Source organism: Syngnathus acus, chromosome 2 (assembly GCF_901709675.1).
Source record: "Syngnathus acus chromosome 2, fSynAcu1.2, whole genome shotgun sequence".
NCBI lineage: Eukaryota > Metazoa > Chordata > Actinopteri > Syngnathiformes > Syngnathidae > Syngnathus > Syngnathus acus.
The window spans coordinates 3,289,664-3,352,163 of record NC_051088.1 but is presented as its reverse complement, the minus strand read 5'-3'; the positions used below and the strand labels follow the sequence as shown (position 1 = coordinate 3,352,163).

The 62,500-nt window shown below is 43.7% G+C and overlaps 2 protein-coding genes and 1 pseudogene across 3 annotated transcripts; 1 reads left to right on the top strand and 2 right to left on the bottom strand.

The window, feature by feature from the left end:
• Nucleotides 1-4,460: 4,460 nt before the first annotated feature.
• LOC119117270 (potassium voltage-gated channel subfamily A member 2-like) lies at nucleotides 4,461-8,753 on the bottom strand. 2 transcript variants are annotated; one of them, XM_037243483.1, is made up of 3 exons: nucleotides 8,480-8,753; nucleotides 7,744-7,984; nucleotides 4,461-7,329 (listed from the first exon to the last, which is right to left on the bottom strand). In XM_037243483.1, the coding sequence occupies exon 3, from the start codon at nucleotides 7,250-7,252 to the stop codon at nucleotides 5,753-5,755; it is 1,500 nt and encodes a 499-aa protein (XP_037099378.1). In that variant the 5' UTR covers nucleotides 7,253-7,329; nucleotides 7,744-7,984; nucleotides 8,480-8,753; the 3' UTR covers nucleotides 4,461-5,752. The 2 variants fall into 2 exon arrangements, with proteins under 2 accessions (XP_037099378.1, XP_037099370.1); XM_037243475.1 differs by having other exon boundaries at nucleotides 7,744-7,881.
• A 7,647-nt stretch (nucleotides 8,754-16,400) lies between these two features.
• On the bottom strand, nucleotides 16,401-21,793 carry LOC119117205 (potassium voltage-gated channel subfamily A member 3). Its single transcript, XM_037243377.1, has 3 exons — nucleotides 18,824-21,793; nucleotides 17,067-17,136; nucleotides 16,401-16,978 (listed from the first exon to the last, which is right to left on the bottom strand). Exon 1 carries the CDS (start codon nucleotides 21,445-21,447, stop codon nucleotides 19,852-19,854), a length of 1,596 nt encoding a protein of 531 aa, XP_037099272.1. The 5' UTR covers nucleotides 21,448-21,793; the 3' UTR covers nucleotides 16,401-16,978; nucleotides 17,067-17,136; nucleotides 18,824-19,851.
• Nucleotides 21,794-34,320: 12,527 nt separating this feature from the next.
• LOC119119853 lies at nucleotides 34,321-34,439 on the top strand (annotated as a pseudogene).
• Nucleotides 34,440-62,500: the final 28,061 nt, after the last annotated feature.

The window sequence follows — 62,500 nt, the reverse complement described above, 5'->3', positions numbered from 1 at the left end:
AATGCTCTTTGGGATGGAGGAAGCTAATGGAGTGCAAGTCACTTGAGTTTGAGATACAATTATACAACTGTTGACTACTAATGCTGTATGCAGTCACCGATCCATTATGTAATGCCTACTTGATCAATACTCTATGTAAGAGGTATTATAAAGGCTGATGTGGGCACACTATAAACAATAAAGCGCATCTGCCGACAGTATAGAGTAGGTTAAAAAGATGGAAAGAGCACGAGAGACCTGAGGGGGCTCATGCAACACGATTTTAGAGCTCATAAATTATTCATGTGCCTCAGATATTTAAAGCTCTCTATATCATGTTTGGGAGGCGTGAATGGGAGGAGGCAAGCCGGGTGGAAAAGAAGAACTTGTGTCTGTAATGACTGCCGGAACACATGGAACAAAACACACAGATGCAATTGAACATGCTCAGATTGAATAGCACATTTATATTTCATTGAAACTTCATTAAAATTTACATTAACTGCCATGGCAGTGCTAATTATGAGGATGCCTTTGTTGAAAATAATATCGTATGTAGAATGATATACAAACATTAATATGAAATAAAGCAACACATACTTAAATGCTTAAACTTACTCATGGCCGCCAGAGGGCAGAATAGATTACGTTCAGAAGAAAAGCCATGATACGTGATTTATTCCCTTGTTGAGTTTATGATCCATGGAATGAAATGTGAATTCAGATTCACGGACCAGGAATCCTTGAGGAAAGCCCGACACTGTCATATACTTGTACATAGCCACAGTCTAACTGCAAAAGAGCACTTTTTTGTTATAATAATAACAATAAAAAAATAAAATAATAATAATAATAATCCACAGTGTCAAAGGCAAAAGCTTCTCAACTACACAAAATATAAAGCAAATGAGACGAGCAGCTTTGATTGTCCCGGAAACAAATCGTCTGTGTTCATTCCCACAATGGCGCAAACACCTCTTTCTAATTGCGGCTGTCTATGAAAGTATCAAAAGTAGGAAAACGTCACCCATGCGCACGGTCAGACACATGCCAAACACATGCCAAACACACAACAGACAAAAAAACACACACCAGCCCAGTGTAATCTCAGATACACTCCTGTGTTAAGATGTAAGTAAATGTGTATAATTGCAAGCAGTCATAAGAATGTAGACCAAACCCATTAATCAATTGGGCTCATTATACGAAGTGTCAGGTTGGAATTCCCGTGCGACATTTTTCTTTTTTTCATTGTCCACCTACTTCTCCAGTCCATCGCTGCATCTTATTATTCCTTGGCTCTTTTATCAGTGCATCCTTTCTGCATAACTAGTTTGAAAAAATAAATAGGCTACTCCAATGTTTTTCAGGTCACTTGACCAAATTGATATAGAATACATCACAGTCTTTAATCTATTTCAAGCAAGGTGGGGGGAACAGAGAGGAAATTAGCAGAATGCGCTATAAATAGAACATAACTGCAAGGGGGCTTCCACTGTTGCGACAGGCATGATGACAAATGCCCCCCTCTCCATCGCTCTCCTCCATGTGGACACACATAAATGGTACAGGTCTCCCCCTTGGAACCAGCTCTGCTGTAAATAAAGTAAATCTTGACAGCTCATTAAAAGGCTCACGTATGAGGTTATAAATCACCATTTACGACACTGATCTAATGTTGCCAACATGTGAGGCATTTGTTGGGTCCATTGGGGATTGCCTCATGGAACACGCAATCACCGGCACACTTGTGTCGATTAAAAAAGACAGAGGATGTCCACCATATTTCCATATTTATTCCGATTTGATGGTCTGCTTGCACATATTGAAATCAGTCTCCAGTATTTATGTATATATATATATATATATATACATACATTTACATTCTTATCAATTCTTCTCCAACTTCCCAGCTCAACCTGTGGTATGCAGCTCTGTAGCCCAACATGGGGGAACAGATCACAACGAAGTCAACCTTGATGGAAATAAAAGAAAAATAGACGTACATTTTTTCTATTTTTATTTAGTCCTATTCAAAGTCATATAGTGATTTGTGGTTCTCGCACCATATTGTCCCGCCACCAATATGTGTGAAAGTCAGTGGGGCCACGTCGTGTCCAATGTCTTGCTCAAGGACATCTGAAAATGGATTGAGTCAACTTCCACTTACTGCCCTGACAGCTCTCCTTAGCTGACTTACTGGAAAGCAGCCAAATGAGATGGACAGGGGGTGCATCACTTCGGATAATGTGCATGCGTGTCTACTCTTGTGTTTAGGAAGCTGCCACAAAGAGAAACATGAGAGGAAATGTGTGCTTAATGAAATGTGAGAAGGACGGACAGAGCGGAAGAGCGTCGTACTGAGCAAGCGTCAACAAAGTAAACAAGCTTTTTTGGTCACTACAGGAAGCCGACCACCGGTTCACACAGGTTGTGAACTTGTTTGTACTTGTCCCATTTACTGCAGACACACCTGAACATTTTGCTCTCCCCGATACCAAACCTTCCTTTTTCGCTTTACTGTATTGCAGTTTATAAATAGAGCACTTTGCGTTTGCTGTAAATCACAGACCAGCAGCTTGAAGACTCATTTAAGAAAAGTGCATGACAAAGCCAAGGTGAAGTTCTCCAGTTGACTAAAACGATCCTCCTCTAATGGGCAGTGGGGATTTCATCAATACTGTACTGAAAGATTCGTCCATCTTGATGATTGTGGTCTTGAAGGAAAATAAATCAAATCGGTGACAAGTCACTATATTTAGATCTTGACCATTGGAATAATTCATTTCATAATAACGCTAACAATTTCGTCTCATCAGAAGGTGTGAAACGTCAGAAGAAAAAAAAAGACACAGCTTGAGGATATTGTTATTGTTTTATCATCAAGACCAATAATACATTTAAAAGGTCCATTTTCATTTTGAATGACTGAATATTTTTCTAGACATATGTATAGTGCGTTTGTAGTTATTCACTGGAAGTCCTTGTGAAGGGCATGATGAATGCTAATTCGCAGATAATCAACAGTCTGCACATCACACACACACACACACACACACACACACACACACACACACACACACACACGCACACACACAAACACACGCGCGCGCACATCACACACGCACGCACGCACACACACGCAAGCACGCACGCACACAGGAAAGCAAACAATAACAAATTGTGCAAAACAATGCAGTGCCTCATGAATATGTATCTTCTCCTTGAAGCTATGCCTCCCAAATATTTTTTTTCAAGAGGTTCCTATAACAGAGCATTCTAAATGTACAAAATACACTTTAACCGTGTGTACTATATGTTGGATAAAGTTGTGAGAGCACCCACTTCAATCCCTTATTTACATAGAAGAAATCAATGTAAATTTGAAGCTTGGGACATTTTGATATCATTGAAAGCAACAATTGTGTACGTGAGTGTTGATCTTTGATTGCCACTCAATTTTAGTGTCAGTCTCGACAGCAAATATTAACATAGAGACACACAGGAGCATAATGCTATAAAAATGCCCATCGGGCAGAAAAACCTACGTGGGCAGTGAGTCTCATTTATTTATCCTCATATTAATTCCTGGTACTTCATTTTGATGAATCCGCACCTGATCCCCAGTTAGCAAACCGTTGCACCACTACTTTATTGTGCTCTGTATGTGTACTTGTGCCCAATGATGACATTCACGTTGTCAACAGTGCACTGCGATGAATTTGAAGAGTAAAGAACGGCATTGGGCGTTTTGCACCGCCGTATGCAAGCTGTGCAATATTTTCCCCTCATTGACAGACTCTTTTTGATGGAGACACACCTGACTGAAGAAAAACAATGACATCGGCAATTGTGTTTTCTGCCATAATGCTCGTCGACCTTTGTCTTCCTGAATTGGCAAAATGAGTGCTTTCACGTGGCTCGAAGCTCATGTCACTGACCGAAAGCAAAGACGTATTCCACACTGAAATCATGAAACAAAACATTCATGTCTTCCACATTCTCCATATTACGCCGGTGCCCATAAATACATTGGAGTATATTTGAGTCCATCTGCTAATATTATTCATATTGATGCATGCTACAATGATAACGTCCAAAGACATGCAGCACTACAAAAGCAGGATAGCATAAGTTTGATCAACGCTGATGAAAAATGTAAGTTAGTTTTGCAAAAGCTCATGGGCACCATCGGAACGATTGTTCAAAGTGCACGGGTACAAACATTGAAGTGTACTTTAGAAGTGCTGAACTTGCATCTATTTTACAACCCAAGATGGCAATCTAGGTGGCGCTATGATTGTCTTTGGTTTCTTGTTAACCTTTATGTAGTATGTATATAGTATATATGCTCTAGAAAAATTGAGAGATCAAAAGAATGTTTTTCTCTATTTTCACCATTTCAATTTTTCTGCAAATAATCAGATTATTAGGTCATCATAAGTTTTTAAAATCACTCAGAAAATTTTCGTTTTACTCAAACATTTATTTATATATAGCCAAATCTCATCTTGTAAATTTTTCCAGCGCTTTATACTGTATATGACCAATTTATGGACATATGCGTTCTTCCAATATATAACAGCGAGCAAATAAAATAATTTCATTATTACTGTATTGAATGCCAAAGCATACTACTACAAAGCTTGCTAATTTTTCTTCTATTATTAATCATTTGTCACTCATGCTTCCTTGGGCTTGTAGGGTTAATACACTGAGCGTCTTAACTAGCGATACATTTAAGTAGTTACCTCAGCTGCCGCAAGCATTACTAAAAAAAATGCAAAAATATCACCACATTGTTGCAATTTTACATTGTGTCCATTTCTACAAAGATGGAATGCTATGAAGTTAAGAACAGCTTTGTTTTTGTTGGGCAGTGGTGTTAAACTACGCAGTATTTCTGTAGCAATTGGTCTGTGTGGCAGTTAAAGAGACACTTAAAGGTACAACGATAAACAAACAAAACACAAAATACGCAAATAGGCACTAATGTTGAATGCGCTTTACATACTTTTGTATCCCGTATTGTTCATTTCATAGAATCAGGCCAAAATATCACCTGATGAAATGTGATTCACGTATGAGACATTCACTCTTTGAAGAGATGTTTGCATTGACTAAAAACCAAACCAGGCTTGGTAATGCATCACGACTGCATACCCACTAATGCAGCACTGAGGATAAGGGGGAAAAGGTAATGCGTTGTTGCGGTTCGCAGATTCAGCACTTCCTTGTGGTCCATTGTGTTAGGCTCAGCAGAGACCAGTGGTCTGGACAAGACCAAGGGGGAATGTTAGTGCCCTACAGATTTTAATCGTCAAGTAATCAGGTATGAGGATCTTTCTCGGTTGTTCCCATGACAGGGTTGCTGTGCTCTGACCAGTCGGAACAACCAATTTGTACTCAAGTAATCCCTAATTTACATTGAAATGAACATTACGATGATCTGATTGAGCGTTGTCGTCTTCGTCTCATTCGATGGTTTCTAATGATTATTACTTCTTAGGCTACTATTTGGCTACTTTTGCCAGCTGGATAACTACTGTCAGGAAAGTAAGACTATTACCATGCAGAAGCCGATGATATCCCAGAAGGACGATGTGGTCCAGGTCCCTTCGATACGGGCGATCGTGAGGTCTTCTCCTGTTGACCTTTGCGCCGAATCATCTGCTCTGGCCTTCCAAATACTGGTCATCTATGGCCATACTTTTTCTCCCATTCCCAGTCTCTGCAGACTCCACATCAGGCGAATCAACACCTATAACTGACATTATACATCCGTGCGCATCTTGGTGATGTTGACATAGTTGGTGTTGGCGAGAGTGCAGTTGCCCGTTTTCATGCCTTCGGGTCTGAAGTCCTCAGCGCTGTGGTTGACAGCTTCCTGAATCTCCACATAGTCAGACTTACTGAGCGTTGACCCGCTGCCACTCCGACCGGTCTTCTTCAGGTCATCAACTGAGCTGGCTTTAGGCACACTCTGGATATTTAGATACTGAGCCTGTTCTTCGCCCTCCGTCTCTCTGTGGTAGAAGTAGTTGAAGTTTGACACAATGACCGGCACTGGTAGCGCGATGGTCAAAACGCCGGCGATAGCGCAAAGAGAGCCCACGATCTTTCCTCCGATGGTTGTCGGGACCATGTCTCCGTAGCCCACGGTCGTCATGGATACCACTGCCCACCAAAAGGCCTCTGGGATGCTGCTGAACTGGGATTCGGGCTCATCTGCTTCAGCAAAGTAAACAGCGCTGGAGAAAAGGATGACGCCAATGAAGAGGAAGAAGATGAGGAGTCCCAGCTCGCGCATACTGGCCTTCAGAGTCTGCCCCAAAATCTGCAGCCCCTTGGAGTGGCGGGAGAGTTTGAAAATGCGAAAGACTCTGACCAAACGAATAACACGGAGGATAGCCAAGGACATAGCCTGCTGTCCCGCCTCTCGATCCTCCGGCCTCTCCGCCAGCTCTGTGCCAAGGGTAATGAAGTACGGAATAATTGCCACGATGTCGATGATGTTCATGATGTTGCCAAAAAATCCAGCTTTGCTGGGACAAGCAAAGAATCTAACAAGGAACTCAAACGAGAACCAGATGATACACAGGGTCTCCACAATGAAGAAAGGATCAGTAAAATACGGCGAGGTCTCGTAGGTGGTGGTGATGTTGGAATTGGGTTGGAAGGGATAATTGTACTCCTCGTCTTCATTTCGGAAAACTGGCAGTGTTTCTAGACAGAAGCTAACGATAGAGATGAGAATCACCATGACGGAGATGATGGCGATGATCCGAGCTGGACCTGAGCTCTCGGGGTACTCAAAGAGCAGCCACACCTGTCGCTGAAACTCATTCTCTGGCAATGGTCGCTCCTCTTCCTTTATGAAACCTTCATCCTCCCTGAAGATTTCCATAGCTTCCTCACCCAGTTCATAGAAGCGAATCTCTTCGGAAAAAATATCAAGAGTGACGTTAACGGGCCGGCGCAGCCTCCCTCCAGATTGGTAATAGTAAAGAATGGCGTCAAAGCTTGGACGATTGCGGTCAAAAAAGTACTCGTTCCGAAGTGGATCAAAGTACCTCATCCGTTTCTTAGGATCACCGAGAAGCGTCTCTGGAAACTGAGACAGGGTCTTGAGCTGCGTCTCAAAGCGTAAGCCCGAGATGTTGATAACGACCCTCTCGCAGCACTCATGATCTGGCTCCGGGTCGTAATGGTCGTGCGGCTGACCGGGATGCGCGGCCGCTTCGTCTGCCGGGTCGCTGGTCGCAACCGTCATGCTGGAGGGCGATGGAACCTGCAGCTTTTAAATGGGGCGGGGCCACGTTTGGCCACAGGAGATACGCCTATAAAGATCTAGAAGGTAGGAAAAAGGAAACACATGTCATTTTGGTTTGATTGATTTTGGTTACTGTCTAATATTGACAGTAACGCCCCGAAAGACCGCATTTGTCAAACATTCCTGCAGGCAAGCAAGTCTGCGGGGGCATTTGAAAGACACAAGCAAGGTGGGGCCCGACCATTTGAGCACATCGGCTCCACTTTGTCTCTGAGTATTGGGTTATGAGTTCTCTCTTGCATGAGCGTGCAGTTGGATCAATATGCCAGCCAGTAATATCGTATCAGCTTTCACAGGCTGCAATTACAACCGATAGATCCGATTATATGCTGAGTGCTCCATACAATCTCTCAGATTATTTTCCTCTCTCTGCTCATGTGTATCAGTTTTAATTTTATCTGCATTTTGTGTGCTATAAAAAAGTCCAATACCTGTGCCTTTGTAAGACTGGCTTACAATCGACGGTGGCGAAACACAACAGGACCAGCAGAAGTGTCCAAAGTCACCCCTCGCCGTCCAGCCAGCAGCTTCCCTTTTCTTCCAGCCATACATCACCCAAATCTTGCACTCTGCAGCAAGGCAGTGAGGGGTATGAGGGATGAGGACGCAGGAATTACCGCCCTCACCTCCCGTCACGGATACATACCGAGATGCAGCCTACAGGTTGGAGTGCTGATGGTGACATTCAAATTCAGGCATGTCACTTCAGAGAGTTTATTATTCAGCGTGGCGAAAGATGCAGCGGCAGAACTACTCTTCAAGCATCATACCGGCAGACTTCAGCTCGGGAAGCTGTGAACACCCCCCCCTCCCCATGCTGATGTCATTATGTATACCTGTGATTGCAATCCATAAACTGTATCCTCCGCTGAAATTTTCTGTACGTGGATGTCCGTATGACAACACATATGGTTCCACGTCACTGAGGTTAAAATGTTTACTACCCAAGTTCATGCACTGGGTCACTCCCACATTAAATGCCAAATGTGATTGTTGATGATTATTGGCACACGGAAGGAGGGAGAATGAGTTGGAAGTGACAGGTGCCCAACATGCTTAAGCCATTTGCAACCCTTTTCTGTTGATCCAGCCATGTCCATGCACGAATCAAAGCAGATCTAAGCTTTATTTGTTATCGTTTGAGCTTAAACGCATGCAGGAATTCACCGTGATTCGCTTGATGCGCAGATGAACGAGATTGTATCCAGTTTGGCTCCTCTTAATGTGACGGCGGTGAGTGGTCATCTCTTTTTTTTTCTTTCCTTATTTGACTCGCATGTCTAGCGATTGTGCCATCTTGTCGCGGTCGTGTGGAGTTGCCTGCTCGACCCGCGTCTCTCATCTGTCATTTACATCCACCACCATGGAATTGCGTGGGCTGCAGTTGGGCATCGCGGCGCATACTAAGAGCTTCTGCATGGCGCGCCTCGCCCCACACTGCTGCGCCCCCACCCACTCACCCACCCCGCTTTCCCGACACTCAAGTGGTTCAAGTTAAAGGGGAAGCGTCGCTAAATCCAGAGGGGAAACAAATTGTTGATTTTATTCTGTACTGTATGCACAAAAACTGATGCAACATTAACCATTTTATGTTTTCATCTTCGCCATTTCTAAGTACAATGTGCAGGCTGGGCGGCTCGGTGGCGCACTGGGTAGCACGTCCGCCTCACAGTTAGGAGGGTGCGGGTTCGATTCCACCTCCGGCCCTCCCTGTGTGGAGTTTACATGTTCTCCCCGGGCCCGCGTGGGTTTTCTCCGGGCACTCCGGTTTCCTCCCACATCCCAAAAACATGCTTGGTAGGCCGATTGAAGACTCCAAATTGTCCCTAGGTGTGAGTGCGGGTGCAAATGGTTGTTTGTCTCTGTGTGCCCTGCGATTGGTTGGCAACCGGTTCAGGGTGTCCCCCGCCTACTGCCCGATGACGGCTGGGATAGGCTCCAGCGCTCCCGCGACCCCCGTGGGGACTAAGCGGTTCAGAAAATGGATGGATGGATGTGCAGGCTGGAAAATTACTTTTTTTGGATTACTGTTTCAACGATTTCATTAAATGGGCTCTTACATTATTGCAACTAACATTTTATAGCGACATATTGGAACGGGGATTCCCCCATCTGCAGCCCTTTCTCAAGGTTTCTCTCTCTCTCTCTCTCTCTCTCTCTCTCTCGCTCTCTGATTTTCACAAATATGAAAAAAGGTAGTATTGGCTGGATTAAATTGGCTGTCAGATTAATGAGCCAATTAAATCTTAGTGTTTGGATAAACATTCTCATTCAATAGCACTTTGGCTTGTGTATTCAGATTTCCTGGGAACCACAATCTCTCGGGACCTGAAATGGACCGGCCACATAGACTCTGTCCGGAAGAAGGCCCAGCAGAGGCTGTACTTCCTGAGACAGCTCAAGAAGTTCAACCTGCCGCGAGAGCTTCTGAAGACCTTCTACACTGCCATCATCCAGTCTGTCCTCTGCACCTCCATCACTGTCTGGTTTGGATCAGCCTCCAAACAAGACAAGCACAGACTGCAACGGACAATCAGGACTGCAGAAAAGATCATTGGAATCAACCTCCCATCTATCCAAGACTTGTACCTGTCCAGGACCAGGAAACGTGCAAGGAACATCTCTATAGACCCTTCTCACCCAGGCTGCAGTCTGTTTGAACTACTCCCCTCCGGACGGCATTATAGAGCTCGGTACGCCAAAACCAGCAGACACCGAGACAGCTTCTTCCCCCAGGCTGTTGCTCTGATGAACTCACACCACTCATAGAGTCTCAGAGGCATTACTGTGCAATAACATCCTGCTCTTCACACCTTTTGAATTTGTCTACACTGTTTTTGCCATTATTCACATGTCCTGAGTGTTGTTAGTCACCTATATGTTGAACAGAGGGTGTGTTTTACCGAAGTCAAATAACTTGTTTGGCACGCTCAAACATGGCGAATAAAAACTCTTGAATCTCTTGAATCTCTTGAATTTCCAGTTGCCGCATTTCCAAGCAGGGGTTGAAAGATGTAATCGCTGCATGTGCACATGAATTCCAGCAATTGTACTTCATGATTGCATTAGAGACTTGTGTGTATGCCTGCATGTGCCTAACAGGTCTGGCCAGTAATTAGTGGACTGTGATACAGTGAGGAGGTCTGTAAATAAACAGAACATTGTCAGCAACTCAGCAAATTGCATTGTTCAGAGTAACATGAGAGTATAACCCAGGGGTGGGCAAACTACGGCCCGCGGGCCACATCCGGCCCACGGGGCCGTTTAATCCGGCCCGCCAAACCTGAATAAATTGTATTATTAATTTTTTTGGGGTCATTTTCCCTGCAATTACTATGTTTCCCCAGTAGATGGGGAAGCGCCCGCCCGCGCATTTACTCCCGGGAGCCGTGTCAGAAAGCTCGGTGCACACTCACAAGTGCGTGTGCGTGCGTACTCAGTAGTACGTAGTAATTTCATCTATCAGTGCCGAATTTCGAGTGTAGGCTGTGACGTCAATATTCTCGTAATTCGCGCGCTGAGTTTTCAGATACAGTTTTACGCTAATGCCACCCACAAACCTTCCCCTGGAATCCTTCCATTAAAATGAGTGGCCCGAAGAAAAGAAAGGTGGACAGTGAGTGCCGAATGTTAAAAAAGAGTGCACAATTTGGCTCGACCTACGTGTGTGAGAAGACGTTCAGCCACATGAACGTCAACAAAGCCCGTCACAGATCTAGGTTAACGGACCGACACCTCGGCTCTATCCTAAAAATTACCACAACAAATTTTACTCCAGACTATGATGCACTAGCCAAAAAGGGAAACCAACAATACTATTGATTTCTTTATTACTTTATTTAGATGTATTCTTTCACTGATTCTTCAAGATGATGTATTTGGTCAGAATGTTTGCCGTTGGATGTGATTTCGCCTCATTAGATAAACATATTTCATAAATCTGACCTGCAGGCGCTGAAGTGATGGAAAATGTTATTCATCGTAACAGTGTCGTATTTAATAAGAATCACTGATAGTAGTTTTTTGGTGAAATATTTTTTTAATGCTGTTAATAAATGCATTTGTTTTCAAAAAGCTTTTTTTTAATATCCATGCTTTGGTATCTACTAAAAGTAAAAACCTTTTATGCAATGACTTTTACATGTCATTTATATTACTTCACACAAACACTACATCCATCTGCTCCTGGTTCGGCCCCCCGGTCAAAATTTAGAACCCAATTCGGCCCGCAAGTCAAAAAGTTTGCCCACCCCTGGTATAACCTCTGGTTATTTTACTCAAAATGTACATGGTGCCATTGAGTCACGTTTAAGGCAAAATTACAAAATCCAAATGATAAATTAAGAACAAATATTATGCAGCTATGTCAAAACTCGGGCCAGCGGGCCAAATTTGGGACACAGTGTAATTATATTTGGCCACAAAGACAAATTTTCCATTGATGTGTCAATACTAAAATTACAAATTGTCTTCTCTAACACTAGCACGTTTTATTGCCATTCATTTTTTTTTTTTTTTTTTTTTGAAAATTGAACAGTTTTTACTAATCTCTGATTTCAAAACTACGTATTTGTTTGTTGTGTACTGTATCTCAGCGGAGCCCAAGTCCGGTCCTCGAGAGGCCCTGCTGTATATAATATTAGACATAGAAATTTATTTGGGTTGACAGTCATAATGGCCCTCTGAAGGAAACTATAACTATGATGCGGCCTGCGACAAAAATAAGTTTGACACCCCTGATAATGTATCAACCAATTTAAATACAATTATTTGTGGACTTAATACTAAACTTAATTTAATATAAAAGAAGGAACATAGAATATGTAGTTAGTTTTTTTTTAAAGTGTTTCCCAAAACCAGTGGCGTAGCCAGGAATTTTTCCAGTAGGGGCGCGCGCCCACAGGCCCCACAACCAGATGTTTCAATGTAAAAAACTTATATTTTTAACATATAGTTCCAGGGTAATAAATCAACTCAGTAATCAGTAATAACTTGGAATTTCTTAGAAGTACAACCTTGTTTATTGAACATAGATCAGCAGTTACAACATCCATTCATATTGGAGTGGTATAGCATAATGAAATCCAGGCAACATAAGAGAGATTCATAACTGAGATTCAGTATTTTACTTCAATAACTACAATGAATAACAAATACACTGCTATAATGAATATGAAAAATATATGAGCCAAAAATATAGTCCACCTTGGGTTGATTTAGTAATATACATTCTAAGAAAACACAGTCACTACTATAAGGGAAGGAGTGCTGATTAGAATGATCAGTTTCTGAATTCAGTCAAGTCATGCTAATAAAAATCAAGCTATACCAATAACTTTTTGTAAAGGAACAGAAAACATGAAAAACACCTGAACAGAATAGAACTTGCTATAAGAAAAAGTTACAAGAATACCACGAAATAAAAAACAGAATGGAACTGTAGAAGAAAGCAACTGTATCATATTTAACTGTAAAGCTTAATACAACAGGAGTCGCCTGTTTCCATCATTGGCTGCGAATTTCAAAACAATTGCATTAGCATCAATAGGCAGCTGATTCTCAATGTTGATGACAGATAGAGCATGCAGCCTCTCTTCAGTCATTGAAGACCTCAAGTAGCTCTTTACTCGCTTCATAGCAGAAAAAGACCTCTCGCAAGAGGCACTGCTGCACCCAACCCTAACCCAAAGAAATCGGTAATTCGCTTTTTATTCATCTTCATGTAGGAGAAAAAAAATCGAACATCACCCACGCCGTTCGCTGATCGCTAAAACAACATCCGGGTCCGGGAGGCAAACGGTGAATGGATAACATCGCGATTCGCGCACATAGAATAGCGCAAGCACATTCGCGCAAGACCGAAAGAAAAAAACGGCATGAAAATGAAGAATCGAAAAAGCTCGATTTTTTTCAACCGGGGCGCAGGGAGTCCTAACCGGGGCGCCGCCCCGGCTCGCCCCGGCTTGCCCCGGCTTGGCTACACCACTGCCCAAAACTCAAGGTCATTGTTGTTGTGGGCCACATTGCAATTATAGTTTCCCTCGAGGAGGGCTACAGCATGTTCCAGCCATCTTCCTTGCTCTGCTATTCTGCACAATCCAAGCACAGGCAACCCTGCTCCAATCAACGTGTCATCGTCCTGATCAGGATGATGACATATAGGACCGCCAAAGATGTAACATTAGCTCATTGATCACTAGCAATCAGTTTTGCACTAAGACTGAAGGTGTATGTGGAGAGCAGGTGACACTTCACATATGAGGACTGATTGATGGGCAGAAGCTCTTAAACCAGCACCAACCTTGAATGTCAATGAAGAAAAAGCTCATCTTTATATGGAGGGTCAATGGAGCCTGCATGCCAATGTCCAATTCATTGTCTTTTCATAAGGGTCATTGAGATGATTGATGGCCCACTATGCATGAGGGCCGAGGTGAAATTCTTTTGTGTGGACTTTGAATGTCCTTTCCTCCAATTTCCTATCCATAAATACATTTTAGCCTCATTTGAGTCTAAATTCTGAATGTGAGTGTGAATGGTTATTTGGCCACTCCTGTTTGTACCCTGACAAGGAGAAGCAGTAGAAAATTAATGATCATGGCTCAGACTCTTATTTTTGGCAGCCGTCCAATTTTGTCTTTTGACAGCTTGTCTAAATACTATTTTATGTCCTTAATGTTGCACATTTATCTAATGTTAATGTTTGCGGGCATATGAGGGCGTTACACGTGCTAAGAGTATAGCATGAATAATAAATAATCTTAATGATGGTTGTGCAGTTCCTCTCCTCCTTCATTAACAGAGGAGGACATTTAGAGGAGAGGAGGAGGAGGAGGAGGAGGAGGAGTGAGACATGGAAAAGGTGAGAAGAGGGCGCTGATCCAACTTATGACAGCACACTGCAGGGGAGGAGTTCTGGATGACCTCTACTGCCGCTGCAGCAGGTGATCATTCATAACAAGACATGCACACACTGTCCAATTATGGATTATTATTATTACCTTGGAATTCGTTTACACTAATGTTGCTTTTTCATTTTATTTCAAAACAACGCTTAATATGTTTATCATTAAGACCTCAGCTCCATATATTTAGACACTGTCCTTGGAAGTACAAGTCTAGTCTACTTAACTGTTGAGAATAGCCATCATTGCTCTCATGGTGAGATATGTCCTTACCATCACAGGCAAGGCACTCTATTGATTCTGGATGCGCTTTCACTGGCAGTTGTTAGTCCTGGACTCAGATGGAGCAATCGATGCGTCAACTTCTGTGGAGGTCAAAAAAGAAACTTAGAGGATACTATCATATAGAGAAACAATATTAGCACATATAATGCTATGTGGAAAATATGTGGAAAAAAATCTATTTAATTACCGTAATTTTCGGACTATAAGTCGCGGTTTTTTTTCATAGTTTGGGTGGGGGGGCGACTTATACTCAGGAGCGACTTATATACATATATGTTTTTTTTTCACTTTTTTGGGCATTTTATGGCTGGTGCGACTTATACTCCGGTGCGACTTATAGTCCGAAAATTACGGTACCTTTTAGTCATCTTTCCTGCCTTAAACAGAAACCCCGTTTAAAAGAATTCTACGGGTAGGATTAAAAGTTGTTTGTGTATTTTATATCGTCTTTGTTGAATTGGCTGATGTGTTACACGCCAGATGGTGCAATATTTGCAAAGCTCATTCACCTATCTGTTACTGAAATATATTTTTGGTGGGTCCGCAAAAGTAAACCTTTTTCAAAAATCTAGCCTGGCACCTGGGGCTGTCCAAGCATATTTCAGGGAGGGCCACTGCCCCCATGCCCTCCCTACCTCCCCCAGTGCATACTTCAGATAGTGCCAGAAAAGGCCAAGAAGGGTCACATGTTAGCAAGCCAATCTTTGCACTATTTACAAAATAGTCACTGGACTTAATGTGACTCTGAATCAAGTATGAAGTGAAGAAATCATTCCCACGGCAAATGTTTGCTCCTCAGGCTGTGGGCGGTACTTAAGTGCTCTCCGTCTGGTCAGTACAATCAAATCAACAGTTAATGCACCCTCGCTGTGGTCTGACAACCGCATTAATCAAGCGTGATTGTTTGTATTCTAAGTGACAGCGCTTTTTTTTGTCACAATGCGGGACTGAGCTAACATGCATCATAACATGCTCAACAGCATCATCTTTCCTGGAAACAATACATCTCTCAGAGCTCTATTGGTCCATATAGAAAACAAGAATCAGTCTAATCTGACATAAATCCGGTCATCTTAATGTCACACGGCATGTATGATTGGATTCTATGACTCCTTAGGCGTAAATGTGATTATGACTGCTTATCGTGCCATCTGATTGGCTGGCAAAGTCTTCCTTGCCTCTCACCTGATGTCGCCTCGGACAGGCTCCAACTCACCCAAGTGAGAAAATGGATGGACGGCTGTTGATTTGATTTGTTTGCATTGCGCCTTGAAATACATATTTTGTATTTTATTTTACAATGACCTAATTTCTCCTGCTATCTCTAAACACTGTCAGTTACGGTTTCATAATTTACCGCAAGCTGAGCCACCTGCTGTCTGTTTTGTGCTGATTCTGGCTCACGAATGTGGTCCATGGATCGTGTTTAACTCCCGTCCAAATGGAGTCGGTGTCTGCTTGCGGGATCACGCACTGTTTCTCTGCCAGGAAGTAAACACATACACAAGCGCACACACATTCACCCACACACACGCAGCCAACCATCTTCATGTCAGAAAGTGTAAACAGGTCAGAATGTGAGACGTTCGGTGGGTTCTCCTTTTGTGCATATATACGTCGTGAGCAAGAGCTCGCTCTTGTTGCTATGGTGATTTCCTGCTGTACTCCTTTGGCAAGCTGTGCATTTTATTGGCATCATGCATATTTCTCCACAGTTTGGTATCATTGCATATGGCTGTCACAATAGTTTTTGGCAGTATAGAATATTCTGTAACAAATTAAAAAAAATGTCAGCTCTGACCTTCAATTTGATTTGTAACATTTTAAGTGTGTTAATATGGTCCATAAATCGTTCACTGACGATGCGCTGTTTGAAATAAAGACAGTGCAAGTCATGATCTGGTTAAATGGGTCATGTTTAAAGACAGCACAGAGTAACATAGAACAAATAGTGACATACGCAGCCTCCCCTTGCCAACATTCTGCAGCAGAGCACTCAAGGACAGATGCGAGCTTTGTGTGCTTGCATGTCTGTGCTGCGTGCACTTTTTTTTTTTTAATCATTCAGGCCTGGGGAATAACAGCAGATATCATATGTAACATACATGTAGTTTAAATGTTAGCAATACAGAGCACACCGAGCTAACAAAGGCATGTGGTTAACAGTCTTTCATTTGTATCACAGTTTCTTATCACTCAAAAAGTTTGGCCTCTTATTTTGTTGCAGCGTTCAATAGGAAAAAAAATGTCATCAATTGTACTGATGTTTTTTTTTTTGTTTTTTTTTTTGGGATAATTCTTGCGATTTTCCTGACTTTTGGTCTGCAAGATGATCAAGTGGCAGGGTGGAGCTTCTATATAGGCACCGAGTAAGAGGACGCCAGCGAGAAGGCAGAGACGGAAATTCTCCTCCAGGGGGAATTCTTTGTCAATCAAGTTTACTCCATTTGGTCCGCAGAAATACTGTCTTAGATCCCTGGCAGAGAGAAAAAGATGATTTTTAAAAAGGCCAGCAAAATATTCAGTCACTATCTTTACGTTATTAGGTTGCTTTTGGAATATACCTGCACGAGAGACAGTCCACGAGGGAGCATCAAGTCTTCCAGGCGGCCTGGACAGCTTCCACCTGAGAAACTGACATGGAAGGCAATATTGTTAATAGTCATGTGGTGGTAGTAAGAAATTCCATTTTCTTCTTTCTGAACATGAACAAACCCAAACCCCGACTTTACAATTTTGATGCATATAAATATATGCTCATACAAATTTTTGCCTTTGTGAATGTAAAATGAGTGCTTGTAAGACACTGATCGTTTTCTGTAAAGAAATGAATGAAATATAATAATAATAATAATAATAATAATAATAGTTGCTAACTGCTGGAGCAAAGAAAGAAATGTTGGTCTGGAACAACTGAGCCAAGTATTTTGCAGTGTTTCCCCAGACTAGAGAGCAAAAAAAACACAGACACTGTCGCCAAATTGTGTCTCCCAAATGTGTCAAAAGAGAAGATGAGAGGAGAAGCTCGCTTGCCAAGTTGCCATTTAGAAAAGCAGACGCCCGGTTCACTCATAGCAAGTGCATGACTGTTGCAAAAAAAAAAAAGAAAGGAAAGAAAAGGCAAGGGAGAAGACCTGTGAGCGCCACTGGATTTGTATTCTCGCCAAGCCATCCAGCTGATTCCCATTTCAACAGCCTGACCAATCAGATTAGAGGGTAAACAAGTACAATCTCCCCTCAGTGGAGCTTTTATGTGACCTGAGAAGTGAGGATGGCATTTTGCTGATGAGGTTTTCACGAAAAGATTTGAAAAGCAAGGTCACAAAAGAATAATCAGTAATGTGGGTCATTCTGTGAGACTCCCTCTCATTTGTCTTAGTGAAAGTGACCTGACTGCATACAGCCAGGGCCATAAATATTGGGACACGGACAAAAGATGGGCTTCTTGGCCATTGCGTATCATTCCACTTCTGTGACTTCACAAACTCTTTGGTTGTTTCCACATTATGCTTTGTGTCAGTGTCCATCTGCAGTGTGAAGCATTTGGCCGAATATAAGAAGATGATCTCATTGCCTATTTCAGAATTCATCCTGATGCTTTTGATAGCAATAAATACAAGGGAATTCGTCCATGGAACAACTGACCAGCTAATTGTCTCATTCCTTTGATTTCCTAAAAATATGCAAGGCATGAATATAAACAACTGTGGTAATTCCAAAATAATTTGGAAGAAAATCCCCTCAAATTAAAGATGAATATTTGCAGGTAAAGCACACCTTGTTTCATTTTAAATCTAATATGGTGGCGTTTGGAGGCAAAAAGATGAGAATTCAGTTGATGTCCCAATATTTATGGACCTGTAGAAATATCTCACATTTTAGCTGATACCATTTGACAAGATACGGTCTCTAAGGATGCCAACTATATTCTATTCAGAAAAAAAAAACTAGCTTATGCATGTGTGGGGAGCTCTCCCTTTTCAGTCACGTCTCTCTTTTGGTAAACAACAAGGTCACAAATGGATACGAGCCACCTGTTCTGCTGGCTAGCGATGATGGCCGCCAGGGGGCAGTGGCGAGAGCAGCAAAGTGGGCATGTTGTTCATACACAAAGTCAACTGAAGGTGAAAACACGCCATAGTCAAAGAAACAAAAGACACTAGCAAACGACACCAAGTGTTGAACGCGTGCTCTTTGGGACCAGTCCAAACAAACAGGATGTCTGCATTGGCAGGTCCACAGAGCAGCGGCAAATCCGCAGACATTTTTAGTGGTGAAAGGGAAACGTGCAATTATGGAAAGGAAACGCGCGAGTACTTACCGGTGCCATCGGTGGGTAAAGAGCAACTCCTGCTGGGCGCTATCAGTATTGCAACCAGGATAGCCAGACAGTCCATTCAGAATTCCTTGAAGGCCGCCTCCCTCTCCATCCACTTCCTTGGTTTGAGACTGGTCCAATAATTAAAGTTGGCACCATTTGGATCATCACAGTCGAATTTCGATGAGCGCGTTGGTGTTTACGCGCAAACACACCTAACGTCATCAACAGCTGTCCTTGAAGACGTGCTATTCAGATGCTAATCTTCAATATAGCTTTCCAAGCCATCTGGGAGGTTTCTGTGGAAACAGGGGCGCCATGGCAACGGTGGTTGGGGTTGCCCTGGAAACGGCCGTCGCCATGGAGATTGCATCACAGCAGGCTATATTTGAGGCATCCAAAGAGAAGCGCGCGTGTGCGCGTGGAAGAGCTCTGCCTCTCTTTGTCTCACATGTGTCTTGAGTGGGTGATGAGACACAGTGTGGTGGTCCACTGGCCCCACGCGGCACGGCTAAAAGCCTCTACTCTACACCGGGGTTGATTTTTAACACATATAGCACTTTGGACTAGACTTTAACGCATGATAAAGGCATAGCACAGTCTAATAGATATATGTCAACTTTTTTTTTTTTCAGATACTACGTGTGTTTAAAGACACATTGAACACATCGAAACGATCCTGGATAATGCACATCGGCTACGACTGACGAATCACAACTCTGGTTAATACAAGGTGAAAGTCATTGGAGTATACATTTGTAGTCTTTCACAGTTTTAAAGCTTCCCTTACCGGCTACAACGGGTTCGCTTTCTATTGCAGGCTTTTATGGAGTGCCTTTCCTCCGTATACGTGATTTTATTTAATTTGTTTTTTTTTTTTATTGTAAGGACTGAAACTAACTCTAATTTTCTGAGTCGACGGGACTTGCTCTCTCTCTCTTTTTTTTTTAACCCCTCACTGATCTTGCACCGCTTCCATGACATCCGACCCTTGGCGCGTCCTCTCTTGACGGGCGTGACACCAGAACCGACTACACGTCGGTGAAGATCTTCTTGTTGATGTTGATACAGTTCTGCGAGTTGTTCAGAGTGCTGGTGGGAAAGTTTGGCTGCTGCTTGAAGGCGCTGTTGATGCCATGTTCCTCTATCACCATGTACTCGCTCTTGCTGAGTGATGAAGACGAGCGCGTCTTCCTCAGTTCCTCGGGCTCAGGCAGAGGCTGACAGCTGCCCACGTGCAGATACTGGGCCTGCTCTTCACCTTCTGTCTCCCGGTGGTAGAAGTAGTTGAAATTGGACACGATGACTGGCACAGGCAGCGCGATGGTCAGCACGCCGGCGATGGCGCACAAAGAGCCCACGATCTTGCCCCCTATGGTGACGGGATGCATGTCCCCGTAGCCAACGGTGGTCATGGTGACAACGGCCCACCAGAAAGCGTCCGGGATGCTGTTGAATCCCGAGTCTGGGTCGTCGGCCTCCGCGAAGTACACGGCGCTGGAGAAGAGGATGACGCCGATGAAGAGGAAGAAGATGAGCAGGCCCAATTCTCGCATGCTGGCCTTGAGGGTCTGACCCAAAATCTGCAAGCCTTTGGAATGACGCGAGAGTTTGAAGATGCGGAAGACGCGCACAAGGCGAATGACGCGCAGGATGGCCAGCGACATGGCCTGCTGTCCATTGCCTTGTCGCTCCGCCAGCTCCGTCCCCAGAGTGATGAAGTACGGGATGATGGCCACGATGTCAATAATATTCATGATGTTCTTGGAGAACGTGGCTTTGCTCGGACACGCAAAGAAGCGCACCAGGAGCTCGAAGGAGAACCAGATGATGCACAGCGTCTCCACCACAAAGAAGGGGTCTGAGAAGGGGCTGATGAAATAGGGCAGGGTGCCGTTAATCACCGGCGCCATAGGGATTGAATCGCGGTTCTCGTCCCTGAATTCAGGCAGCGTCTCCAAGCAGAAGATGACGATGGAGATGAGGATGACCAGGACGGAGACTATGGCGATGCCCCGCGCCGGTCCCGAGCTCTCCGGGTACTCAAACAGCAGCCACACCTGTCTCTGGAACTCATTCTCCGGCAAGGGCCGCTCCTCCTCCTTAATGAAGCCCTCATCCTCCCGGAACTTCTCCATAGCCTCCTCGCCCAGCTCGTAGAAGCGAATTTCCTCTGAGAAGATATCAATGGGGACATTGACGGGTCTCCTGATGCGCCCTCCTGACTGGTAGTAATACAGAATGGCATCAAAACTGGGTCGGTTCCGATCGAAGAAGTACTCGTTCCTGAGGGGATCAAAGTACCTCATCCTCTTCTTGGGGTCCCCCAGCAGGGTCTCCGGGAACTGCGAGAGCGTCTTGAGCTGCGTCTCGAAGCGCAAGCCGGATATGTTGATGACCACCCTCTCGCAGCACTCGTGGTCCGGCTCGTATCGATCCAGAGAGTGGTGGCCGGGGAGAGCCGCCGACTCCTCCAACATGTTGTCACATGCCGCAACGGTCATGACGTCCTGCTCCGTCTCGGTGTAGCCGTGGTTCACCAGGTTGTCGTCCCGTGTTTTGCACACGCTCGGTGGGGGTGATCGCAGGAGGCTCAGGTGGTCGTCCATGCGCGGCTCACTACGCATCCAGGGACGGCCGCCTCGCCCCCTCCGCGGACCCCGCCGCCACCGCCGCCGCTACAGCTTGGTGCCTGGCGTCTTCTTCGTCCTCCTTCACTCTCACTCCACTCCGTGGCTGCTGTTCCCGCCCATCACCGGAGACGTGGAGGTTATAAACAAGCTTTCTACCCGCCCACAGCACGAAGCGCATGGGTGCATTTCCCTCCTCTTCGGCCAATAGCGGCGCGCAAGGACGCACGCCGAAAGCAACAGTCAGCAGTCATTCAACAAGCTCCGTTTTCTGGGCGTGTCCGCCTCCCCGTCGCGCTCTCGTCTTTGTTACGCACGGACGCCCCAACGCACGCCCGCATGCACGCACGCATCAATCTGCTTTTCAAACAAGGTCGTTGCTCATAGATAGAACCCGAGGCGGTGGTGCCCACAAATATACCAATCGTTCCCAGTTATTAGATGATGATTTAAGACGTAATTGCTTTGGACGTGAAAAGCTAAATGCTGAATGGAAAGCAAATTTAAATAAAACAGGCCCATTCACTTCGACAGCCAACCAGCAGTTATAGTCTGGTAAAAAGTAAAAAAAAATCCCTTCCTCAGAACGTACGTATGTATTGATCCAAATTACACATTATTTAGATTTTTCCAGTCTGGTTGCAGAAATGGTCAGAACAGTTGCTGTCCAGGGTTCTGAAATGAAAAGGGGAAAAGAGAAACTGCAAAAGTGCTATAAAAATACTTTTTTTTTTTTCTTCACCTCGGTTTTTACTGAGGCTGCTTTGAAAAATATTTGCTGGCTGTGTACTGTGCACGGGATGATCATCCCCGGTGAGATCACAAAGAAAACGCAATAAATGCTAATCCTCACGTGAAGAAAACAAGAATAGAAAGTTCATCCATCCATTTTCTGTATGGCTTTTCCTCACGTGGGACACGGGCATAACAGAAAGTATAAGTGTAACTATGTTGACCCCTTCTGTGTGCACCCTTGCGTGTGTGTGGGTGTAGTCTAGTGGGTGGTTGTAGATTTGTGAGCTGAGAATAAAAACATTGAAGCATGCCGAATCTGTAGCTCTCTTCAAAATTTCATCATCACATTTTGTGTTCATACACACAGAGAGCAACAAGTGAAAATAATTTTCTAATGGAGAAAGGAAGCAAAACGACCTTGACCTTGGTCTGCTTTTACCAGATGAGCATCATATGACGTCTGGCGACAACTTCATGAAGAAAATATTTTTTTCGACAGCTTCTTTCTTAAGCAGCTCTTGCGTTGGATTGTATTAGATTGCCAACCCAATTGCGGCAGTGAGCAGGATTGTAATTTAACTGAGTAACTCCGTGCGCCAATCAACATGTCACTGAAATGATTTATATGTTCCATTTAATTCATAGCGTGTTTATGAATTTCAAATGAGGGCATTTCAAGTGTCACCTCAAAATGCTCGTTCCGCTGATAAGTGAGACTGGGACAGTGAAAGAGACCATTTGCCGATTGAGGCCACACTGAATAAGTCTTGCATTAAAGGGCCAGTTGCTCCACTGGGACGGAGCTCAGAGACAGCTAAAGGCCCTCAAAATGTGTCTTCTACTTTCCACGATAAATATAGAACAACTTGAACTCCTAAGCCGGCCTACAAAGCTGTGCCCTACCCTTGCTCGTTCAACTTGAATGACAAAAAAACAGGCCTGGAAACATATATGGGGCGGGGGTGGGGGGGCTCATTATGTAGGAAGGATAACTCCAGCTGGCTGAGGTCATGGACATCTGGTTGCACTTGGGAAAATGCCTTGCTTTGGATCCCTCCTGAGTTCACTCAGACAATTCCTGGAAAAGGATGAGGTTCCAGTTAATTTACAGGATGTTAATAAGGTGGATAACAAGGCATCTCGGTGTTGTGGTCCACACTTATGAGTGGGTGTCTGAATTATATATTTCATTTGATATTACCCAAAACGCTGAATGTCATAATCAGATCCAGATTATAATTACAAATTCTTTGCCGTGACATGCTTTCACCACCCAGCATTCTCCTCATGATGTCATAATGATAAAAAACAAAAAAACAAACAAAAAAACCACCTGGACTAATAATGAATCAACCGCTCAACTATTCGCCAGGCCATCTCATGCATCATCCAGCTGCACATGACAGAAGAGGCAAAGATGAGGCAGAAGAAAATCAGAAAGGACCGAGACATATGTGGAACAAAAGCCCGACTGGACAGGAGCTGCATCACATCCTGCTGTAACCCCGGCAACGGGGGATGGTGAGGAGGAAGTCGGCCAGGCTGTGACACTACTATTATTGTTTGGGCTGGACGTAAACAAAGAGCGGCCATGCAAGTACTGACGACGTCCTTACTTATCAAGAGCTTCAGCATGACTTTGAGTGTAATGAATATGAACATGAGGCAGTTATATGTGTGCATAATAAATGACATCCTGCCAGAATATTTCAGCTGAAGCAGGACAAGACAGAGAGGCATGACCCTATTTCAACCTGCCGATTCCATTCATACACCGAATGACAGCCGGAAAAAAAAAATCTCCATATGAAGGAGCCATCAGGACAAGACAGTGTGGCTGATAATGTGGCCATTCGGAGACTCGAAGACTTTGATGAATTATAAAACCTCTTAATTATCCATTAGACACAATGGCTGACCCAGTTTGTTTTGTTTGTGGTGTCGGAGCACATGAGAACAAAATGGAGAAGGAACAGTAATTAATCACACATATCAGACACATTCAGAAGACTAATGCAAGAAGTAAAAATACATTATGATTTTAATTGTAAAGAGGTAGCAAAGTGGCTAGCTCAGCTGCTTCACTTTTCTGAGGCTCGGGTTCAAATTTCTGTGATGGAGTTTGAATGCTCCACCTGAAAGTGCTTCTTCGGTTAATTCAACAGTCTAAACTGTCTTGTGAGTGTGAATAGTTGCTGGTCTGGGTGCTTTGCGATTGGCGGGCGATTAGCCAAGCATACCCAGCCTCATCCTCGAAATCGGACAGGAAAGGCTCCAGTTCACCCGCTTATGAGGATAAGTCGAGAAAATGGATGGATGATCCAGGAGTAAAAAAAAAAAAAATCTCAGGTTCTCTTGTCTTCTTCTGTCTTTCTTCTTGGATCTCACCTCAAAATTTCAGTTAACACTTTAAAGGCAAAATGGAAAAATAATTATACAAAAAAAGACGTGAGCTTTTCACAACAAGATATAAAATAGCCATTCAAGTCTATCCGTTTAATTGTGAAAAAATGTTGGCGTCTTTTTTTTTTTTAAAGAAAAAAAAAGGTGGTTTGCACCTTTGAGTGCGTGAACACAGCCATTCATTGCGAATCGAAAACTGCTTTTCTCTTAAAGGACTCAGATCTGCTTGGAGGCAACTCTAGATGCAGACACAAAGAACACAAACAGATACCCTTTTTCAAAGTACAAGTTGGTGATAACCCGAAACTTTCAAGTTTCACAGTAAATAAATGAAAGGATAGCGTCAACTTTTAACCAAGGTAAATGCGTCAATAACAGTGGTGAGTGGCAATTCGAATGGCGGGTTGCCTCATAGACGACAGCAGTCCAACGCACTGCTGGCACATAGACAGAAAACCATTTACACTCCCATTCACACCTTGCCACGTTACAGTGTTCAAATACCGTATTGGCCCGAATATAAGACGGTGTATTTTTACATTTCAAAAACCAGAAGCCATTTATTTACAAATGTGATTGCACTTTAGTTTACATATTTAGATGTTCAGATATTAAGATGTGATAGACAGTTTGTGCATGATTTGAATGAGGCGAAATAACATACTTTTTCTCTCGAATATATTGTTAGAATCAATTGTTTCAGATGCACTGTAATTATTTTCTGTATAAAAATTAAATTTGGTGTTCAAAAAGTATTTTTTCAAACTTGAAAAAGAGGGGGTCGTCTTATAATCAGGGTCGTCTTTTATTCGGACCAATACGGTAAGTGACCTAACATTCCCTGTGGTCGTCGACAGAGTACTCAAAGAGCGCAACCTCTGCTAACTCGGCACTGCTCAGTGCTAACTCAGCACTGAAAGTCTTTCAGTGCTAACTCAGCACTGAAAGACTCCAGCTGAGACCCACAAATATATACGCTATATATACGGCCGGAGATCCTCGGGAGCCGGCTTGCGCGCATCTTGGTAAGTGGGTCAGCTTGTGGTTGCCGTCTGCAACATTACCCACATTAGGGTGGGCTCCCAGTTAGATTGGAGTCATGCGTGGGCACCACCTGTTAGCAAAAACACATTATGCCTTCAAACCAGTTGCTAACAGGCTAAGATCAAACCATAACAATGAATGTAACCACCCTCGTTGCGCCGTCCAAGGATTGAGACAGGACACAAACACCAGACAGGTGGCAAGACTAAACGAAACACCTGTGCTCACTTTCAGATCCAGAACCTTCATACATGGAAATCCAATCCAACCACATGATCGTGCTGGCAAACTTTTGTCACCTACTACAAGATGCAGAAGGCGCTCTTAACACTGTGTCCTCGGATGTCGGGAAACTGGTGCATGAATGACACGCACTATTTCAATTTTAGAAAGAAAGAAAAAACATTCAAGCTCTTACTGTACTATATTTTTCATAGCTGCTTTTTTTTTTTAATTCCTTGGAACAATTTAGGTTCGTGATGCTCTCCTTGTTAATTAGCTTTTGGGTCCCTGTTGTAAAGGAGGGTAATGTGATAAGAGTTCTAACCCAATTTTCTCACAGCTTCCCGTAAAAGGACACACACCCTCACCCAAGCACACTGAGGATTTATCTCTCTTTTTAATAGGGTTGATAGCTTGAGTAATTAGAGAGCAGGACACTTCTATTACAAAACTTTGCAAACTATATAAGAACTTGAAGATTATGAGTTTGGAATTCTGGCATTATTTTGACACCAGTGCGGTTCAAGACTGGTGAGGCACAGAGTTAGATAGAAAAATTGGAAATCAAAACATAGAATTAGCTTGTATTTTTTGTTTCCCAAGCTTCAAGAATATGCTTCAACCAATGCTCGTGCATTAAACAAATTAAAATGTTGTACTTTTATGGATTCGTGCTTGCCAGAGCCTGACATGGATGTAAATTTAAATCCCAAAAAATAAAAGAGGAAGAAGGAAAGCACCGACTATAGTGGAAGAGCACTTTGCTTCTTCTTTGTATTTTGTTAATGAAGTTCAGCACTGCCCCCTGTCAAAGCGGCATGGTACTTTCCAGATGTTCAGAACATTCACTCGCTTTTCTGGCTAATCAGAAAGGTTAAATAATACCACACACATTCATCAAATATACTAGACTGACTGTAAAACGTCAGCATGTGCAAACAGCAATAAGTATCTTGTTTGAGGGCTCCCGTCAATAAATGCCCGCTTGCTTTAATGTGTGCGCCGTCGCTTGAGGCTCGGTGCCTCAAGCAGCCGCTCTTTCCTTCTCCCCAATCTACCGTATTTTCCGCCCTAAAAGGCGCACCGGGTTATAAGGCGCACCTTCAATGAACGGCCCATTTTAAAACTTTGTCCATATATAAGGCGCACCGGATTATAAGGCGCATAAAATAGAAGCTATACTGCATCAAACTGAGGTTGACTAGGGTTGCGGTATGCATCCACTAGCCAATAACCAACGAGCCCTCTGTAAACAATCGCGTTTCTCAAACGATCTCCTATAAAATGATCAGAACTGACTAAAGTTCGATCTAACGCATTGGTACTACTTACCTATGTTTCCCTTCCATATCGATCCGTAGATTTACTCGAAACATTAACAGAGCAGCCTATTTTGACATGAAATAGCCTGGTACGTATAGCAGCTATCGCAATAGCATTAGCCATCCGCAAAGTCTCACGAGCCTCAGCTCGCAATCTCCCATGAGCCTCAGCAAAGTGTAAACAATCGCGTTTCTCAAACGATCTCCTATAAAATGATCGGAACTGACTAAAGTTCGATCTAACGCATTGGTACTACTTACCTATGTTTCCCTTCCATATCGATCCGTAGATTTACTCGAAACATTAACAGAGCAGCCTATTTTGACATGAAATAGCCTGGTACGTATAGCAGCTATCGCAATAGCATTAGCCATCCGCAAAGTCTCACGAGCCTCAGCTCGCAATCTCCCATGAGCCTCAGCAAAGTGTAAACAATCGCGTTTCTCAAACAATCTCCTATAAAATGATCGGAACTGACTAAAGTTCGATCTAACGCATTGGTACTACTTACCTATGTTTCCCTTCCATATCGATCCGTAGATTTACTCGAAACATTAACAGAGCAGCCTATTTTGACATAAAATAGCCTCGCGGGTACAACAGCTATTCGGTGACGCCCCCTGACTACAGTTGCCGTAATGCTGGGAAGCGATGCGACCTTGTAATTTACTAGTCGTACTAAAACGTACTGAAACATTTTGGCAGAGCACTGTGTACAACCAGTATGGATCAACAAATTCATCAGTTGATCCATATATAAGGCGCACTGGCCTATAAGGCGCACTGTCGGCTTTTGAGAAAATTTTATGTTTTTAGGTGCGCCTTTTAGGGCGGAAAATACGGTACTTCAACAGGAATTATAGAAATTTGGCTATTTTATGGCATTGTTGACATTATTAGATTGAAAAATAAAATCACAGCACAGACTTGAGAACAAAAATTAAATAATTGGATCGAAAAATGAATTGGAATCATCCATCCATCCACCATTTTCTATACTGCTTGTCTCCACGGGGGTCGCGGGCGTGCTGGAGCCTATCCCAGCAGTCATCGGGCAGTAGGCGTGGGACACCCTGAATCGGTTGCCAGCTGATCGCAGGGCACACAGAGACGAAGAACCATCCGCACTCGCACTCACACCTAGGGGCAATCAGGAGTGCTCAATTGGCCTACCAAGCATGTTTTTGGGATGTGAAAGGAAACCGGAGTGCCCGGAGAAAACGCACACGGGCAAGGGGGGAACATGCAAACTCCACACTGGGAGGGTCGGAGGTGGAATTGATCCGGCACCCTCCTAACTGTGAGGCGGACGTGCTAACCAGTGCACCACCGAGCCGCCGAATTGGAATCATTGTTATTGTTTTTCTTTCTTTAAAAAATTAAGTGCAGTGTCCAAGTCCTCCCCCCTCCCCTCCCGTCTGAGACTACAAAGTGAGTACATCTGTGCTTTTCACTCACCTCTGCTGCCCACTGCTGGGACCCCATGCTCATTCTATTCTTGGAGAAAGGAGGACAGAAGAGCAGAAGGGGAAACATGTACATGAAACGTTATTGTCAGGGATACCATTTTTTCTTTTAGCCATATCAAGTACCAATACTTGAATGTAGCCCGTAACATAAGGCATTGCAGTTACATAAAATTCCATTCTGACAATCTGCCATCTTCATTGCTGCTGAAGCATTCATCACCTGATTGTTTCAAGTATATCACAATATTTCTATCAAATAGTGCTACCATGCGGATTCTGTCGTCGCTTCAGAATAAAATTAATGATAACCACCAAAGAAATTGAAGCACATAAATATATCAAGTCTCACACGCTAGCCGCAGACCTCCCTCTGTAGCTCCAAACTTTGACTGATGACTCGGAATGCAATTCAGTGTGGGCTCACCTTGACTGCAAATGTAGATACAGAAGATATTGAAGCTACAGTATGCCCTTCACCTTGCCTATTTTTTTGTGTACGTGTATTTTATGCGCATGAGATAGTGTGTCTTCGGGGAAGAGCTGCATTTGAAATACTCTATGGCGGGGGGAAAAAGCAATCTGTGGCACAGGCTAAGTGAGCAATATTGTTCTTGGGGAACTTATTTCTGAACCTTGGAGCAGAAATAAATGGAATTCCCAGCGTCCCACCTATGCCTGACCTTATTTATAACATCAGACAGCAGCTAAAGTGACAGCCAGTGTGTGGTGACTTTAGGGTGGAAATACATCTGGGAAATATTATTTTATTTTAAGTTATTATTCTCTTCATTTAGTTTTCACATCTTTGGAGGGAAAATATTTATTTTAAAGTCGGGTGCTTTTCCGTCACAGTGGCAGAAATAACACGTCTCGAACAGCTGCTGAGGAAAATATTTAGCACGTTAGCTGCCAAATGTTGCATCATGTTCGGCAGACACATTTTTTAACTTGTGCAACCAAGCAGAAGACTAACAGAAGTTGTAGCTCCTTTGTGGTCTTTTATGAGGCATGAGTGTGTGGGCTAGCGGTTAGCACGTCTGGGCTTGAGGTTTGAAATCTCAGCAGCAACAAATCGCCACAAAGAGGGTACAACTGCTCTTGACGAGCAATTTGCTAGTTCAAGGTGGTGTGAAGTAGACTTCATTTATTTGCTTGAGAGGTATTTTCCTTCCTCCAGTTATTTCATTTTGTCATCTTTTCTCTAATCTGCATTTTTTTCATTGTTTTATTTATCATTTTCTTTTTCTTTTTTTCATTTTATAGTGGATCCCTGTATCAGTGTGTCATGATGAAGACGGAGCTAAAAATGAAACCACTACTCGGAGTGTACACGTGTTTGTGTGTTCGTGTGTGTGTGTGCGTGCGTGTGTGTGTGTGTGTGTGTGCGCGCGTGCGTGCGCGCGCACGCGTGCGTGCTTCAAGACATGATTAATTTTTCAACAATCAATAACCGGTTTCCTGCCCACTTCTAATATTAACATGCATTACTTTTCAGGTTAACTGGTTCATTTGAAACGTCAGTGCTCTTCCTTCATCGAGGCTCCCAAATATTCATGACTTCCATGTCGATTAGGCCGCACAGACAAAAAGGCCACAGGACTCTCTGTACGCCACTGACCTTCAGGAGAACTAAATATGGAACGACGTGAAGGATGGCGGGCCGGAAGGTAGGGGAGAAAATAGGTGTGTGATCAGAGATGGTGGGGGTTGCTCTCCTCACAGCCCACTGTCCTCTTGTCTGAAATGGCGTCCACTGTAGAACGAAGGCCTATTAGAAGTGCATTAATAATAAAACAGACAAGAGAATAAAACTGCCAATCATAGCGCTCCGGTCGCCGCGACTCCCGGTGAATTATTCATCACAGGCACTGATTGGAACAGGAAAGATAGGGTGGAGAAAGCCAATGACAAAAAAAGTGTGGAAAGAGCATGACAAAGCTGAGGCTGATGTCACTCACTGCATGCGAGTGAGCCAGAAAAAAAGCGTGGAGGAAAGAAAGGTATTTGCTTGTTATGTAACGCACAAGAGAAAGGAGCGAGCTGCAGGTTGCAAACAGCTCATGACATGACAAAATACAAGTGAAAGGTTGTGTGCGCGTGTGTGTGTGTGTGTGTGTGTCTGTGTGTTGGCAGACATGAAATACACTGTAAAAAGTGCACTGCAACTGCTTACTGAGACACAGTTCTTGTCTTTGCTACCATTTCCTGTTATTTCATTTAGCAAAGAAACGTGGTTTGTTCATTCGAGTCATTAGGAGTCATTGAGTAAAGTGTTGCCTCAGTATGGCTGCTTTGTGTCTGTAAATGCGCTGCAGCAATGGAAAGCCACATCATCAGCACGTGCAGGCTCTTGACATGCAGATTGTGCTCACAAGGGGCTTTTCCACGGTAAGAGGTCAAGAATGTTCTTTCCAATCATCAGTGGGGAATGTTGGAACAGGCCTTTGGTTTCTTTTTGTATGTGCTGTATAGCATGTGTCTTTGGAAAGAAAACTGTGATGGAAATTTCATTAACACATTTTTCAAAGTGCAAATATTTCAGTTGGTCGCTGTAGCGAGTGTGAAAACGCAGCAGTCGATATGTGCTGGGACTGTAAACACACTCTGCAGTCTTTCCATCATGACCCACTTGTTTTTTTTTCTTTTCATCGTTGTGGGTGATCAAACATCCTCTTTGCACATGTGCATCATCAACACCTGAGGATAAAATCTTTGGCATCCTTCCGTTAAAAGGCGAGTTTGCACTTTTACCCCAAATCACTGATCATAATAACAATAATAATAATAATAATAGCTGTGTGACCCTGGGCAACACAATTTGCTCCAAAATGCCTTTGTAGTCTTGGGATTTTATTGGACCTTGCACAGATTCAAGACAATCTGCTCCGGATGCAACACAGTAGCCCCGAAACATAACAGGGTCTTCACAGATTGTGCAGTGTACTTTTTCAAGGGAAAGTAATAATTGGGAATGTGAATGTGTGCAAGAATGAGTGTGGTGCTTGTGTGTGTGTTTAGAACGGCAAGACGTTACTGCGCTTTGTTGAGTTTTTTTGCCACATGATGGAATTGCGCCTCAGGACACCAGATGGAGACTCTCGCTGTGAGAGCTTAACAATTCAATTCCTCTTCATTGTCCATTGTTTATTCATTGCTAACATACCAGAACAATGTTCTGTACATCATTGTGCAATATAATGAAGGAAGGAAGGAAGGAAGGAAGGAAGGAAGGAAGGAAGGAAGGAAGGGAGGGAGGACGGAAGGAAGGAAGGAAGGAAGGAAGGAAGGAAGGAAGGAAGGAAGGAAGGAAGGAAGGAAGGAAGGAAGGAAGGAAGGAAGGAAGGAAGGAAGGAATGTTCTACTTTTTCTACTGCTACTAACCACGCAGCCATCATTTGAAAGCTATACTCCAAATGCGACTTGAGTCAATCTAGTAATCTCAATTATTAATCATTTAGCAGCAAGGCAGAGCTTCACTGGTGCTAAACGAGGCACTGAGACGAACTGTTGCCCCCCCGCCCCCTTTTTTTCATTGCATCTTCAATTTTCCATTCAAATGACAGCCAGCCGCTGCTGCTCCCCGGTGGTCTTTAAAGTGAACTGAGCACACTCTGCCCTTCATATGAGGGCAAGGAGATTTAAATAGGAGATGCATGCAGGTAAGATGAGTGGATAATGTAAAAAGATAAAAGGCGAGAGGTAAAGAGCTGCTCTTTGTATCACACTACAAAAGAGAATAGAAAGAGCCTCAGACACCTGATCAGCCCAGAGAGAGACAGCCACGAGGGCATGAAGTGCATGTGCATGTGTGTCTGCACGTTCTATCTGGGGACCGTGAGAGCAATGGTAAGCAGGTCCCCATTGTGCAGCTTTTACGGATGACGGCTGTAATGAGGGTTTGGGTTTCCAGAGCTACCTGTTGCGTGTGCGGTGGCCCGGTGGAGGGGAGCTGAGTGATTCCACACTAACTAAATTTGTATGACTCAAATTTGGTTTTGAGAAATGGACTTTATTGTTTAGTTGTTTACGCACGTGAACATGTAATATTGTTATTACCCACTAGAGGCCAGAGGGCAGCATGAAACTGTTCTGCATCAAAGTGTCTGGCTATACTGGGGAGCTAGGACTAGTCGTGTTTCCCACTGACAAGGAGACAAAGTGAGAAATTTATCATTTATATACTGTGGACAGTTTTACAATTAATTTTACAATTTATATATCAATGCATTACTACAAGCTCATTTAAAATGTTGTGTAATTTTCATGTAATCTGCTAATATGTTTTACTTTCATATCCCTGTAGAGACCAGCACCCCCCCCCCCCCCCCCCCCCCTGCAGTTTAAAATGTGCAAACCCCCCCTTGCACGCGCACACAGACACACAGACACACACACGCACACACACACACGCTCGCTTATACCACTAGAAAATTCCATTTCTGGAGAAATTGCGTGTGAAGGCGAAGAAGCTCATTAAATTCTTGAGAAATGCTGCAGATTGATGTTGGAACGAGTTGAATTACTTGAGAAATGTAGAAATGAGAAGTGTAAAGGGAAATTTTGGAGAATTTGGCGTGAATTTCAAAATTGAAAATCTGGAATTTTGACAAGTGGGAAGTTGTGGAATAGGTAGGCAAATGATGAACAGTTGAAAGTTGAAATGGGTTGAATCGGTTGAAAAACGTAGCAGTTAGAGCAAATGTTGAATGCCCCATAGAGAATGAATGGGAATTTAAAAAAAAATTGCGCCAAGATTTGGGGAATTTGGAAAGAAACGAAAACTACAGGTTTAAAATATTCACTTTGGAATTCCTAAGTTGAAACGGGTTGAATCGGACAAAAATTGTAAAAGTTAGAACAAATGTTGAATGCACACACAATCACTCACATGTGGGAATCAAACTCACGGCGTCAGCACACAAGACAAGCAACTGTACCCCTACACCATCAGTTTCAGGGCGATTTTGTCTATAAAATGCAAAATTTAGACTTCAGTCATCGTTTACGGCCATACTACCCTGAGACTACCAGATCTCGTCCAATTTTGGAAGCTAAGCAAGGTCGAGCCTGCTTAATACTTTGATGGGAGACCGCCTGGGAATATCAGGTGCTGTAACTTTTTTTTTTTCTTTTGCACCTCAATCATTAAAGCTAACTTTTACAACACCCATCACGTATGACATTCGGAAATTGCAAGCCTAGTTTTAACGCCGACATTGAAACCATAACCCGAGTTTCAAACCTATATTGCGTGGTGTCATCCATAGCATTGTAGTTCCGTCTTTTACCGCTAGAGGGCAGACTATGTACAGTGAATACAGAGGCTGGCTCCCTGTGAAATCAAAGCAGTAGTCAGTATTTGTCAAAGAATCCAACACAACACATTGCACTTCCATGTAGGCTTCTTCCCCTTTTAACCCTGACATTTACTTTGATACAGCAAAATGCAAGTCGCAATGGCAAATTCGGGCTACCACATAAAAAGCTGTCAAAAACCTTTCTTTTTGTCACTCACACACACATTCACACCACCACTCACACGCATTCACATGTGGGAATCAAACTCACCATGTTAACACACAAGACAAGCAAGTGTACCCCTACACCATCAGCCACTCCCTCAATAACTTTTCATCATGGCCATGTTTCCATGAACATTTTGACATTGACCACCGCTTAGGGCCATACTACCCTGAAAACGCCCAATCTCGTCCAATCTTGGAATCTAAGCAGGGTCGTGTCTGGTTAGTACTTGGAACGGAGACTGCCTGGGAATACCAGGTGCTGTAAGCTTCTTTTTTTTTGCACTTTAATCGTTCAAGCAAATTTTTACAATAGCCATCATGTATGGCATTCGGAAACTGCAAGCCTAGTTTTAACTTTGACATTGAAACTATAACCTGAGTTTCAAAGCTATACTGTGTGGTGTCATCCAATCAATTGTAGTTCCGTCTTTTACCGGCCATTGCAAAAAAGACACCTACAACGACGCCACATGTAGACGTAAGGAGAAGCAAGATGGCGCAAGGAAAGTCGCAGATGAGAGCGGCAACGGATCAGGATCGGAAGCAGCGGACTACGCCTTTAGGATCAAGGACGCGGACATCGGGTGAGACCAGCACCCAGCGCGCATCATCACGAAGAAAAGGATGATGGTCGACACTGGAGCTACTTCCCATATTGTCACGGATATATCCAAGTTTAAAAGTTTTGATGACTCATTCAAGCCGGATATGCACTGTGTTGAGCTGGCAGATGGCACCTTGTGCAGAGGTGTTGCTCAGCGCAAGAGGATTGCAGAGGTGATCCTGGTGGACAACACAGGGCAACACTGAGGGATGCATTGTTCATACCCTCCTACCCGCAAGACATCTTTTCGGTCAAGTCAGCCGCTGCCTGTGAAGCAACAGTCATTTTCAAGCAAGGACAGAGCGTGTTGATATATAAAGACGGGACAAAATTCAACATCCATGTATACGGCAAGTTGTATTATCAACACACTGAGAGTGATGATGTTGACCAATGTAATACTTGTCATGACATGCGGACATGGCACGAAATATTAGCCCGCTGCAACTACGAGGATGTGCTCAGACTACAGAATGTGGTGAATGGTATGAAAATTAAGGGAGATACTGTAAAGCCAAATCGAGAGTATAAAGTATGTATCCAGGGATGGTTTGCACAAACGCGAAATAGAAACCCTGATACAAGAGCAGAGGCTCCTTTACAAATGTTGCATACAGACCTAGCAGGTCCAATTGCTAATGAATTCTATTGATGGTTACAAATATGTGCAGTCATTCACAGATGACTATTCAAACGCAGTGTTTGTATACTTTCTTAAAGCAAAAATCATACTGTGCAGGCAACTGAAAAGTTCTTAGCGAATACAGCACCTTATGGAAAAGTAAAGTGTATTATGTCAGACAATGGTACAGAATTCATGTGCAGAGAGTTTCAAACTCTGTTGAGGAAGAACTGTATCAGACATGAGACATCAGCGCCATACTCACCCCAACAAAACGGGACTGCTGAAAGGGGCTGGCGTACACTTATTGAGATGAGCAGATGAACGTAATCTACCTAAATGTCTATGGAACTATGCAGTTCAAACAGCAGCCATAGTGAGAAACAGGTGTTTTAACAAGCGTACAGGGAAAACCCTTACCAGATGTTAACAGGTAAAATACCAGACTTGTCCAAACTGCAAAAATTTGGGTCTGAGTGTTACACATACAAACAAAACAAGGGCAAACTCGACTCAAGGTGTGACGTAGGTCTTTTTGTAGGCTATGAAAAAAAACAGCCCTGCATACTTGGTTTACCACACAGACACTGAGAAGATTCAGAAACACAGACTTGTCAAATTTATGTACAAAGAAAATGTGGTGAAACAGACACAGACAATTACCATAGAACCAAACGATGAGGGCAGATGGAGACACCCTAGGGAGGACAGAAGTACACAAGAGGCTAACGAGAACAGGGAGAAGTCTCAGGAGTCAAGTGTAAAAGACAAAAATCCACAAGGTGGTACATCTGATGTATATGATCAAAAAGAGACAAGTAGTGAACCTGTCAGTGGGAGATATCCTGAAAGAGAGAGGAGAAAGCCCAGTCACTTAAAAGATTTCGTAACAGACAGCAATGATAGTGATGAGGTTAAACTCACAATTGATTACTGCTACAGAGCAATGTGTGGTATCCCAAACACATACGCAGAAGCAATGAGATCAGCTAACTCAAAACACTGGGTTAAAGCTATGGATGAAGAAATGCAGTCATTAAAAGAAAACAACACATTTACTCTAACTACCGTATTTTCTGCACTATTAGGCGCACTTAAAAACTTAAAATTTACTGGAAAAAAACACAGTGCGCCTTATAATGCAAAGCGCCTTATATATGGATCAATTGATGAATTTATTGATCCATACTGGTTGTACACGGCGCTCTGCGAAAATGTTTCAGTACGTTTTAGTACGACTAGTAAATTACAATATTGCATCGCTTCCCAGCATTACGGCAACCGTGGTAAGAGGGCGTCACTGAATAGCTGTTGTACCCACGAGGCTATTTCATTTCAAAATAGGCTGTTCCGTTAATGTTTTCGAGTACGTTTACGGATCAATATCCAACGGAATCATAAATAAGCAGCACCAATGTGTTAAATCAGTCTTTAGTCGGTTCCGATCACTTTTATGGGAGAGAGTTTGAGAAACGTGATTGTTTACAGGGGGCTGCCACGACACTTTGCTGAGACTCATGGGAGTCTGCGAGCTGAGGCTCATGGGAGTTTGCGGGTGGCTAATGCTATAATGATAGCTGCTATACGCACGAGGCTATTTCATTTCTAAATAGGCTGCTCCGTTAATGTTTCGAGTAAATTTACGGATCGATATGGAAGGGAAACATAGGTAAGCAGTACCAATGTGTGAGATCGAACTTTAGTCAGTTCCGATCATTTTATAGGAGATAGTTTGAGAAACGCGATTGTTTACAGGGGGCTGCCACCACACTTTGCTGAGGCTCATGAGTCTGCGAGCTGAGGCTCATGGGAGTTTGCGGGTGGCTAATGCTATGATAGCTGCTATATGCACGAGGCTATTTCATTTCAAAATAGGCTGCTCCGTTAATGTTTCGAGTAAATTTACGAATCGATATGAAAGAGAAACATAAGTAAGCAGTACCAAGGTGTTAGATCGAACTTTAGTCAGTTCCGATCATTTTATAGGAGATAGTTTGAGAAACGCGATTGTTTACAGAGGGCTCATTGGTTATTGGCTAGTGGATGCAAACCGCAACCCTAGTCAACCTCAATTTGTTGCAGTATAGCTTCTATTTTATGCGCCTTTTAATCCGGTGCGCCCTATATATGAAATAATTTCTAAAATAAAAAATTCAATGAGGGTGAGCCTTGTAATCCAGTGCGCCTTTTGGTGCAAAAAATACGGTACTCTGCCGAATGGCACAAAAACAGTGGGGGGAAAATGGGTCTATGCTGTAAAGACTGACATGGAAGGTAAAGACAAATTCAAAGCAAGATTTTTGGCAAAAGGTTACAGTCAAAAGATGGGTATAGATTATGGTGAAACATTCTCCCTAACAGAAAATTTACCATATTTTTCGGACTATAAGTCACGTTTTTTTTTCATAGTTTGGGTGGGGGGGCAACTTATACTCAGGAGTGACTTATATGTGAAATTATTCACAAATTTTTACTTGATCATTAACACATTACTTACTTACTAGTATAGTTGATCACTTCACATGTTATTTTAGTATAGTTGATCACTTCACATGTTATTTTATCTTTATCTTGAACATATTCAAAACATGAAAAATAGAGAAAAAACCAAATAAAGCAATTGTCACGTACTGGCGCCACCTGTGACAGGCCCACGCCCCCCTATCAGCGGAATCGCCGCCACCTGCCACAGCCTCATGGACAGCGCTATATCAACGCCGCCAGCGCAGACCCGAGTGTCCGTCTGTCTCGTGATATTGTTTCGCCCTCCGGTCCACGACAAACTGACGTCCGTGAAGAAAGCGAAGATACAGCAGAACAGCTTGTTTTCCCCAGCCTGATCGCCGATCCAGCGCCGGCTCCAGCTTCGCCCACCTTACCCCCTGCCCGCAATAAAGATCTCTATCGCTACGCACTTGGCTGTACTCTCCATTCCCTTACAGCAATTAACACTTTAAAGCGCCATATCCAAGTCCATGAAACAAACAAACAAAACAAAACAAAAAACAACAACTGAAAAAAGAAATACATAAAGTTATTTTCTGACTAAACCGGATGAGGGTGCACTAACTTTCACCATTGGCCGTAACTCAACAACTGGGAAGGGCTTAACAAAAATGGCACCAAAAGGAAACTCATACTCTGCAGGTTACAAACTGCAAGTAGTAAAATATGCAGCCGAAAACAGTAATCAAGCAGCAGAAAGAAAGTTTAGCGTTAGTGAGAAACTTGTATGGGAGTGGCGAAAAGCGGAGGTTACTCTTAGCGGAATGAAGAAAACAAAAAAAGCTAATCGCGGGCTAAAAGCTAGGTGGCCACAGCTCGAAGAACGAGTTTGCACATGGGTGCTTGAACAACGTGCTGCTGGGAGAGGCTTATCAACAGTGCAGTAAATGACTTTGTAGTGGGAGGATCTTGTTATCGGTTCATGCAATGCAATCGCCTCTCAATCCATGCCCGGGTGCTTGGCAAGGAGATGAATTTAAAAGATTTTCAAGGAGGACCTTCTTGGTGTTTGCTTCATGCAACGCAATCGCCTCTCTATCAGAACAAGAACATCGACGTCCGAAACACTCGCAGCAGACTTCCAAGTAAAGATCGACTGTTTCCGTGAGTTCATTAAGAAGCATATAAGTGAGCACAACGTGACACCGGATCATATTATTAACATGGACGAGATCCCCCTCACGTTTGACATTCCCATGGGCCGAAGTGTAGCAGAAAAAGGGCAGAAGAGAGTTAATATACTAACAACTGGTCATGAACAATCACACTTGACAGTGGTGCTGGCATGTTGCGGAGATTGCCACCAATGGTCATTTTTAAACTAAAAACTATGCCAAAAATCCAATCCCCCTCAGTTACTGTCGCTGTAAATGAGAAAGGGTGGATGGATCAAGAAATGATGAACTTGTGGCTTCCGAAGTGCTACACAAGGCGTCCGGATGGCTTCTTCAGAGCGAGCAAAGTCAACATTCCCCAAAAATAGAACCATCATTACAGCAAGCATTGAATGATTCAATAATACTCAATCGACTCCCAGTTCCAGAACCTGGAGTATTTTCTGGCGAACCATTGGCATTCATACAATGGAGCACTAGGTTTAAAGCTCTTATAGACCAGCGCTGTCCCAATCCGGCCGGCAAGCTGTTTTACCTACAAAGGTATGTAGCTGGAGAGGCAAGGTCAGTTCTAGAAGGTGTTTTTTACAGAACAGATACAGAGGCCTATCAGCAAGCATGGGATAAGCTAAACGCAAGATATGGGCACTCCTTTGTTGTCCAGAGAGCATACAAAGAGAAGCTGAAGGGATGGCCCAAGATTGGAACAAGAGAGTACATAAAATTGAGAGAATTGGTGACTTCCTAGAAGCATGTGACTCGGCTATGCCTCATGTCAAAGGTCTGCAGGTACTTAATGACTGTGAAGAGAATCAAAAGTTGCTGGCCAAGCTCCCTGAGTGGATAACGGTAATGTGGAATCGTCATGTTACCGAACAGCTGGACCGTGGTAATGACTACCCCGGCTTTAAGGGGTTTGCGGCCTTCATCTCAAAAGAAGCACGTATAGCTTGCAACCCAGTTTCTTCACTCTATGCCCTGAAACCCAGCGAAGAAAAGCAGACGAGAGAAAGAGGGGTCAAAGGCAAACACCTGTGTCACGAATGCGCAGTCCTCACAAGCTGCAAGCATCAAAGACAAAACCCACAGTAGTGTTGAACACAAACCCAAAAAAGAGATTGCAACCACGCAGAAAGTGGGTCCTTTCAAATGTATGTTCTATAAGAAGATCATTCCATTCATAAATGCCATAATCAAATGTAAAAGTCCGTAGAAGAAAAGCAAAAGTTGGTAAGAGACAATAAGTTGTGTTTCGCATGCCTGAGGAGAGGTCATCTGTCAAAAGACTGTAAAGTAAAAGCTGCAAATGTAAAAGAAGCCATCCCGCTATGTTACATGAAGACTGGCCATTTGTGGAGAAATCACCTTCACAAATTGCGCACAATGCAGAAATGGATACAGCTGCACAATCATTCACTGTGAGTGGAGGTGCTGAGAGTAGCACATCAATGATACTTCCAGTCTGGATCTCCTCATTGACCACTTCTGAACCAGAGATCCTGGCGTATGCTTTGCTTGACACCCAGAGCAGTAAAACATTTGTCGACCAAGAGGTGTGCAGAAAGCTGCAAGCAGCAGGAGAAACGGTGAAACTCAACGTTTCCACCATGATGGGAAAGGAATCAACAATTAAAAGTACAAAAATTAGTGGACTTAAAATCAGAGGCTATACATCAGAGACCATCATCAGCCTACCCCCTGCCTATTCAAGGGACTTCATTCCACTTGAGCGAGCACACATTCCTACCTGCACAACTGCAAACAAGTGGAATCACCTTGCAGCCATCGCCCAGGAAATGCCCCCATTGTTGGATTGTGGGGTCGGATTACTGATTGGCTAGGTTTTGGTTTTAAAAAATGGAGAGGCCAAAGAGGCAGATAGCAACCCTGAGCTAGGAAATGTGTGGTATATCCCGCATCAAGGGGTCTATCACCCAAGGAAACCAGATAAGATCAAAGTCGTTTTCGACTGCTCTGCTAAGTATAAAGGAACTGCGTTAAACGATCATCTTCTGACCGGACCTGATCTCACCAACGGACTGCGCGGTGTGCTTTGTTGATTTCGTAAGCACCCTATAGCTGTCATGTGTGACATAGAAAAAATGTTCCACTGATTCCACATCAGCAAGGAAGACCGCGACTACCTGCGTTTTTGTGGTGGAAAGGTGGGGATACAGAATCAGAGCCTAAAGAGTATCGCATGAGGGTTCACCTGCTCGGAGCATCGTCATCTCCAGGCTGTGCAATTTATGGCTTGAAGTATCTTGCAAAGCAGAATAAGGAGAAATACCCCCTGGCCACTGAATTCATCATAAAGACCTTTTATGTTGATGATGGCATTACAAGTGTTGAATCTGTGGACCCAGCCATTAAACTGGTGAAGGAAGCCCAAGCTCTGTGTGCCAAAGGACAACTCCGTTTCCACAAATTCATCTCCAATGAGCGAGCAGTTCTAGAATCAATCTGTGAGAGTGAAAGAGCCAAGGGAGTGAAAGACGTACAGATTAGCCATGAAGAGCTACCAGTTCAGACAGTTCTTGGAGTGAGATGGAATGTAGAAATGGACATTTTCTTCTTCAAGGTCATACTCGAAGAGAAACCATGGACACGACGTGCAATTCTCTCAATTGTAGCCTCCATGTATGACCCTTTGGGGTTTTTAGCCCCATTTCTAGTCTCAGGCAACAGGTCCTTCAGAAAATGTGTCAGAAAGGCATCAGCTGGGATGAGCCACTTCCAGATGAGATAAAGCCAAGGTGGGAGTGCTGGGTCAGTGACCTTAAGAGCATAGAAAAGATTGAAATCAAAAGATGCTCCTCGCAACGAATGGAAGCTTGCAAGGGTGGTAGACGTGTGTGAGGATGCAGATGGACTTGTTCGCAAAGCAACTGTGCAGATAGGTGATCGAAGATTCGGCAGAAGAGGTGAACGTCCTAACAAGCCATCTGTTGTTGAACGTCCCATCCAGAAATTAGTTGTTTTAGTGGAAAACACAACTCCCTGCGTGTAAAATTAGACAATCGTTTAGACGTAGCGTTAAAATTACCATTGATTCAGTTACCTAGAAGTGCGTTGCTCATCATTGATATGTTGTTAAATCAATGGCTAATTTGCTGGGAGTATAAATGACTGCATACATTTGCAGAAGAAATGTAATTTATTTGCGTACCGAGCCAAACGGTCCTCTGAGGATGCCATCTGCTCTGCCCTCCACTCAGCCCTCACCCACCTGGAGAGAAGGGACTCGTATGTGAGATTGCTGTTTGTGGACTTCAGTTCTGCATTAAACACCATTGTGCCACAGCGACTCCTCTGCAAACTCGACAAGCTGGGCCTCAGTACCTACCTCTGCAACTGGCTACTGGACTTCCTCTGTCAGAGGCCTCAGGTGGTACGTGTTGGCGACAATATCTCCACCAGCATCACGCTGAGCACGGGGGCCCCCCAAGGCTGCGTGCTCAGTCCGCTGCTCTTCACCCTGCTGACGCATGACTGCACTGCAACTTACAGTAGCAACCGTGTGCTGAAATATGCCGACGACACGACTCTGGTGGGTCTCATCACCGGGGGCGACGAGACTCGGAGGTCGACCTTCTGGTCACGTGGTGCAGGGACAACAACCTCCTGCTGAACGTCAACAAGACCAAGGAGATTGTTGTTGACTTCCGGAAGGGTCACACCCAACACCTGCCACTGACCATCGACGGTGCTGTGGTGGAGAGAGTGAGCAGCACCAGATTCCTGGGGGTGCACATCAGTGAGGACCTCTCCTGGTCCACCAACACCGCATCACTGGCGAAGAAAGCTCAGCGCCACCTGTACTTCCTGCGGAAACTCAGGCGAGCAAGCGCTCCTCCGGCCGTCATGACTACATTCTACCGTGGCACCATTGAGAGCGTCCTCTCCTGTTGTATTGCTGTTTGGGGTGGTAGCTGCACTGAATACAACATGAAGGCCCTGCAGCGCATAGTGAACACGGCTGGTAAGATTATTGGTGCTTCACTCCCCTCCCTGAAGGACATTTCCGGTTTCATTTGGGGCACTTCTGGTTTAATATAGGTCACTTCCGGTTTCATTTGGGGCACTTCCGGTTCACTTTCTGTTAAAAATGGGGCACTTCCGGTTCACTTCCTGGTCATGTTGAGGCACTTCCTGTTCATTTTGGGGCCCTTCCTGTTTGTTTTGGGGCACTTCCGGTTCAGTTTGTGTGCATTTTGGGGCACTTCTGGGTCAATCCAAGATGGCCAAGATTGTGGAAGTGGGGGTGAAGGGGTGAGCAGTTCAAAGTTGGAACGGGTTGAATTGGTTGAAAAATGTAGAAATTAGAAAGGAAAAACCAAATTTTTGAGATTTTGGCATGAATTTCAAAATTGAAAATTTGGAATTTTTGGTAAGTGGGAAGTTGAGGAATTGGTAAGCAAAAGTTTAAAGTTGGAATGGGTGGAATCGGTTGAAAAAATGTAGAAATTAAAGCAAATGTTGAATGCCCCATAGAGAATGAATGGGAATTAAAAAAAAAAAGAAATGCGCCAAAGGTTTTGGGAATTTGGAACAAAACGAAAACTACAGGTTTAAAAGGTTAGGTTTTTGGCGATTTTGGGAGTGTCAAAAATCTTCCCGAATGTGATTTGAATGTGCTGAATGATGTGCATTTTCAGCTGGAACGACATAAATGTGAAATGTTGAATGTGCCATTAAGAATGAACGGGGAAAAATTTGCGAATTTTGCGAAAATGGAAAATTTTCAGAATGAGAAAAATTTCGTGAATATTTAGAATACTTCAAAAGTGGAATGGAGTGAATCGGTTGAATTATGTGGAAGTAGTAGCAGGACAAAAAAGTGAGGAGAATAAAATAAAAGAAGAAGAAAGTAAATGGTGTAGAATAACATAAGTGTGAAGGCCTAATTACTTCTCCATGAATTCCTCTTTGCAACAATAACACAAAAAGCAGATGCATGTTGTTTTTGACAGACTGAAAACAGTAATAGCGTGGCGATGAGAGATTTACTGTCTCTAATATGTGCGCTTATGTGTTTTGTATAATGAATTAGGAAGCTGTCGGTGAGATTAAAAAAACATGTCAGCGGTACTCTGCCAGCAGGGAAGTGATGAAATGCTCCCTTGCAAGCAGTCATCTCATGCAGAGCTTTTTCGAATTTATGCTTGAAAAAAAAAACAGCCATGTGTTCTGTTGTCAATACAATTCAGGTTTCACAAGGTTATTCAAGGGCATGTAAAGAAATAACTGAAACAGAACCCAAGTGAGACAATTGGGAGGGGTGGGAGGGGAAGGGGGGCATCTGATTCAAACCAGTGTATATCTTGGATGTTCCTTTGTAATCCCAACTCGGTGTGAATATGTCAACTGTGCAGGCCGACACCAGCACAGTGTACACCAGAAATGGAATGTGAGCGTTTGGGAAGTTGGCCTGTGCTTGTTTTGAATCGCTTGCAAGATTTCTGTTGTCTTGGTCACCGCCACCGCCAGATCATTCAGGCTTAAGACCTTAATTGAACACAACGCGGCGATTTATATTTGTCGCTCCTTAGCTAACACTCTAAGAATCTTTTTTATGCATGTGGTAGTTTTTGCATAAAATAGCTAATGGGTATAAAAATAAGGATCCACAATATCTGAGTTTCTCATCAGCAAAACTGCATATCAACAAAATCCTACTGGTTGTCTACAAAGACACGCTAACAACTCCCCAGTGTGTTCTCGTGAAATGTTTTCCCATGTCAAATAAAAAGTTTGACTATAATTGCCCACTGTGCGGTCCGATGCTATTGTGTCTTGGCAAGCAGATAAACACGACTTTAGCGGTTTAGAATCAAGGCCGAAAGATAAAAAAAAAAAATTATGTAGGCATCTGTTTGAAAGGAACAATACAAGTGAAGAATGCCAAATAACATGCGGGCGTATAAACCACAACAGGCATATAGTGCAGTACGTTGTGTCCAGAATAATGGCAGTGTGTAAGGAAGTGGCTTATTTTATTTGCTCTCAAATGCATTGCACATTCTCTTCTGCTTGAAAAAAAGAAAAAAAATAAGAAAATGAATCCATCAAATCTGTTATTCTTGAAAGTAGAGAAAATTAATTTTGCCTGTGTCAGCATTATTTGCAGACTCAAGCGCTGACTGTACAAACTGAAAAGTTTTTTCTCACATTTTGGAATCTGAAAACAATCAAGAGGACAGCAGAAAGACAAAAAAGTTAATACCCAGTTTTTCTTTTAACTTTGCTGGACAAGATTAAGATTAAGATTAAAGTCCCAATGATCGTCACACCTGAAATTTGTCCTCTGCATTTAACCCATCCCCGTGTGATTTTAATCCATCCCCTGGGGGAGAGGGGAGCAGTGAGCAGCAGCGGTGCCGCGCTCGGGAATCAGTTGGTGATCTAACCCCCCAATTCCAACCCTTAATGCTGAGTGCCAAGCAGGGAGGCAATGGGTCCCATTTTTATAGTCTTTGGTATGACCCGGCTGGGGTTTGAACCCACAACCTTCCAGTCTCAGGGAGGACACTCTACCACTAGGCCACTGAGCTGATGACAACATCATGAAGATAAGATAAGATAGTCCTTTATTATTCCTTTATTATTCCCTCAATGGAGAAACTCCTGTGTAAGCAGCAGTACACTTAACATACACGCACACACGCATGCAGGGAAGGGGGTAAAAGATTTTAAAAAGTAAAGATATATATAATTAAAAATAAATATGGACAGTATGTACACAATACACTTTTACACAGTATACACAATATACAGTGGAGATAAGAAATTATTAGATAAAAAAAATAGTGCAAGGGAAGGAAGAAAACTGTGCAAAAGCAGGTAGAAAGAGTATGAGGTAGACAGATATTGCATATATGACTTTACACACGTTTATTGCACGTTATTATTGCACGTAATTATTGTCCGTTAGCTACAGTGATTTAGCCTGGTTGTATAGTCTGATGGCAGCAGGGAGGAAGGACCTGCGATGCCTCTCGGTGGTGCATCGTGGGTGACGAAGCCGGTCACTGATGGAGCTCTCCAGGGCTCTGACAGTCTCATGAAGGGGGTGGGAGACGTTGTCCATGATGGAGGACAGCTTAGCCACCATCCTCCTCTCCCCCACCACCTCCACCCAGACTGCAGCCGAGGACAGAGCCGGCTTTCTTCACCACCTTGTCCAGCCTCTTCCTCTCTGCTGCAGTGATGCCGCTGCTCCAGCAGACCACCCCATAAAAAAGAGTCGTAGAAGGTCCTCAGGAGGCCGTCCCTCACTCCGAAGGACCTCAGTCTGCGCAGCAGGTGGAGTCTGCTCTGGCCCTTCTTGTATAGGGCCTGAGTGTTACCAGTCCAGTCCAGTTTATTGTTCAGGTGAACACCCAGGTACTTGTAAGAGTCCACAATCTCTACGTCCGTTCCCTGGATGTTCACCGGCGAGGGGGGGTCTTTGCGCCGGCGGAAGTCCACCACCAGCTCCTTTGTTTTTCCAGAGTTAATCTGGAGGCGGTTCCGCTGGCACCAGTCCACGAATCTGTGATTCAGTCCTCGGTACTCCGTCTCGTCTCCGTCGTTAATGAGACCGACGATGGCGGAGTCGTCCGAGAACCTCTGGAGGTGGCAGGTCGATGTGTGGTGGGTGAAGTCAGCTGTGTAGATGGTGAAGAGGAGGGGGGCCAGGACGGTCCCCTGTGGAGCTCCTGTGCTGCAGACCACCGTGTCAGACACACGGCCTCCTGTCCCTCACAAACTGTGGTCTGTTTGTGAGGAAGTCCAGGACCCATGATGTCAGCATGATGCAGTTTGTTCCCCAGCAGTTCTGGCTGGATGGTGTTGAAGGCACTGGAGAAATCATAAAACATGATCCTCACAGTGCTTCCAGCCCACTCCAGGTGAGCCAGGGACCTCTGCATGAGGAAGATGACGGCGTCCTCAACCCCGATGCTCGGCCAGTAGGCGAACTGCAGGGGGTCGGCGGAGGAGCTCACCAGGGGGCGCAGGTGGTGGAGGACCAGCCTCTCCAGGGTCTTCGCCAGGTGGGATGTCAGGGCCACCGGCCGGTAGTGGTTGAAGTCACTGGGGCGAGATGACTTGGGCACCGGTACCACGCAGGACGTCTTCCACAGCTTTGGTACCCTGTGCAGCCTCAGGCTCATGTTGAATATGTGCTCCACGATCCTGCACAGTTGCCCGGAGCAGGATCTGAGCAGCCTGGAGGTGATGCCATCTGGACCCGTCGCCTTCTTCACCTTGAGCCTGGCCAGTCCTGTCTCCACCTGGGCTGTGGAGAGCACCATGCTGGGTGGGTTCGGTGGAGTTGAGAATGGGCTGGGGGGTCGTGGAGGGGGTGTAGCAGGGGGCGGGGTTGAGGTGAGAGTCCTCGGAGCAGAAGAGGCTCCAGTCGGGGGAGGTTGCAGCAGGGCTGGGTGGGTGGGGGGAGGAGTGGATGGTTGTTCAAACCGGTTGAAGAACCGGTTCAGGTCATTCACCCACTCCTGATCCCTGTCCAGCGCAGGTCTGGAGTTGCTACGTCCTGAGATGGTGTTCAGGCTCCTCCAGACCCCGCTGACATCGTCCCGCTGCAGTTGGTCTTCCATCCTCCTCCTGTAGTTGCTCTTCCCCTCCCTGATCTTCTTCCTCAAGTCCCTCTGCACCGTTTTCAGCAGGTCCCTGTCTCCCGATTTAAAGACCCTCCTTTTGTCCCTGAGCAGGTCTTTGATCTCAGGGGTGATCCAAGGTTTGCTGTTTGCAAAAACTCTGACTGTTTTGGTGGGTATGGTGGAGTCTACACAAAAGTTAATGTAGTCTGTGACACAGCTGGTGAGACCGTCGATGTCGTCCCCGTAGTCCTCACAGAACACGTCCCACACCGTGATCTCAAAACAGTCCTGAAGAGTCTCCAGAGATGAAGTGTAGAAAGCCAATATAGCACATAGCTTGCCTTCACTGGCGGAGCTAGAGGGGAAGCCAAGGATCTCCGCTCCCCCCCCCTCCAAAAAAATATGCTTGACTTTTAGGTATTTTTAGATTTTTCTGGATTTTTTTTTTTTTTTCGTTTTCACGTGGCTCAAATTTCTGAAGAATATGAGGGGTTGGTAACGTAAAACGTTTGGCAGATCACCGGACATATCACCCCCCCAACCCAATAAAGAATCCTTGCTCTGCCAGAACTTAAGTTTCTTGGTGTGTGTGAGTAGTGAGTGAGCAGGCGGCAGCCTCCTTATCAGATGACAAACAAACACACCCCTGACACACCATTCAAGCGCCACTGCGCAGCACCGATCTGCGAATTTGGTTTTGTCTTGGCCCAGGTCCAAGACAGTCTGCTCCCCCAGAAAGGGTCAGTGCGGTTAAGAAGGCGCCTGCATGTTGTTTGATTGTCCCTTTCAAAAGGGGGACACCGGATCCTCATTTCGGGTGAGGCAGGTGAAGGACGGTGGGCAGTGCAGTTTTTTTGCGGCCCCTTTCTTTTTCTTGCACCCAAACCCCCCCCCCCCCACCACCACCACCACCACCACCGCCACAAAGATCTTGTTTCTTATATACAGGTAAGGCAAGGTGGAGCTAGTGGCCCTCTCATATGTCAAGTTAGCTGTGAGCAAAGCTGTAAAATAATGAAAAAGAATGGAAGTTTAACTGAATCATTTCACAACTTTGGAAATCTAACACTTTTTACATTCTTTTGGTATGTACAAAGCATTTTAATGAGTCACTGTGACGTCAGGTTGGTCATGTAATAGTCACGCACCCCGGAGGCCAAATGTGTTCTGTAGGAATTTTTACAGTTTTAACACAAACCCAATTGACTTCCAAGCATATGGAATTCCAATCACCGGATGCGGCTTTTTTTTTTTTTTGCACTCTAGCTTCATGAATTCCAAATAACTACCGCGGCTCTGATTGTGGCCTCGCCGCAGTAATCTCAAGTGCTTGTTTGGTCTGCCGGACGCCGTCCGTAAACAGATGATTATGTGTTTGCTCGCACACAAACACAGATGCTATGTTGACTTGTAAATCTTTTATGCTTCCGTCCGAGAATCAAACATATGATGCAAGATTCACATATGTGAGATGGTCAGTCGCAGACATCAAATCTACACATAACAAAATTTTATCAAGAAGGAATTAATTCAATTTAAACACCACAAATGAATTTTAAAAATTCTAGTAGCATATCAGTCACGTACAGCGGATTGTGGCTATGGTACACATCCCACATATCTTTTTTTGTTTGACTCTTGCTGTAGCCTGGCATTTCTGTGGTCCAGCAGTCAGAGTTGTGACTTTATGACATCCCCTCCCATTCATTACAGTTGCTGTATATGACTGTATAGCACCTTGAGGCCCAATGGATTCTGCACAGTTAGCAAAAGGCAGAAATTGGGTTTCGCTGCGCTGGTGACCAGGCCAGGGGGTTAACCGGACACGGGGAGAACATGCAAACGCCACACAGGGAGGAATCGAACCCGCACCCTCCTAACTGTGAGGCGGACGGGCTACCCAGTGCACCACCAAGCCACCCAGACAGTCCCAAGCATATTTAAGGGTGCACAGGTAAAATTAGAAAATGCCTAAGTCCATTATCTGCACCCAGACAGTCCAAGCATATTTCAAAAGGGGGGGTGGGTGCAGTGCCCCTGCGCCTCCCCTCTTTCACCGCCAGTGACTACAATCCAGTCCGTCAATTTAGTCACTTTTGAAAAACGATTCTGCTTTATCTCCTGATTTCCAGCCACATCCCTCCAGATGTTTTCCATCTGCTCTCCAAGTTTTTTCATCTTCAGTCCATCATCTGGCATATCAAAGAACCTGGTTTTACAATATTATTCTCACTCTTAGACCCCCAAAAATGTCTTGTGGATGGATGGTACACCTGCTGGCAGAAGTGAAGAACCCACATGATTTCGATCAACAGAGGTTTTGGGAAATACAAATGGTGTGTTAGCCTTTCCAAATTGAAACTCAAGCCCTCCTAATGTCATACAGCCATACAAAGCAGCACGCTACCCATGCTGTGCTCCACATATGTGGGCTGGATTAGTTTACGAGCGCAATGTTTTATTTAGCACGTGTCAAAGCGCTTGCGTGGCGGGTGTGTCACAAACGCACTGACCCCTGTCTGTAAAGAACCACAGAGGGATCGACAATGTACAATATTCTGAACGTCACTAAGAAACTTTTGGGAAAATCTGATAATGACGCATGAACATATGGAGCACATCAGCGTGTGTGTGTGCATATGCATGATCTCTTATTCAGTAGATGTCACTGCCTCGGTCACAACTCATCTGAACAAGGATGCAACATGACACCAAAGGGTTGAATGGCTCTCTTGTAATAACCCTGACATCATTAAAAATGAAAAGGCAACATGGCAATTACTACTTAATAGAGTTGGCCTCCCTCAGTCACATGTAGTGAGCGGTGAGTGTTTGCATCCATGTCAACCGCCAGAGCACATCCAGTCACAAGTGACGTTTGAAAGCAAACACATATGGACAAATGTTTATTTGGTTGTAAAGTTGTAAATATGTTGTGCAACCAATCTGTTGACATCAATAACCAGGAAACCAACAGAGAAATGGGAGGAAGTCATTTGGTCTCGGTCCTGTGTTATCAGGCCAAGTTTATCTCCCTGGGTTGTCAACTCTGTTGTGTTTATTTCACTATGCACTTCACAACTCTGATAGATGTTTAACACTCATTATGGAGTCGTGGTGAATATTTGTACTCTACTTACAGACGGAGGGCTATTTGGCATTCAGGTGAAAGTTCATCTTTAAAGGTGAACTTTAGTTGACCCTTTCTGAACTTTTGAATGAGAGGGGAGTTGTGACTGTGGCTATGAGCAGGTTGCAATAGAGAAACGAGAAGAGTTAGAGAAAGGCATCAAACTTTGGAATATATTGGTCCATTCATGGATCAAACAAATGCTGTAAATTTAGCTGGTTGAACAAAACAAAACAAAACAAAACAAAACAGTGAAAGGTTGGACTTTATTCAAACGTTAAGAAGTCAAAATTAAATTACCGTATTTTTCAGACTACAAGTCACGTTTTTTTTCATAGTTTGGGTGGGGGGGCGACTTATACTGAGGAGCGACTTATTTGTGAATTTTTTCATAAATTTTCAAAATAAAAAAAAAAAAAGTGAAACCGCGATAAACGAACCGCGATGTAGGAAGGGATTACTGTAATTTGAATTTCAAGTGATGTCAGCAGCGCGGCGGTTGTTTACATAAAGGACAAAGATTCGATCACTGGATGACGAAGATGACGAAGGGCCCCACGTACAACCGGCATCATTAGCGGCTTTGTTTGTAAGTGACACGGAGGACGAAGAATTTGAAGGATTTAATGATTTGGAGTGACACAGAAGGTTTGAAAAACTATTATGGCTTTTACGCACGCCCGGCCCTACTGTACAGAGCTCTCTTTCACCTCAGTGGATGGAAGTCGGGGGCCGGCGCTCGGCCGGGTGGCTGTCCGGGTACGGTGGATGGGGCTCGGACATGGCTTTTACGCACGCCCGGTCCTACTCTATGGAGCTCTCTTTCACCTCCGTGGATGGAAGTCGGGGGCCGGCGCTCGGCCGGGTGACTGTCCGGGGACGGTGGATGGGGCTCGGACATGGCTTTTACGCACGCCCAGTCCTACTCTACGGAGCTCTCTTTCACCTCCGTGGATGGAAGTCGGGGGCCGGCGCTCGGCCCGGTGGCTGTCCGGGGACGGTGGATGGGGCTCGGACATGGCTTTTACGCACGCCCGGTCCTATTCTATGGCGCTCTCTTCCACCTCCGTGGCTGGAAGTGCCACCTCTGGGGATGGAAGTCCACGCCGCCACACGCCTGGAAGTTTGTTTTGTTAAATAAAGAGCCATTTACCAAACCCACATCTTTCCTTGTACTTTGTTAACGCTACAATATAGTTATATACTAGATCTGTGGAATAACGACAAGGCTGACGTCAGGGCGCACGCGCGGCGTTGTTGACAAAGGACGAGGAATTTGATCGATGGATTTAATGATTTGGAGTGACAGATGGTTTGATAATATGATTGCTTATATAATCGTTATTTGATATATAATTTATATATCGTTATATGGGCCTGTGGAATATTTTGCAGTGCAAGCGCCGTCAGCGGCGCACACCCATTGTTGACATAAAGGACGATCGATGGATTTAATGAATTGGAATGACACAGATGGTTTTATAAACGTGTTATTTATGTAATAGTTATTTGAATAACTCTGAATGTTACGTCAGGCCCGTTCTCAGCTCTTCGTTTGTGTTTATGTGACATTAGCATACCTATCGTTTAGCCTGTTGTTGCTCGTTCATGTCTGTCCTTGGTGTTGGGTTTTGTTGAATAAATTTCCCCCAAAATGCGACTTATCCTCCGGAGCGACTTATATATGTTTTTTTTCACGTTATTGTGCATTTTATGGCTTCTGCGACCTATATTCCGGAGCGACTTTTAGTCCGAAAAATACGGTATTGCATATTTTGGGTTCATCTTCAGATATTTCAGCCAAAAGCTGAGTAGCCCTACCTATTTCTTTGGAATAGAAATATTTATTTTTTTCTCAAATGCGGAGGGGTTGTGAAGTTGAGGTGCAACCTCGGAGAACATGATCTTTTTTATTTTTATTTTTTTCCTGTACTCGAAGAGTGTCCTTTCACATCCACAACAGTAGGTGGCAGTGGTGCATCTCATCATCAGAACTTGCGAAGGGAGTACAAACGATGTTAATGAAGTTAGTCAGCAGTTTTATGTTTCAATTTGCCTTTAGTGTTAATAAAAATATAATGACGAGGTGTATTTATAACAGCTTTTACAGACAAATGATCTTATTTATAGTCGTGGCGTCGAGTTGGATGAGGCACAACATATTTTCTTCTTCCTGCGATGGGGAGGGGGGGCATAACAGGAAATAATTGAAGCACTGACATCTATAGATACACACATGTATATAAACATGCACATACATGATTAGAGCATATGATTCGTCTCTTTCAGGGCTCTTGGCAGCGAAGACGGACAGTTGGTCTTATTTAGTTAATCACCAGCGGGAATTTTGTCTCAGTAATTTTCCATGATCATTGGGAGACTTCCACCTCCGTGTGGGACACGTCTATAAACACCTGCTAATAGCCGTGGACACCTGTTAATACTTCACTGTGAGTTACACACACATGCGGTCTCGCTCTGAAAAGTCGACGCCTGCTACAGTCAGACGTGATGCGGAGCACCTGGTCGCAATCTGTCAAGGCCAGGGGTTAAAATGATTGTCTTTAGTGTGGGGGGGAAAAATGGTGCTTGGAGGGCCTAGGGAAGCAGGAAGGAAGCTGGACTTGGATTATAAAAAGGTTGGAACTTTCTAAAACTGTATTAATTAATTAATGCTGACAACTGTGACTAAAATGTCAGGATAATATGAGACTAATATAGAAAAGAAAATATTTGAATGACCACAAGACTGATTGGAAATACAGTCTAGGCATGACTAATTTTGGGAATGCCGCGATGCCTTTTGTCGGAAATGAGTTTGTTTGGAATGTTTAGACAAGAATGGAATCACCGTTTCCTTTTGTCCAAACGTCAGATGGTGCCAACTCAATAGTATTTAAGGCCTAATTGATCATCTGGGAAATGTTGTGGTCATACCAGTACAGCTTGAATCTCTTTCCAGTAAAAATTGCTCAGATTAGATCACCATCAGCATTTATGGTTTTGATTATAGACTCAAATTCGCTTTTCTTTTAAAACATGTAGTTTCTCACACAGATGTGATTTTCTTTTCTAACACATTTTTGTGTACACTTTGGAGGCAAACACTTGGACCAGCAAATAAGACAAACGGTGTAACTCTAAACTACTCTTGATACAACTTGTGCAGGTGGGCGTTAAATGGATGGAAATTCCAGAAGGATTCCAAACACTACGGTGATTTATGACACAATAGAAAAAGACAAATCTTGTAATCAGGACGCCATTTTATGACACAAAATCAATTCAAGTGATCCTATGCCCAGCCTCTTGGCAACACATCTTAAAGCTGACCTTTAACTCTGGAATGTAATGCTAAAGCCACACACACACCTCATGTTATCTTTGCACTACCGATCTCCGGATAATCATCAGCAGCTGTCCGCTAACATAGTAAAACACAAACATTTGGAATTCCTTCTCACTTTCTTTGTCTATCAAACAATTTGAAGAGCGAGGCAGCGGACCGACACTGACAGCAGCAGACACTGGAACAAAGATGGCAACTGTGGCGGTTAATCTAAACAACTGCCGGCCCTTTGGCTGAAAGGCAAGTCCCATTTATACATTCCTGTAAACACACACAAACATAAACACACATCTTTCACAAATATAACATGAAGGCATTCAGACCCTGGCAGCATGACCTGTGTCACTCCATCCATCACGACCAGGCGATTTGGACCTGCCGGTTTACATAAGGAATAATGACCTAGTTTTGTTTTGGAAGGTAATGACTGGTTTTACCTCTCACATTTTGTGTTTGACAAACAATCTATACTATTCTGTTCCGTATTAACAGTTAGAATAATAATTGATATTCATTTTTGGTGGTGTAAGGTAAGATTTTCTTTGTGAAAAACGGGCCCCTTGGCTCAATAAAGTTTGACAAACACAAATTTAAATCATGCCCAATTTGGACAAAAGCATAGGGGTAGCTGGAAATGACACCAACAGGAAGTCCAACAAGATAAACACGTGCCGCACAGTCAAACGTGTCCGTTTCAGTTTCCAAGTAAGAGCAGGCTTTAGAATCTGTTAAAGCCAAAGTCAGTCTTCTAAACAGTTTGACAGCTCGAACCATTATTTGAGTTTGGTTTGCCCATTTCCTGTCAGTAGCAGGATGAGGTTGAGAATTAGTAACAACCGGATCCGTCTTTGAATAACATTTAGCTGCCAGACGGAGACTTTGCAATATGTGGATGAGATTAAACAGCAAGACTGAGTGGGGTCATTGTTGTGGTGTCATGTAAGATGCTCCCTGGTTTGTTGTCGGATTCCGAGACCGAGGCTACGTGCTGTCGCTTCCTCAGCGTCGGCCAACATTGTGCAGACCTGCGATGTGGCAATGGCAACACGTGACATCATTAATGAGTCGCTGGACATAATGCAAACAGGACATCCGTCATTCAGACACTGTTTTGTCCGGTTAATATTTGCGGAACTTCCTCCAACATTTTCTTTCTGGGCCCGATTCTCCATTGCTCCCTATAAAGTGGGGCATGGGCATGCACCAGATTTCCAAAAGGGGTGAACCACTTCAAGCCAGATGTTCCTTTGTACACAAAAGTGTCTCGGAATCTCAAAGAGGAAAATGTTGTTGTGTATCGTGTTTTGACGAAAACGTTGACTGACATAAACCACTCATTTCGGCATCGCCAATAAAAACTACTATGTAAAAAACGAGGCTGCTGTATAATTGTGACGAAGACAAATACACCCATTTTCTGCCTCTGGTCCTTCTGCTCTGTGTTTATCGTTTATTGTGTTACTGTAAATCAGTGCTTCTCAGTTATTTTCCGTAATAGAGCCCACAAGTACCAGCTGATAAAATAGGTTGGAAAAAAATTAAGGCCCTTGCTGTGGATGACGTCAATAAAATATGTGAAACAGACTCAGTTTTATGAGATTTGGTTAAATGTGATGTCATTCAACAAGTATCCACCTCGTCCATAGGCAGAAAGGCTTGCAGTTCAATCACTTGCAGTCCAATCCTATTGTGATCTTGTTGTCATTGGCAGAGCTTGAGATTTTTCCTTGGGGGGCCAAGAATAAAAATATAATTAAAAACTCCAAAAAGGTCTTCAAAAAATGAGGATAAAGACTAATTTTGTGTTCCCGACGGGGGACGGCTGGAAATGTGGAAACAAATTCCTGGAAAGAAATATTTCATAGGGGGCCAGTAACCCCACAGGTCCCCCCCCCCCTCGCTCCGCCAGTGGCTTTCCTGTGTGGTCCGACCGAAGTCAGACTATGTTAGTCAGACCTTTAAGTTTGAAGTTGGGGAGACATCTTTATTACTCTGAGGCCAGCGCTCACGTCACAACACTAAACACCAGCAGAACTTGGCCTAGCAGACCACCAGGACCTTCCACCCCCAGTTCTTTACATGCACTTTAATGTGTGAGCACATCCACTATTCTTAACTCCTCTGATAAGAATAAGAAGAAAAAAAAAAAAAGCCATCTCTAATCATCGATAAGCTGATTCTATAAGTTGTAACAATAAATATCACCTTATAAAGCCAAGTGGAAAATTCAGCAGCAATTATTTTAATCGCAAACTCAACTGTTTTATAAACCAACATCATCGGAGTAAATTGAGAAACGTCACCTTCACTGCGAGGAGTCAGACTCTGTCAGACATTGGAATCCAGTCGTGTTCCCCGAAAAATGACTGTGAATTGTCTCCATCTTTGACCAAAGTGCTGTGCCGAGCACAAAGCCACCACATCTTTTCTCACTTAGAGAGGCTGACACAGCAGCCATCGAACTCCAGCGGCCTTCACTGATTGGAGAAATGTTTGGCACTGAGGAAGGGTGTGTTTGCCCAGTCCTAATCACACACACAGACACACACACAAATACACGAATGTATTTTTGGCCCACAATATACAGTTACACCCTTAGTTTGAAGAATTCATGACTAAAATCTCAACTGGGATCATGCAAAAATTTTCACATCATTTTCACATTTTACAGTGACATTTCCTATTTTGATAATTAATTTGATATTTCAGGAAACGATTACAAATGACACAAAGAGTTAATTAAATTATTTGACACTGTTGCTATCGCACCTTTCATTCTTCTGGGAAGACTTTTGACTAGAGCTTTGATTTGTGGTGAAATCTTTATACATTCATTCAAAAAGTTCCTTCATGGGGTCAGGGTTAGTTTTGTTTTACACCACAGGTCAGTTAGGTAGTAAAATGTACTGCTAAAGCTCTACTGTGCATTTATGGACCTAATTTGTTACAGTGAGGTACAGTCAAGCTGGAGCCAAAAATGGCTTTCTCAGAACTTTTCCCACAAACTTTCAAGGACATAATTGAAGCACTTAGCAACAATTCCACCTCAATCGTCTCGAAACATTCAGTCATTGTTTTTCTTTAGAGGTACGCGCATACATTTTAAGGCCATACATTTCTTTCACCCCATAAAGAGAAAACACAATAGTTTCTGTGTTCTTCCAGATTTCAGTTTTACAACATGTTCTTTTTTAACTATTTCAAAAACCTTTCCCAGCTGTACAATGATGTGTTTTGTCTAAACCTTTTTAGGGCAAAGGGCAAAAAAAAACCTTACTGGTTGCATAAGTGTGCACACCCTCTAATAACTGAGATTCAGCTGTTTGCTATTAACTCGTAACATTCGATTGCATGTTAAATGAATGTCACTACACACTGCCCGCATTTTAAAGTTCCTTTGATTAACCCCAAAATAAATTTCAATTTTTTTTTTTACATTTTTTGCTGTAAATTGCAAATATCCATGCTTTATTGTTTGGAAGCATCCATCCATTCATCCATTTTCTGAACCGCTTAGTCCCCACGGGGGTCGCGGGTGTGCTGGAGCCTACCCCAGCCGTCAACGGGCAGTAGGCGGGGGACACCCTGAACCGGTTGCCAGCCAATCGCAGGGCACACAGAGACAAACAACCATTTGCACTCGCACCTAGGGACAATTTGGAGTGCTCAAACGGCCTACCAAGCATGTTTTTGGGATGTGGGAGGAAACCGGAGTGCCCAGAGAAATACCCACGCGGGCCCGGGGAGAACATGCAAACTCCACACAGGGAGGGCCGGAGGTGGAATCGAACCCACACCCTCCTAACTGTGAGGCGGACGTGCTACCCAGTGCGCCACCGAGCCACCTGTTAGGAAGCAAAAGAAAAAAAATTAAAAACATTTTTCCACTTATAATAAATGATCTCGTCTCATATTTTAATATTACAAACCCTTGTATTCAAACTGGGGTGTGTAGACTTTTTATACATACTGTACATTTCTATTTCTTATCGTGAAGATTTTTAACCAATTTTCAATACAATTCCAGAATACTAGAATATACTTGCAGGCCAGACAAGGGATATTACCTTCACTTTGTCTGGTTTTCAATAAGGCGAAGCTCATCTGATGACACACGGTCAGTGTTGACAGACTGTAATCAACCTAGAGCCATAAATGTCTTTTTTCAATATCCCACGGATTGGAAAGGTCTTCCCCGCTCATCACCCATATTTTTTTCCAATTACTTGTTTCACTCACCTTCACTCCATCCATTTGAGAAAGCTCACTGGTGCTGTCCGCTACAGCAAATTGCCCCAAAGAAAACCAGACGGCTGAACTGTACTATGTGTGAAGGGAACATCTGTCCACAGCTTACCGTGGCGTCAAGTCAAGTGCCAGATACAGTGAAAATCAAAGAAGATGTCTCTCACGGGATGGACCAAATAAATAACCCTCTTAAAGTTATCTCTTGACTTTATATACGTGATGAGCTCAGTCAGCCGGCGATACGATACGCATTTTCTTTCTTTCTGCATTTCCTCAACTTTTTGCTCTAAGGTGTTCCATTGAGCAGTTGTAGTTCAGGCCTTTTTGTTTAAATGCTCTGGTTTTCTCTCACAGTCCAAACAAATCCTTTCCATGTCAAAATTGGAGATGATTAGCTGGGAACAAAAAGCAACTTTTTGAAAGAAACAACTCCCGTCATAATTGTTACATCTGGCGAGCAGTCCAATGTTTATGCTGCTTCTTGGCCAGAGTCAACAGCATTGGACACCAGCGTACATGCCACCCTGACCAGAATAAGCAGCAAAATAAAGATTTTTCCTCATGATACAGTGCAGCACCAAACAAAAGCCATGTGAACCAAAAAAGTTGCTATGAGACTCTCCAGAGTAGTTCCGAGTGCATGTTTCTAAAGCAGGCCCAACATGAGCATCTGAAAAATTCTACAGAATATTTCTACATGTCTCTGTTTATGACTGCATTGCGTTTGGCCTTTTCCAGGAAACATTGTGTTTTGGTTACGGGTAAATAAACAACAAAAACGGGTTCGCTCAAGTTGGATCATGTTAGAGTTCACGTGTAACCTTTTCTATGCACTCGGGAAATCTCGAGCCGGCTGAGCTCATTTTCATGACGTGTTGAATGTGACAACGCTATTTTCTAATCTAATCCCTTGTGCATACTCACTCTGACATTGATCTCCATTAGTCTAAGCGCACCAAAAGACAGCTCAGGACAAAAGAACGAGCCTAAAAGCCAATAAAAGCTTTTGATAATGCTTTCTTCTCTCTAAATATTTAGCGGAGTGGAGCTCATTTCGTTACATTTGCTGTTGCTTTGAGTCATTAAATTAGGTTTTCCCAAAACATTTTCAACTCTGGGTCTAAATTAGAATGAATCACAATAAATGTAAAAATATCGATATCTAAAAGGTGACGCAACGTGATGACAGAGGTGTCAAATCCAAGTCAAGAAAGAAGAAACCCTGCCACAGTTTGCCAACGGTGCTTCTAATCAAACAAACGAGCCAGTAAACAAACTTAGCGGGAGCTAACTAAAAAAAAATAATGCATTTATTACAATCACAATTAAGGTAAAGTTATTTAGATATCTTAAGGGTGACAGAACGTGATGACAGAGGTGTCGAGAAAGAAGAAACCCTGCCACAATTTGCCAATGGTGCCTCTAATCAAACAAACGAGCTAGCAAGTAAACAAGCTAACGAGGGCTAACTCGTTTACCTTCCAGTTGATTAAAATTACACAATCACCTCTGGCTGAAGCTGATGTTTGGCTTTGTAAGAGGAGATATTAGGATAGTTTGAAAATGTTGCTTTTGGTCATACTTTGTGACAAAAAAATGGGACTGTGGAGTTGAACAATAAATAAAAGGTGAATATGTGGTCAGTTATCTTTACCACTCAGCACTGTACACTGAAGACAAAGTGTCTCCGTTTTAAGATGACAGGGGCATTTACTCCCCTTTTTACTCCAGCATAAGGAAGCAAGAGCGTCCATGTGAATTCCCAGGTGTGATTGCATATGTAGGAGTTCATCGACTAACACTGTTGAACCTCTGACAAAGACTTGCAAAGACGTCTTGGAGAAGTAAAGCCTCGCCAGCTGCTGCTTTGTTCAACCCCCAGGTGTCTCTTTTAACTCTCCATTGCTCTCATCTCTACTTGCTCACCCGTTATATTTCACCAATAATCCCACGCTTCACTCAGGCCAAGCAGGAATGTTTAACATCCGAGAAAGCCACATTTCAGGCAAAGCGCGCATAGCCTATAAAAGCAGGATATTTATGGATCACTCACAAAAGTTGATGAGCTCTTCTTCCTTGGCTCATGCTACACCCTTTCAGCCAAATCTGTAAAAGTCACTTGATTCCTGGTCATGGCTCATCTGTGGCTGGACATAGTCTACATTTCTCGACTGACACATTTCTGAACTCCTGCTCCCGTGTGGAGTAGTTGCATCGGACGGGATATCGTCTGATCCGAATGATGTCACGATTTGTGAAGTGCTTTTGTTTTATTACAGTGGTGCTGGCAGGGTCAAGAGGCCACCGGTCTCAAACTTAAGCCTCGGGGGCCAGATTTGGCCCACCACATCATTTTATGTGGCCCAAAAAAGCAAATTGCGTTTGTCAACTTCCATGGCGCTCCATAAGATATTTGCCAAAATGTCATGTGCAATGTTGAGATTTTGCCAGGATTTATTTTTGCCATATTTAGTAAAAATAGCAGTTCAAACTGCAGCAGCCATTGCATGCCACGCGGTGCGTGAGAGTGCGTGCAGGGCTACGCTCTAGCTTGTGCATGCCACAGGCCGTCCTTGACGGGACAATAGCGGGATTCTACAAAGGGAGCCCGTGGGAGGAAGGCGACAGTGGAGTCAATGAGTGAGGAGGCTTCCAGATACGTCAGCACTTGGCCACCGCGAGGGTGTAGGAGGACAAGCCCGGCAAACCAACAATGTGCAGGATGTCACACATACACTATGCAAACAATCAAGGGTATACCAAGCATGTTTGGTCTTTTGGGTGAGAACTTATGGTTGAATCTAAAAATAAACAAAAAACCCTTTATAGGTGAACTTAATTTGAAGTCAAATTATTGAATGTAGATGTATTTTTTGCACAAATTGCTCTTTTTTAAAACCCTTTTCACACTGCACTAGAGACACAACATAATGTATTCTGGCTTGTGGCTGTGGGGTGGCCAATAAATTTTCAGGGATGGCCATGGCCACCCCCTAGTACCACCCTTTGTGAAATCAGTGTTTTTAGGCAGCCTTTGAATTTTTTACTGTATCACATAAACTTAAACTTACTCAAACGTAAAAAGTAAAATGGAGGTTTTAGATTAGATTAGATATATAATTACGATGTGCCCTTTAATTCAAAGACAGCTATGCAGTGTTCAAGTCCTTGCAGGAATTTATAGAGCAGTAAACTGATTATGACTCATCCTGATTATTGCTGGGAATTCATGTATGCGCATGCACTGTGATAATGATTAAGTTAACATATTCTGGAAGAAGCACTAATGCACCTCGTCTTGATGTCAAACCATTGACAAACATTTTTGCCCTCCAACCTTTCCAACTCGTCCAAATGTGTTAAGATTAAAAACAGAAGATAAACTGTGTGCAGGTCTACGTGTGAAACGGACTCGCTGACACCAAGTTTGAAATATGAGCATTTTAGCGCACTCCTGACCTCTACGACGCACCACCACCAGCCCGGTCCGCCCCCCCCTCATCATTTCTCACCCTGAAACAACCTCAGAGTCGAGTGCGAGGGCAAAGTCCACCGTCTGGGGGTTTCCCCTTTCAGCCCTTGCCCCGATAACAAGGGCCTTGGCAAATCTGACAGCGACACGCTTGGGGCATTCGGTAAATGCTCGCCAGGGTTAGAACTCAAATGCAAGGGTCACCATTCTTAAGCAGATACAAAGAAAAAGAACGACAGACCCCTCTCAAGTTAGCACCTGTGTTATTTTTTCGGGTTTGCACCCTAATAAAGTTTCCTCATTAACACCAAAGCAGCATCAACATATCAAGTGAAGCTGAAGCAATTCTTTTCTCTCAAGGGGGAGGAGAAAGGGATGACACTGACACACAATCCTTCCTTTCTCTCATTTTTCTATCTGTCAGAGAGAAGCGAGGCGGGATGACTGCCTGCTCTGTCTGACAACGATACGGTTCGGGTCAAAGTGACGCCGTGCAAGACAGCAGCACTTTAGAAGCAAAAGAATGGAAAGTGACAAAATAAAGATGCCAGAGCAAGAAAGAAGCGGCACTGTTGTCTAGAGGTCCGAGCAGGGTGGGTGTGGCTTACCCTTAGAGGTGCGTGGGTTAACTTTTCATATTTCGCTTTGCCATCAAGCAGAAGTTGGGAATGAATATTGGATCGC

Coding starts and splice junctions, on each gene's coding strand:
- LOC119117270 (XM_037243483.1), bottom strand. CDS start 7,252: ATGACGGTTGCGACCAGCGACCCGGCAGACGAAGCGGCCGCGCATCCC.
- LOC119117205 (XM_037243377.1), bottom strand. CDS start 21,447: ATGCGTAGTGAGCCGCGCATGGACGACCACCTGAGCCTCCTGCGATCA.